Source organism: Bactrocera tryoni, unplaced genomic scaffold (genome assembly GCF_016617805.1).
Source record: "Bactrocera tryoni isolate S06 unplaced genomic scaffold, CSIRO_BtryS06_freeze2 scaffold_11, whole genome shotgun sequence".
In the NCBI taxonomy this organism is placed as follows: domain Eukaryota; kingdom Metazoa; phylum Arthropoda; class Insecta; order Diptera; family Tephritidae; genus Bactrocera; species Bactrocera tryoni.
In genome coordinates, this window is record NW_024395824.1 from 14,495,180 (window position 1) to 14,559,855 (window position 64,676).

General features: G+C 38.5%; 4 protein-coding genes, 1 long non-coding RNA gene and 1 pseudogene across 6 annotated transcripts; 2 read left to right on the forward strand and 4 right to left on the reverse strand.

The window, feature by feature from the left end:
* Nucleotides 1-1,872: 1,872 nt before the first annotated feature.
* On the reverse strand, nucleotides 1,873-33,777 carry LOC120779916 (PRA1 family protein 3). 2 transcript variants are annotated; one of them, XM_040112260.1, is made up of 2 exons: nucleotides 33,159-33,777; nucleotides 1,873-2,584 (listed from the first exon to the last, which is right to left on the reverse strand). In XM_040112260.1, the coding sequence occupies exons 1-2, from the start codon at nucleotides 33,610-33,612 to the stop codon at nucleotides 2,454-2,456; spliced, it is 585 nt and encodes a 194-aa protein (XP_039968194.1). In that variant the 5' UTR covers nucleotides 33,613-33,777; the 3' UTR covers nucleotides 1,873-2,453. The 2 variants fall into 2 exon arrangements, 1 of the variants encoding a protein (XP_039968194.1); XR_005705760.1 differs by lacking the exon at nucleotides 33,159-33,777 and adding an exon at nucleotides 5,086-5,265 and having other exon boundaries at nucleotides 2,512-2,584.
* Nucleotides 29,243-30,640, reverse strand: LOC120779914 (the record flags this gene model as incomplete). Its single annotated transcript, XM_040112259.1, has 2 exons — nucleotides 29,984-30,640; nucleotides 29,243-29,467 (listed from the first exon to the last, which is right to left on the reverse strand). Coding segments are annotated over exons 1-2 (882 nt in total), but the record flags the coding sequence as incomplete, so codon positions are not given.
* Nucleotides 33,778-37,728: 3,951 nt separating the features above from the next.
* Nucleotides 37,729-38,806, reverse strand: LOC120779915 (annotated as a pseudogene).
* A 10,895-nt stretch (nucleotides 38,807-49,701) lies between these two features.
* On the forward strand, nucleotides 49,702-51,196 carry LOC120779795 (zinc finger BED domain-containing protein 4-like). Its single transcript, XM_040112171.1, has 3 exons — nucleotides 49,702-50,140; nucleotides 50,202-51,054; nucleotides 51,172-51,196. Exons 1-3 carry the CDS (start codon nucleotides 49,702-49,704, stop codon nucleotides 51,194-51,196), a joined length of 1,317 nt encoding a protein of 438 aa, XP_039968105.1.
* A 5,457-nt stretch (nucleotides 51,197-56,653) lies between these two features.
* Nucleotides 56,654-57,665, reverse strand: LOC120779918. The gene is made up of 3 exons (XR_005705761.1): nucleotides 57,645-57,665; nucleotides 57,419-57,588; nucleotides 56,654-57,360 (listed from the first exon to the last, which is right to left on the reverse strand). It is a non-coding gene; the product is annotated as an uncharacterized LOC120779918 (long non-coding RNA).
* Nucleotides 57,666-59,562: 1,897 nt separating this feature from the next.
* Nucleotides 59,563-60,559, forward strand: LOC120779796 (zinc finger BED domain-containing protein 4-like). The gene is made up of 3 exons (XM_040112172.1): nucleotides 59,563-59,668; nucleotides 59,729-59,818; nucleotides 59,958-60,559. Exons 1-3 carry the CDS (start codon nucleotides 59,563-59,565, stop codon nucleotides 60,557-60,559), a joined length of 798 nt encoding a protein of 265 aa, XP_039968106.1.
* The last annotated feature ends 4,117 nt before the right edge of the window (nucleotides 60,560-64,676 follow it).

Below are 64,676 nucleotides of genomic sequence, written 5' to 3' on the forward strand. Positions count from 1 at the left end.
ATTCCGGGCCTGACATTTGTGATCTCTTTGCCTCCTTTTTTCATAGTGTTTACGCACCTAACAATCGCCATGGCGCTGCTGCAGCTACCTACAACCCGGGACCTCAGAACATACTCCTGAACGATCTGACAGTATCATATGACGAAGTACTTAAATTACTCCTTTCACTTGACCCTAGAAAAGGTGCTGGACCTGATGGTCTACCTAACTTATTCCTAAAGAACTGCGCGATCAGTCTATGCGAACCGTTGACGCATATATTTGGTGAATCACTTAGTGGTGGTATCTTCCCCTCGTCATGGAAATTATCATATATCACTCCAATACATAAGGATGGATCTAAAGCTATGGTCACCAATTATCGTCCTACTTGTATTCAGTCTGCCCTTGCTAAGTTGTTTGAGAAATTGGTGCTACCACAACTACTGCAGTCTTTCGAACACGTTATAATCACTCGACAACATGGATTTACTGGGGGCAGATATACAACTACTAATTTGTTCATATACATTAACAAGGTGTTAAATGCTATGGATTCCGGAAACTGTGTTCACGGCATCTACACAGACTTTAGCAAGGCGTTTGATCGTGTTGACCATGATATACTCATGCACAAGTTGAGCAACTATGGTGTTGGAGGTAGTGCTTTGTCTTGGATCCATTCATATCTTACGGGTAGACGCCTACAAGTTAGAGTCGATGGCCATCTTTCATTCGAATATATCGTAACATCTGGGGTACCACAAGGATCTCATTTGGGCCCGGTACTCTTCAATATATTCATAAACGACATTGGCAACAATATCATATCAGATCACCTATTGTATGCAGATGATCTCAAAATTTTCAGGCCCATAGCTAGTATGTCAGATATCCTAATTCTACAGCATGATATTGACTCTCTTGGTAACTGGTGCCTTGTGAACAATCTTGATCTTAATATCAACAAATGCGCCGCTATAACTTTCACTCGCTCACACTCACCAATTCCTGCAAAATACAAACTCAAGGATCAGGAAATCATAGAGGTTGATGAGATAAAAGACCTGGGGATCATTGTTGACAACAAGCTCTCCTTCTCTAAACACATTGATAGAATCACATCTAAGGGATTTAAAACCCTCGGATTTATCCTAAGAAACAGCAAAGACTTCAACAACCCCTACTCTGTAACCAGACTTTTTCAATCGCTAGTCCTACCTATCCTTGAATATGGTTCAGTCATCTGGTCTCCATATACTAATGCATCTATAGACAAAGTGGAAAAGGTTCAACGTAAACTCTGCAAGTCGTTAGCCTATAAATTATCATCGTCTACACATACTTACTCCACTGATGAAATTTACCAGAGCTTTCGTATCAATAAACTATCAGCACGTCGACAGGTTGCCGATCTTAGTTTCTATTACAAGGTTGTCAATAATATCATTGATGCTCCAGACATTCTTGGCTGCTTTGAATTTGCCCCAGTAGGCACTTTACTTAGACGTAATCGTCCACTAAAAACTTCCAACTCCAAGAAAAATTATGTGATCAACGGTCCTCTGAATAGACTGGCCAAATCTGTCAATTCTTTTCAAGGTGTGATTGACTTCTACGGAGATACATACTCTGCCTTCATAGACAATACTAAGAAACATCTGCTTGTTTAACCAAGGACTCCATTTGCTGCCCGCCACAACCAGAAACCATCACCATAGTACTCTGCATATACACATTTACCTTCTACCTACATTTTTCATTTTTTATTTGTTTCTCTTAATGTATATTGCCGATTGGCGTTATTGTAATAATAATAATAATAATAATAAAACCCTAAAGATGGCGCATATACCCAACCGTTCGACTTCCAAAGACAATTATAACAATAAATATAAAGGAATGGAAAAAAATATATATTGAGATGAAGTAAAACCATCAAAGTTTAAGCAATAACAGCAATGAAGTTAAAAATCAACTAGTTAAGTTTTTATCATGTAAATTTCTAAGTATTTGATTCTTGTATGTGCTGTTCAATCTTTTCCATTTTATTTATTTTAGTTCGTTTGTAAAGTACGGGTATGGTAACGCTTACTATTTGTTTACATGTAACCATTTTATTATTGTGCAAATCCATAAATTTTAAGAAAACTTTAGTAAAGATTTACAATTATTTGTGCACTATTTAGAAATATGTTAGTGGACATAACATTGTATAATACGAGTGTAATTTTTGTATTTTAAACGCGAATATCTCGAGAACTATACGTCTTCTGCTGCTATATAGTATGTTTATATATTCTTACTAGAACATCCTCTATGCAAATACCCATTTTATCCACGAAATTGGGGAATTTTCTTAAGTTTTCCTTATATATATGATTGTAAAGTTTACATGGATAATAAAAAATATGTTTTTTCACTGTGAATTTCATATTTTACAAGACAAGTTTAACAATAAAGTATTGATATATTCAATTGTCCATAGTAATGTTCAGCAAATCTAGAAATACTCCCATTGGTGTGGAAGGATTGAAGCTTTCCATTGTATTTACCACCTTGTTTTTGATATTTCTCAAACGTAATGATGCGTGTACAAACGTCACTATAATAAAAATAAAGTAATATAATACTGTATATAGTATATATAATAATTGGTTATAACATTCCTCTTAACTATAAGAGTGTTAAAGTATTGATGTACCTATTTTATAGCTTTCCAACATTAACCAAAAAAAACCTTAACTTCGGTTCACCGAAGGTATAATCCTATATTAAACTGCTGCTTAAGTCGACTTAGGCTGAACCCACACCGGGTTCGTCAATACAGTTTTTCTTGTCTCATACGCAACTGCCCATAGCTTCATATGTGATAACCCACACCGAACAAGACGAATCGAAAACGCATGTTCGTGCTTTGACTTGTTTGAAGAGCTGTTGTCGAACTTCTTATGTATTTTCATACAGCCAACGCACACCAAATGCGACAAAACCGTCTTTGTTGTTGATACATATGTATATACATGCTGAGCTAGAGCCTTATTACACACGGCAACTTTTGTTGCGGCAACTCTTAGTTTATAGGCGAGGGGGCGACGAGGAGAGGAGAATCGCGCCGAGTTTCCAGTGTTCAGCAACTCGCTTTGTGTTCTTATTCGTAGCAGTTCGCTGCGACGTTTTTCGGCATTCATGTTTTTTCTTTCGTAGTACATAGTTGCATTTGCGTATATTTTTTTGAAATTAATATTTTGAATATATTTAAAAATTTAATTTCATCTTTTGGTAAGTAATTTGCAAATATGTATACAAATATACATAATATAATATAAATATTTTAGAAAATGGAGTATGACGAAAAAATCGAATTAATTAAAGATATTGTGAAATGTATGGAGGAAGCCATACAAATTGATTCAGACGATAGTAAAAAAGGTGATATATGTTTGTTTTAATAAATAAAATGTATTTCTTAATTGACAGAGCTGATAAATATATGTGATAGAGTGGCCCAAATACCTATAAGGAAAAAGAAACGACAATGGCTTAAAGTAAAGTGAAAGAGAATGAGAAAAAATCTCGAACAGAGTTGCGCAACACAAGTTGCTCGTGTGAAGGTAATGGGCGACAGCAAAAGAGAATCGCCCGAAAATTAGCAACTAAAGTTGCCCCATGTAATCGTAGACCTACGGCGCAACCCACACCGAATGGAACAGACAAGACACGACAGAAAAACACGTTTCGTTTCTTATAGCTGAACCGTTGGTTTTCATAGCCAAAATTACGCATTTTTCTTGTGCTTTTATTCTGCATACATGTTGTTAAAATGAACATTGACGCGGAGAAATTAGTGTTTTTGATCGAGGCAAGGAGCCTAATATATAATTACAAAACCGACGACATCTTTGCAAGAACTGATTCGCTTTCTTCTTTTTTCGTTTTATTTCAATGCACATCAAGCGAGACAAAAAGACAAAATGTCGCATTGTGCTTCGCTTGGTGTGGGTTAGAGCACAAGATATTTTTGTGTTTTATTAGTCAAAGACGTTTTTGACTAATCCGGTGTGGGAACAGCCTTAAGCTTAGTACGCAGCTCTCAAGAAACGTAAAAACTTCATATAAAAAAACGCTTAAGAAACGGTCAAGATACTTTCCTCCGACAAACTTACTTGTGCTAGTACGCAGCTCTCAAGAAATCTAGTACCAATTTTTGATACTTTTTTTCAGTAAAATGTGAATATGGCAAACCTTGTTTTGCGAAGAAACATCAAATCATTATTTGTTTCTTGAAGGAAATTCGAAGTAATCGTCAAATTCATCCTAAATTAGTTGAAATCATTATTATGAAGTATATTCCATTTTGAAATGTTGTATAAAACCTACCAATCATCAACAACATCTCTTAAATCTCAATGAAAATATTTATGTTACCATACACATACACACATACATATTACGCACAAAGTTTGTTTTCTTTGTTTATTCTCTCTTGCTCTTCTAATGTAGATCATTCACAATGCGTAACCAGCTGCCAAAATTACTTGAGAAATAATGTATTTTTTTTTCTTGAGCAATTACTTGAGAGCTGCGTACCAACCTTTACAGTGTGTTTCAAGTCATTCGTTTGTTTAACATAACACTGCAATGTTCCGTTCTCAACAAACAAATCAATTCATGTGAGCACTGAGAGCAGCAAATGCATAACATGCATGACAATATTCTTTCCAAGCGAAGGCAATAAAGGCAAAGGCAAAACGTCAAGTCGTACGGAAATGAGAGCAACAAAACATTTTCCATATTTCTATATACAACATATGTCTGGTTATTATTATTATTTATTACTGGCTTTCACATCATATTTAAGTTCAGAATACGTTTTATTATAAAAAATTACATAGTAAGAACACTTTTACAGATTTGGTATAAACATATAATCAAGTTTGTGCTAATATATCCACTCGTTATGAATATATAATACCATTTTAATAGGCAGAAAATATTAAAAATCTTTTGGATGTGTGTTATTATAAACATAACATTATTCAAAAAAAATACTAAGCACTTCATAATATAAATTACACTATTTATTTTTTAAGGATTTCAAGGTACCTTTTATACATTATTGTGCACACTTTTGACAATATAGGGTAATTTTGTGTTTCGTCACTTTTTTAGTTCACAAACTTTAGACGACTTTTTCTCAAAACTACTAGTCCGTATTCATTGTCATTTCAAAACCTGTTCAAATATAACTGAACATGCTTATTTATCGGCAAAGCCGAAATTCTACTAGATATAAATATCTTTTTATATATTAATATACGTACATACATACATATATACATAATGCATTTACATGCAATGCACATCTAAGTCGGCTATTACACGAAGCAACTTTTGTTGCTAATTCTCGGGCGATTCTTTTTTGCTGTCGCCCATTGCCTTCACACGAGCAACTTGTGTTGCGCAACTCTGTTCGAGTTTTTTTCTCATTCTCTTTCACTTTACTTTAACAAATTGTCTACTTTTTACTTTAACCCATTTTCGTTTCTTTTTCCTTATAGGTATTTGGGCCACTCTATCACATACTATATTAATCAGTTCTGTCAATTAAGAAATACATTTTATTTATCATTCAAAATTAAAACAAAGATTATATAACAGACCTTGTCATATTTCACCCTTTTCACTATCGTCTGAATCAATATCTATATTAATTCGATTTTATCGTCATACTCCATTTTCTAAAATATTTATATTATATTATGTATATTTGTATACATATTTGCAAATTACTGACCAAAAGATGAAATTAAATTTTTTAAATATATTCAAAATATTGATTTCAAAAAAAAGATACGCAAATGCAACTATGTACTACGAAAGAAAGAAAACGAATGCCGAAAAACGTTGCAGCGAACTGTTACGAATAAGAACACAAAGCGTGTTTCTGAACACTGGAAACTCGGCGCGATTCTCCTCTCCTCGTTGCACCCCTATAAACCAAGAGTTGCCGCAACAAATTTTGCTTCGTGTAATAGTCGACTAATAGTAATAAAAATGCATTGGGACACAAGTCATAAATTTACAGAAGAGATAACATCACACACACACATGTATTAAATTGTACACTTGAAAACAACCCCATGTCAAACAGCAATAAACAATATGCTGCAGTACATACAAACATACACATATATTTAGTTATTTAAGATAGTTTTAAAATTTGTATATAAGCAAGGAAAATACTAAATAAAAACCAGAGTGAAAGATTTCTCACGTAATATAAGACGTTTCATTTCCCCCCACCAGAGGTAAGGAATGATAAATCTTTACTGAGTTTTAACCAAAACCACTTGACCAATTCATTTCAAACTTTGTACACATTTTTGACATTTAAAATACCGCCCCCAACATTTTGAAATTTTTTTGTTTACATTAACGCATTAAGTAAGGCTGTATGCAATTTTCATAGATTTTTTAATACATACCATCTATAACATTTCTATATAGCCCTAAGGAAGTGCCAAAGAAATAATATAAGTATGTATGTACATATGCATGTGTCATAGAAATTCTATTGGTACAAATATGGAAATGATAACGAAATAATGCGAATATGCATATTTCATGAAGGTCATTAATTTTTTTTAAGAAATGGAAGGAATGAATGGCAGTGTTTATATGAGCACATTTAAGTTCATTTAGCACATCTTCATTTTACAATAGTCGAAATTGATATAATATAATAGTCGAAATTAATATCATTTTTGAAATAATAATTTATTTAAACTTATTTTTTATTTAATTTTATCACATAAAATGTTTCCTATTTTTCGGAAAACAATGGTTCATATAATACAAAATAAGCATGCATGTCACTCAGACAATGCTTTTTTACATTCTCTGTGTGATTTTGTATATTTTGTATATATTTTTCTACAAAGCAATTCTCTTTATTCATTCCCGTATGAATTCAGTCGCTTTATATATATTTCTGACATTGTACATGCTCAATTCTGTTAAATAGCAGCGAGAATGGTGAAATTCCGTGTCGCAATCTTATAAGCTCTGTTAGCCGCCCAATCGAACATCATACAGAATTCAATTTGCACCTTCTCTATGTTTTATGTTCTCTGGTTCACCTAACGGTTGTACATATCACCTAAATCTAATCGAACACGACATCTTATATATAAGTGATCAGGGTAACAAGAAAAGTTTAAATCCGCTTAACTGTCTGTCTGTCCGTCCGACCGTGCAAGCTGTAATTTTAGTAAAAAATGAGAAACGTGATATGCAGGTTTCTTAGTACAAAGAACATTAGGAGTTCGTAGATTGGCATAATCGGACTATTGCCACGTCCACAAATCGACATTAACTGAAAACCTATAAAATGCCATAACAGAGCACTAAATTAAGATATAAAACTGTAGTTTGCACAGAGGATCGCAGTAGCCAGGGGCACATCTTGGCAAAAAAAATTTTAAAAAGTGGGCGTGACTCCGCCCTTTAATAAGTTTAATGTATATATCTCCTAAACCACTAAAGCTAAACAACCAAATTCGCCCAGCACGAATATTACAAGAACTCATACCATTGGTGTGGAAAGGGCTCGACGGAAGTAAGCTATCTTACCAAGGTCCTCAACCTGTCGCTGACCACTCTTCAAATACCCGATGTGTGGAAAATCGGAAGAGTAGTCCCACTACTGAAACCTGAAAAACTCGCCAACAAAGGGGAGTCCTATCGTCCGATAACTACCCTCTCCCTAGTAGTGAACACACTTTAGGCCTTGCTACCTACTCCCGACCTTCACTCACTACCTGAGCTTAGCCAACCACCAGCAAGGATTCCGAAAAGCACAGCACCATTTTGTAGGTGGAAAACACCCTTAACACATTGAGTGCCATGTCGCACGTTTTGTACGACTCCTAATACTTCATGGGGTGCCACGTCGCACGGAAGTGTACTACAGAGGATGTTTCGCATTCTACCTTGTCGTACGCATTCGTGTGACGTTATTTGAAAGTTTTTATGTTTCCATCGTAGGCTGATGTTTGCAGAACAATTTGGTCCAATTTTCATAGCGCTATGATAATTTTTGTTTGCTTTATTATAAAATCTCTAAGGTACATTTTGTGTTTGATTATTATATATTAGTGTATATATTAGTTTTTAAGGTGCGTATATTTTGGAAAACAATCAATACATAATTGGGGTGTATTGGGGCTTTGAGGGCAATTGCTCTTGCCAACAGGTGCTAATTCGGACTGAGTAGGCAATTGAGAAGCAAAGTCCTCTCTCGACGAACAAAAACCAATCTCTATAAGTCACTCATAATTCCCGTCCTGTCCCGTAAAAGACAGCGGCTACGCTGGCTAAGTCATGTTGTCCGAATGGATGAAAACACTCCACCTCTAAAAGTATTCGACGCAGTACCCGCCGGGGGAAGCAGAGGAAGAGGAAGACTTCCACTCCGTTGGTAGGACCAGGTGGAGAAGGACCTGGCTTAGATTTTACTTTCTAATTGGCGCCACCTTGCGAAAAGAGGAAACGACTGGCGCGCTGTTGTTAACTCGGCTATAATCGCGTAAGCGGTGTCTACGCCAATTAAGAAGAAGAAGAATGACACGTAAAAATATGATTGCAACCCTGTTTTAGCTGTCGTTTTACATAAAGACATATTTCGCCGTTAAATTGCTGAAGAAAGTATGTTTTAAATAGATTTAACAATTTCCATTTAAGTTATAAACGTTTGTTACAGTTTTTTGGGAAAACTTTAGTATACCGTCCCAGGATTTCGGGAAGAAAATGGGAATGGGTGGATGAAGGAGGTTTACCAGATCAAGAATATATATAGATATAACCGCAGGAAACTTATAGTTTTCAAGATATTTATTTTTAAAGTTGAAAATCACCACTATATGAATTACACATTTTTTCGATTTTAAATTAATTTTACACTTATGTTTTTCATTTTTATGTTCACTAACATTTCAATAAATCGTTTGTACACATCTATTTTACATTATATAGTGCAAAAATGGTTTTATATCAATATTAAACTTATTGTTCAAATCTATTTATTTGACAAGAACTAAAGGGTTGCAGTCTGTCAAATAATCAGCGTAGCCTTATCGACATTTTGTAAATGGACTAAAAGACATAAAGAAAATATATTATACCCAATAAAAGGATTTTTGCAGTTGTCTATCGAAAAAAATCGTTTTATTATTCGCCAGTGGAGCCTTCGGCCGCGCTTCAAAAAAACAACCCTGATCGGTCCAACACCGGAGTGTGTCAAGTTTTCTTTTCGCATAAAACACCTGTTTGCGTTTGCGGACTTCGGCAGCGCTTAAAAAAATAACCCTGGTCGGTCCAATACCGGAGTGTGTCAAGTTTCTTCGCGTAAAATTCCTTTTGTTAACCTGTCTTTCCATTGCATATTTGTTCGTTTTTTAAAACATATTAGTATGGTTACACTGATTATTTGACAATTTGTTGCTCTTCCGTTATTGTTGAGTAACTAGATTTTAACAGTAAGTTAAATATTGACTATTTTAGCATAATATAATGTAAAACAAATGCATATAAACGAGTTAGTGTAGTGCTAGTGGATATAAAAAAGCAAAATATCAGTGTAATATTAATTTCAAATCGCAAAATATGTAATTTAAATAGTGGTAATTATCAACTTTAAACGCAAATATCTCGAAAAATATATTCTTGATCGGGAGAGCCTCCTCTATCCGACCATACCCTTTTATTCCCGAAATCCTCGGACGGGCACGATTCCGATTACTCTGTCGAAGGGGTAAAAAAAAACGAATTTCCGTATAAATGGGGTATGTGCAGATAGGAGAACTTCTCCAGAGAAGGAATATCCAAAAATATTCACGATTAAAAGTTCAAAAATTTGCACTAATAACACATGATATTTTTCTATGTTTCACTAAATTTTTTCACGTTTTTCACTCTGTATATTTAAATATACACTCTAAACATTGAAATAAGTTCACATTTCACTTTTATCTTGCTATATTATTTTGCCCAAATTTATTAGTTTAACCCTTTCGGGGCTTCTTTTTTGTTTTTGGTTTTAAAAATCTATTTTTTTAGTTTTTTTATATACTTAAGCCCTTATGAATAATCAAAACTAATTTTTTCTGCAAAAGTGGTTTTTGGACTCTATGCCATATGGCATAGAATCTATTTGAAAGAAAAAAATAAAATACATAAGTTTTTTAATTCTGTTTTAAAATTGTGGTTCTTATTGGATTAAAATTATTATTTTTAAACTTAAACAGAAGCAAACGCAAAAAACTATAAAAAATAAGAGTTCATTGTAACTAAAACTATAAACAATAGGAATTCATTGTCAATTTCTGGTTCAAGAGTACTTCTGCATCTGTATAGTTCTCTGAAAAAAAAGAAATAATATAAAACAAATTCAAATATAGAAATAAATCTATAACTTACCTCACTTTTCATGGTATAATCTAAAGCAATTTCTGGTCCCGTTTGGAATGCAGAGATGAACGTTACATTTTGCACACAAGTATCTGGAATATCCTTTGCATCCTGGTACTTTACATATACGTTTTACAGGTGTATACTCAGGCCAATGTTGAATACCATCGAAACGAATCTAACCTGAAGGTGCCCTTTCATATGAAGGTCTTGATTTCGAAGTTGATGGATTGCTAGAAAGGTCTAAGCCCTCCGATTGCTTGGGTCTTCCCCTTTATCGTGAGACACTTTGAACTGTCGCCAATGCCAGCAATCCATCAGCTACATCATTCCGGAACGCTAATAAATCCATTTGATCTTTTTTTCTTATGTTATTACTTTCGCAATCATTGCGATATTCTAACCAAGAGTTGCATACTGCTAAGTCCAGAAAATGGTCGAAAAGTCTAAGGGTCCACTTTTTTGTCCGAATAGAAATTCGATACAAGGATAGCAAAAAGTCCATCTTGTCGACTCCTCCCATATGTTTATTATACACAGCTATAACGTTAGGCTGTGATACAACGATCTTTTTCTTTTGCTCGGAACAAAATCTGATGACCTCTTTTGTGTCTTTATCACCATAAATGGACGCAGCCAATTGAATACAGCCCCTATCTAGCCATTTCAAAACGATAATGTTTTGGTTCCTTTCAATGCAATAGTCATAGCTAGCTCTTCCTAACTTTTTTAAATCCTTTTCTGGTTTTAAGGGAGCTTTTCCAATTCTGTTTCCTCATATGGTGCCTGTTGCCCATATTCCCTTTCCTCGCAAATATATTAATAAGTTTATAGTGGTAAAATAGTTATCAAAAAATATCTTGTGGTTTTTATTTTCGGGAATAGTTTTACATAAATGAATAACAATATCCGAACAAAAACCTAACTTTGAGTCTCCAACAATTGTGTTTTTTCCCTGGTATATTTCCAGATCATAAACAATTCCATTTGAGCTACATAGGCAAAATATTTTTATTCCCCATTTAATGAGCTTTTTAGGCATACACTGCTTCAATCCAGTTTTCGATTTGCATGGAATCATCATTTCATCACACCAGCAGTTTTCATCTTTTGGAATATCATAAGATTTTTTCAGGAATGTATTTAGAGTGGACGAACTTTAAAAATTTTGTCGGTTGAGTTCCTCTCTATGCAAAACTTTAGACAAGTACGTATTATATGAAACCGTTTTTTTGTCATGTGTTTACGAAAGGCTGGTATTTCAGTAGCACCAGCCCAGTACATTTGTAATCGAGGATATCCGATTGTCCCAATAATGATTTCCAATCCCATCAAGGTCAGAATCTCTTCTTTTTCAACATTAATAGCGGTTCCACTCTTCGTAAGTGAGGCTTGATTTGTTGCCTGAACAATAGTGTCAATAAAATCATATGGAAAGTACTTTAGAAAATATGAAACAAGAGTTTTTACATCTTGCATTGGATAACTTTCTGAAAATCCTGAGATTGGAGTATTCCATTCTGTCTTTGCCCATCTATATGAAATAATTTTTTCGAATGGTGGATCCGAGGCATCTTGCAAATCCATCAAATCATCTCCTACATCCAAATTTTTCTCAAATTGATCAGTATTCCCATCCGGATTAGTTAACTCTTCGATCAAGAAGGCATTGTTATTTCTATCATTTAAAGTTTGCAATAGTGACTCCAAAACACTATTTTCTTCTTCTTCCTCATCATCAAAATCAGATATATCTGAGTTAGCAAAACTAATTAAAATATTTTCAACTTCTTCGGTGTTTAATTTATTAGGCATTGTCAACACGTCTAGTCAATATGAACTTATACAACAAAGTAAAAAATTTCCTTTGGGAAAAATCTATGCCATATGGCATAGTATGAAATAAAAAAAATCGGGCAGCTCTGTTGAACTATATTTCGGATCTAATTTTTTCCTAAATTACTAAGGCAATGTTTATCTACTAAATTTATTACAAAAATTTAACAAATTAACAATTTTATTAAACAAAATATATAAAAGTATAACATGTTCTTTTTTTGCAAATTGTGAATCTCACGAGGAACGCTTGCTCTCTGATACATAACAATGTGTGGGGTCCATCAATCAATTTTTTTTTAAATTTAATTATAGATAACGCTTCAAAGAAAAATACAAAATTAATAAAAAAGTGTACCCACACGCATTATGACTCCAAATGGGCTTCAAAAAGTGGCTATGCCGAGATATTCGACTTTAAAGTTCAAAAATTCTGAAAACTCGAACATTTCAACAAGCTATTTCACTATATTTAACACACTTTATGTACATTTTTTAGTTCAAATTCATTTAATTAAACTGTAAACATTTAAACAAATTCACACTTTACACTTTTGCAGCAGTGAGCAGCATTACCGCAAACGCTTTGTTTACAAGATATTCGTCTTCAAAGTTGAAAAATTCCCAAAATTCGAACATTTCAACAAGGTATTCATTACACTTCAAATTAATTAAACTAAACTATAAACATTTTTTATGCTTTTTACACGTTTTTTACCTAAGAAATATTTATTTTAAAAATTACATTTTACACTCGTATTAAACATTTATGTACGAAATGGAGCGCTGCCATATGATAACAAGTCAATTCGCTGAAATTCCTCTTTTTCGCGAAAATTCCTCTATTTATGCCTATGGATATTTTCTTTTTTAAATTTAATAAACAAATAAGAAGTATTATACAGGTGTTAGAGTTTTATAGCCCTGACAGACGACAGCACTAATATGCATTAGCGGGCTTAATTTACATTTACTTGAGCATTTGACCCATGTTCAAGTATGTAATACACAAGAACTTCGTGCATTTAGCTGAATTTACCAAATTTGAGTAGGCAACACTGCTCAAAAATTGCCGATTTTTGCTATTTTTTGACAGATGTCGCTTGATGTCTGCCGCCTCCTTTGCGTTTACAGGATCAAAGGTAAGCAGTTTTATATTGCTAATTAAATTATGTGCAAGTATATTAACAAAAACAAATTTTAATATTTTTAGATGACAGAAAATAAACAACGCACAGTTTACTATCCATTTTTTTCAATATTCTTAACTTTTTCGCACACTTTTTTCGTATTACAATCAATTATTGCTTTTAATTTCACTCTACTATCTTTGAACGTAGTTAATAATAAACGTATTTTTTCGTTAAATTTATATTGATTTTCCAAAAATACCAAAATTTCTATTAAGAATTTATCTTATTCAGTTTTATTTCACTTTTTTTTTAATAAGTAAACAAATTTCACTATCAGCTGGCTAAATGCACAAGTCTGCCGTCTGTCACCATAAAATTTTAATGCGTAATAGCGTTGCTTAAGGTACATTAATTTTGCTCGTCTGTCAGGGCTATTACATGTCTGTGAGTTATGTAAAATACCAAACAAGTTTAACATCATTGAAATGCAAAAGTGGATCATATTTTCCAGGCTATGTTTATACTAAAAATATTTTCATTTGAATATGTGCAAGATATGTTTATTTACAAAGATGTGTTCATGTATAAAAATTGTTGTAAAATACTGAAGGACTTTTGCAAATTTTGTCTTTACAAGTTCTTAGTACTTGGTAGCATGACCATAATTTTTGATAACAGCAATACACCGCGTCTTCATAGAATCTACGAGACTCTGGCATCTTTTCGGTGGTATGCTCTGCCATGATTGCTGCACCACGGGCCACAACTTATTGTTGTTTTTGGGTTTATCATTCCACACGGCTTTCTTGACGTCTGCCCAAAAGTTTTCAATAGGATTGAGGTCAGGGGATTGAGCTGGCTAATCCATAAACTCAATTCCATTAACCGGAAACCACTCCCTTGGCACCCTATTGGTGTGTCATGCTGAAATATTCATTTCAGCGGCATGTCCTTTTTAGAAAACGGTATCGTAATATTCTTCATTATATCCACGTATGTGTATAGGTCAATTATGTCACTAATCTTGTAAATTGGGCATACACCTCTGCAAGAAAAACATCCCCAAACCATCATACTCGAACCGTCATGCTTCAAAGTTCTTGTGCTGAATCTGGGGTCGTGCTTTGAATTAGGGGAGCATCTTACATACTGATGGAACCCTTTACCGCAGTATACAACAATTTTCGACATGTCGATCCACAAGATGTTGCGCCTTTTCTGAATCGGCCAATTCTGGTGTCCTTTTGCGGATTTAAGACGATGTGCTACATAATTTTTTTTAATAACGGTACTTTTCAAGGACTGCGGACCTATAAATTATGTTCACGTAGAAGTCTTCTCACTGTATGAACACCGCAGAGCAGGTTCAGTTCGTTCGGAATCTCCACAGCTAACATTCGGGGTCGAGTCTTAGCACATCCTACAACTTTTCGTATAAAATTCTCTGAAAGAATCCGGCTGGCGCCCTTTTTTGTCTTTTTTTATAAATAATTGCATTGCGAATCATTTTAGCTGAACACCCTAAAAGTCTTTTTATTCCCTTGTAGGTTTTACCGTTGTTTATGACGGATTCAATCTATTCTCGTTTTTCTTCACTACAGTGCATCCCGCGGCCCACTAAATGGTGCACAATCATATTTCTTTTACTTTTTACATTGAATAATGCATAAAAGAACAGGAAATTTACTTTTTGTTTGATAAAATTAAATATTTTTTAGTAGAAATAATCTGTTTGCAATCAGCTAACCGTGCACTACTATTCTATTGCTCGCTCATAAAAACACATATCCCAATATAATTGGCTCTAAAAACGTAACGGTAAGTGTTTCACACTTATTGCTGCGTATAACAGGACCGCTACACTTCAGAGAATATAACTAGAATAATGATTGACGGCAATATCCTAAAAGAAACAAAATTTAAAGTAAAACTATCTTTGCCAATAGGCACTACTATTTCAATGCTCGCAACTGTATATATTTATTTATTTAACGCCAATCGGCACTATACACAAAATAACAACTATAATTCTAAATAAGACATCAGGCTTAAACATATAAAATTAGAAATTAAACAAGTATCTTAGTTCGTATGCTAGTACTTTAATAACACTTTTTAACGAACTTTCTGGGGTTCTGTAGAGATCCGCTGAAGAAGTTGACGTCACTGTGCAGAGAGTTTACCAATCTACAGATTCTTTCCTTTGGGCCATTGATTACATAGTTTTTGTTTCGTTTCCAGGATCCTCATCTGTCTAAGGTTAAGCTCATTTGGTATGATTTCAAAGTCTGCAAGAATTTCTGGGGCATCAATTAATCCATTGAAGATTTTGAAGAAGATGAGGTCTGCTACCTGCCGTCGAGATTTCAGGTCATTTATTTTCAGGATTCTTCGGACGTTTCCTGTTGAATTGATATCGTTTCTGTGTCTGTTATGAAATAGCAGCGCTTTGCAGAACTTGTGCTGGATTCTACTCTCTTAATCATTGAGTCCGTGAATGGGGACCTGTTCCATATTCTAGAATGGGTAGCACTAATGCTGAGGACCGACAGGTTACTGAGCGATTGTTCTCAAATTCCCTACACATACGATTAATCAACCATAGTATTTTGTATGCCTGCGAAGTAATTCTTTCGATATGTTTCTTGAAATTTAGTCTTCTGTCAATAGTGATACCCAGGCCTCTGATGTCTTCAACTTCCGTGAGTCTTTGGTCATTCAAGGTGTAGGTACCTGCGTATGCGCACGGGTGAAGGACATCACTGCGCATTTTTTCACATTGAGAACAAGTTTATTTATCTTACACCAGTTATACAGCTACAGGTTGTAAGATGTGAATATCAAGAACGGTGAAAATTCCACGAAAAATTTTTAAATCGTCAGCGTATGTTGATTTATTAATATGAGGAATGCACCGCGACCTTTGGTCTATTGTGCCCTCTTCTAACTTACATAGACTCACCTAGCCCGCATTGATGAAGTTCAATAGACTTCTGAGCGCTAGTGAGGCTATGCGATCCCTATCCGGAAACATTGATCCGAGGGCCTTAGTCCTTCGTCTACAGACCGCTGTGCAGTCAATCAGCAGGTGCTCCGGGGTTTCACGTTCCAAGTCGCAGAACCGGCAGTTAATACAAGAGGATAGGCCCATGTTGTACAGGTGCCTATTCAACTTGCAGTGGCCGGTATACCATGCGACCAGTAGCCTGAGTTTGTTCCTGGGGAGGTTTATTATAACCTTGAACCTGGTCAGATTGTATCCTCCCATTAGCAGCTTGGCATGTCTCATACCACGCGTTTGCCGCCAATGCCCCTCTCTGTCACACCTTCTTTCCCTGCGAAGTACATAGCTCCTTTATGGTATGTTGACCTACCCCAATAAAGGGTTCTGGTCCCACCATCTTGGTGGAGGCTGCGGAGCGGGCTAGCTCATCCGCCAGTTCATTACCGGCTATACCGCTGTGACCAGGCACCCAGATTAGGTGTACCTGGTTACGTTCTGCAAGGCTGTTCAGCCTCTCCCTGCACTCCTGCACAAATAGCGATTTGATTTCGGAAGAAGAGATCGCTTTTACCGCCGCTTGACTATCGCTGAGAATGGCTATTCTCTCATTGCGGTAGTTGCGATGGAGGTTTATTTCTATACACCGACTTATGGCAAAAACTTCTGCCTGGAAAATGCTTGGGAACTCTCCCATGGGTATGGAGAGCTTAGTGCGTGGGCCCGCGATCCCCACACCGAATCTCTCCGACATTTTCGAGCCGTCGGTGTACCACCTTAACGTACTATTCCTCAGCATCAGTTCGAGATTGGAATCATTCCACTCGTCTTTGCTGCCGAGGGTGACCTTAAACTTCTTCTTGAAGTTAACTGTTTTGGTAGTGCTGTCTCTCGGGAGGAGGGCTGATGGTACATCGCCACTTATCTTTTCCATCCTCTGGGACGAGATTACCCTACCTTTGCCCCACCACTCTGCCGTTATTTGCAGAATTGTGTGCTTGGCTACCTGACCGATAACCAAATGAAGCGGAGTAAGCTCCGTCAGAACCTCCAGTGCTGCCGTTGGACAGGTGCGCATTGCGCCCGTCATGCAGACACAGGCTAGCCGCTGCAGCTTCGATAGCTTGGTCTTAACCGAAGTCTGCACGACGCTATTGAGGCCCAGGCCACCGCCCCGTATGTGATTATTGGTCGCACTATCATGGTGTACAACCACCTGAGGATCCTTGGCTTACAGCCCCAGGACTTGCCCGCCAGCCGGTTGCACACCATTAAAGCTTTTGTTGCCTTGACCAGGGTCAGGTTTACATGCTGATTCCACCGCAAAGTAGAATCTAGCATCAAACCTAGGTGTAAGGTTGCTGAGACCGGGTAAGGACCTGCGTCTCGTAAAGGGGACTACGGTCGTCTTGAGGGATTGATGTTTAATTCAACCTCTTTACACAACTTCGCCAGGTTTAGACCTCTTTGTATTAGGTCACAGAGAGTGTCTTCGTATTTGCCTCTTGCTATAATTACAATGTCGTCCGCATACCCTTGGCAGCGGATCCCATTGTTCGTTAGCAGTACTAACAGGTCGTCTACAACTAGAGGGCAGGGAGAGCAGGGGTGATAACACACCTCCCTGTGGGCAGCCTCTTGTTGTGCCAAGACGAATCCTCTTGTCACCTACTGTGGTCTCAGCAACTCTGGTACGCAATACAGATTCAATCCATCTGCGCACCGGTGCTGCCACATTCCTTCTCTCCAGTGCCTTGGCTACACTTTTATGAGACGTGTTGTCAAAGGCACCTTCGATGTCCAAGAACGCGCACAGCATCACCTCTCCATGCTCCAGTGAATTCTCTATTTCAGAGGCTATCTGGTACAGAGCAGTGTTAGTGGATCTACCCGCTCTGTAGGCGTGCTGAGCAGCATGCAGGGGTGCTCTCTTCAGCACTGTCGACCTTATTTCATGGTCCACGATCTTCTCCATGGTTTTTAGTAGGAAAGACGTTAGACTGATTGGCCTGAAGGATTTCGCCAATGAGTAGTCTTTCCTACCACCTTGGTATGAAGATCACCTTCGATGTCCTCCATACTTCAGGGATATACGTCAATGCGGGGCTTTCCCTCAGCAGCCGAATCAGGTGAGGCAGCAAATGCTGCTCCCCCTGTTGTAACAGCGCTGGAAAAATACCATCCACTCCCGGAGACTTGAATCTCTCAAACGAGGCCATTGCCCACCGGATTGAGACCGCCGTAAAAGCCGTTTTGCGATACTCCAATCGTCGCAGGATGCGGCCCGTGTTCGATTACAGGTAGACACTGGTCTTCCCGAACCGTCTCCGGAAGTGCGCCCGCAGAAGCTCCGTCGCTCTGTCCTCTGCGCTGGTCGTGAATGTCCCATCTCCTCTTTTGATTGCTACTACTGCGTCGTTTGTGCCTCTGGCCAGAGCTTTATGCAGCCGGGCCGCCTCTGGCGTTGAGGTAACGTTCTCGCAGAATCTCCTGAAGCTAGCATGCTTTGCAGACCTGATCTCCTTATTGTATAAAGTGAGATAGCTCCTATATTCCTCCCAGACCCCCGTACGTTTCGCTTTGCATGTATTTTTTATATGCATTATTTGTGTGGGAATGTCATACGCACATATTTACAAGTGTACGCATAAGTATGTATGATGCTATTTCAAACTATTGTTGTTTTTTAAGCAATGTTTGTAGTTTTTGGGGGTGACATATTTGCATGTGTACGCATATGTATACAAGTATGTAGGTTTGTGTATGCGTTATTTGTGCCAATGTCATACGCACATATTTATGTATGTACATATGAGCAGCGCGCACATGTTATTATTGATAAGTGAAAATATGATTTGAATTCGCGAAAGCGAACATAAACACATATGGTCATGATATATGTGAATATAAATTTTGAATGATAAAATATACGATTTATTTACATTTATCACTATTATAATATATGTATATAATTTTTTTAATATATTATGAAAGTTTGTTATATATGTACATATGTATGTAATGAAGTGTACACATAAGTATGAATACATCAAATACAAAAAAATTTAAAAAAAATAGGCTTTATTTCCACATTAACTAAGAATATTGCTTTAAAAAAGTAATCTAATTCAAATGAATTCAATTGCACATGTATTCATTAATATGCACAAAAAGAATTCACACGAATACACATGTTTGCATATAAACGTATAAAAATATGTGTAAGCAAAAGAGCGAAAATTCGTCTGTAACAGCTATATATAGTTTTGAGCATAATTTTTATTCCACGCTTAGTTCTGTTCAAGCAAAATGTTAAAATTTCTCCTGCCGAGTTGGCAGTGGTGAAACACCTCCATCTCGACCGAGTTAGCCAAAAATATTTTTACGTTCTTCGCGCCGTGAACCTTCTCTAAGATAGACGTTCTCTGTTTTCGCAGGGGTACTTGGCAGAGATGAGGGAGTTTCACCACAAACAAATTATAAGCGTGTTTCACCAGAGTTTAGCATCAGGGGACACGAAAATAGCAGAATTGAGCATTTTCAGTATTAAATGAGAAAAATAATGATAATTCCAATGTTAAGCAATGTACGCTTATAGATTCGCTTATTTACTATGCGCGAACCACTTTGCATATAAAGATGATCGGTATATATTTCAAATCAAAGCACATGAGTATATATCTTAAAATTTACTTATTTTATGAAGAATTCCATAAAATCTTTACAAATATATAATACAGCAAGATTTATATTACTACCTAGATATGCATTTACATAGGTTTGATACGACATATATTTGTACACATAATGTGAGACTATATTTGCGCATAAATAATTATGTGTGCATGTAAACAAATATGACAGATCATACGCATAGTGTTTGTAATTTGTCTACATGCAACATATACATACATATAAAGCGAGATCTTCTTGACACGGACAACCAATGACGAAGCTCACGTTTTTTGCTTTCATGTCAAAAAGTCATTCTGTCGAAAGACCGACGCGACGTCAAAGCGACACAACACTGTGTTGTTGGCAGAAAATCCGAGCTGTGCCGCTGTAACAGCTTCTCCAACAAACTTGCGTAAATATGAATGTATATATATGAGCGCGCATACGAGGTGTGTTCAAAAAGTATCGCGAATTTTGTGTTTTTTCAAAAATTATTTATTTATTCATGAATATCTATTTTGTCCCCTTCAAAGTAATCCCCATGAGATATTATACACTTGTGCCAACGGTTTTTCCAAACTTCGAAGCACTTCAAAAAATTATTTTTTTTTTATCTTCTTCAGCTCCTTCTTCGATGCCGTCTTTATCTCGCCAAGAGAAGCGTAACGTCGTTCTTTCATGGGCCTCTTCAGTTTAGGGAACAAGAAAAAGTCACAGGGGGCCAGATCTGGGGAATACGGTGGCTGCGGCATCATTAGTGTGTTGTTTTTGGCCAAAAAGTCGCGCACAAGCAACGATGTGTCGTGGTGCAAGAGCCAATTTTTGTTGAATTTTTGCTGATTGACTTCGCCGGGGCCCGAAATATGGTTATCTGTAGTACTAGGTTTCAGCATAAGAAGATTCATCAAGCTACCTGGCTGTCTCCGGATCGAAAAACTGCCAACCAGATCGATCATGTTGTGATAGACGGAAGACACGTCTCCAGTGTTTTAGATGTGCGTGCGCTCCGAGGTCCTAACATCGACTCGGACCACTATCTTGTTGCAGCTAAGATTCGCACCCGCCTCTGTGCAGCAGAAAACGCGCGCCACCAAACACAAGGAAGGTTCGACGTCGAGAAGCTGCAATCACAACAGACAGCCGAACGATTTTCCACTCGGCTTGCACTCCTGCTCTCTGAGAGCACTCGTCAACAACTCGGTATAAGGGAACTGTGGGACGGAATTTCAAACTCCTTACGTACAGCTGCAACCGAAACCATTGGTTTTCGGAAAGTACAAAAGAACAGCTGGTACGACGAGGAGTGCCGTGTCGCAGCGGAGAGAAAACAGGCTGCCTACCTCGCAACGTTACGATCGACCATTACATGTGCGGGATGGGATAGATACCGAGAGTTGAAGAGGGAAGCGAGACGCATTTGTAGACAGAAAAAGAAAGAGGCCGAAATGCGTGAGTACGAAGAGCTTGATAAGCTGGCCGACAGGGGTAATGCTCGAAAATTCTATGAAAAAATGCGCCGGCTTACAAAAGGTTTCACGACCGGAGCATACTCTAGTAGAACCCCCAAAGGTGATCTAGTCACTGATGCCCAGATTATACTTAAATTATGGAGGGAACACTTCTTCAGCCTGCTGAATGGCAGTGAACGCACAACACCAGGATAAGGAGAACCCGATTCCCCAATCGATGACGATGGAGCAGACGTTCCACTACCCGACAATGAAGAAGTTCGAATATCAATTGCCCGCCTGAAGAACAACAAAGCGGCAGGGGCCGACGGATTGCCGGCCGAGCTATTCAAACACGGCGGCGAAGAACTGATAAGGTGCATGCATCAGCTTCTTTGTAAAATATGGTCGGACGAAAGCATGCCCAACGATTGGAATTTAAGTGTGCTATGCCCAATCCATAAAAAAAGAGACCCCACAATCTGCGCCAACTACCGTGAGATTAGCCTCCTCAACATCGCATATAAGGTTCTATCGAGCGTATTGTGTGAAAGATTAAAGCCCAGCGTCAACAAACTGATTGGACCTTATCAGTGTGGCTTTAGACCTGACAAATCAACAACCGACCAGATATTCACCATGCGCCAAATCTTGGAAAAGACCCGTGAAAGGAGAATCGACACACACCACCTCTTCGTCGATTTTAAAGCTGCTTTCGACAGCACGAAAAGGAGCTGCCATTATGCCGCGATGTCTGAATTTGGTATCCCCGCAAAACTAATACGATTATGTAAACTGACGTTGAATAACACCAAAAGCTCCGTCAGGATCGGGAAGGACCTCTCCGAGCCGTTCGATACCAAACGAGGTTTCAGACAAGCCGACTCCCTATCGTGCGACTTCTTCTACCTGCTTCTGGAGAAAATAGTTCGAGCTGCAGAACTAAATAGAGAAGGTACCATCTTCTATAACAGTGTACAGCTTCTGGCGTATGCCGATGATATTGATATCATCGGCCTCAACACCCGCGCCGTTAGTTCTGCTTTCTCCAGACTGGACACGGAAGCAAAAGAAATGGGTCTGGCAGTGAACGAGGGCAAAACGAAATATCTCCTGTCATCAAACAAACAGTCGTCGCGCTCGCGACTTGGTACTTACGTCACTGTTGACAGTCATAACTTTGAAGTTGTAGATAATTTCGTCTATTTAGGAACCAGCATTAAATCCAACGCAGGATTGCTTTTGCCAACAGGTGTTACTTCGGACTGAATAGGCAATTGAGAAGCAAGGTCCTCTCTCGACAAACAAAAACCAAACTGTCTAAGTCACTCATAATCCGGTCCTGCTATATGGTCCAGAGTCTTGGACGATGTCAACAACGGATGAGTCGACGTTGCGAGTTTTCGAGAGAAAAGTTGTGCGAAAGATTTATGGTCCTTTGCGCGTTAGCCACGGCGAATACCGCATTCGATGGAACGATGAGCTGTACGAGATATACGACGACATCGACATAGTTCAGCGAATTAAAAGACAGCGGCTACGCTGGCTAGGTCATGTTGTCCGGATGGACGAAAACACTCCAACCGCCAGGGGAAGCAGAGGAAGAGGAAGACCTCCACTCCGTTGGAAGGACCAAGTGGAGAAGGACCTGGCTTCGCTTGGAATATCCAATTGGCGCCACGTAGCGAAAAGAAGAAACGACTGGCGCGCTGTTGTTAACTCGGCTATAATCGCGTAAGCAGTGTGTACGCCAATTAAGAAGAAGAGGAATGCAGCTCTGAAGAAATCTAGTACTAATTTTTAATAAATTTGTTCAATAAAATGCGGATATGGCAACGCTGGTTTTGCGAAGAAACATGAAATCAACATTTGTTTCTTGAAGGAAATTTAAAGTAATCGTTAAATTCATCCTAAATTAGTTAAAATCATTATTATGAAGTAAAGTTCATTCTGAAATTTTATATAAAACCTACCAATCTTCATCCACATTCCTTAAATCGCAATGAAAATATTTATATACTTATGAAAATGTGTGTCGCCGTTGTGGGGAATGAAAATGGATTGAGGAAAGAGCTGGAATGTGTTGATCTGAGAGCAAAGTAGACATTCCTATTTTAGAAGGGCCTATGTAACGCTTACCAATATTATTTAGAGGTGAAACTGATGAGTCTCGGCAGTTCCTTTGCCGTTTAAAAAATACAACGCATGTTATCATAAAATGTGATTCGGGTCAGGTCAATTACATCACAAAATCCCTGCTGCCACCACTTAATAAACAGCCACAAATTTTACGGACGGAATCAAATCATTTAAGACGTTGAACAAACAACTGTCTTAAAATTAAACAAATCCTGAATTAGAGCGAGAATATGCCCGATGATAGTTGCAAAGGCAGAATCCGCATCGCTACAACGTCAAGGTGGCGACTGTGGTTGCAGGCGCTGACCCCACAGCACCGAGAGATATCGTGTTGCGGAAATTTAATGACTCTCTCGCCAGGATTGCAGGCACCCACCGATATTATGATGTCCTACAGTACCCTTTGATTTACGGGAAGTTATAAAAGAGATATCACCAGAAACAGACAAAGTAATTTCCTAAAAAGAATAGGAAAAACAAATCAATATAAAGAGACCGTTAAACTGATACTGGGCTGCGCATTGGCACTGACCAAAACTTCTTTTCACCTCTACAAACTCTACACGATACAGATAATGCTGAAAAAAAATGATGATGAATGTGAACAAATCGTAAATAACAAAACATACGTCCCACCTAATACGGCACATAAGTGCACAGTGGAACAACTACATAATATTTGCAAAGAAATAAATTGGACCAAATATTCTGCAAAAAAAATATCGATTGAAATAAAGCTCTATTGTGTGGTAAAATCAGACTTTGAAGCGGGCTGTCATTACATGCAAGGTAAATTTGGATACTTCTCTTATGCCAACAAGAAAGGAAAACTATTCTGGTACTCGAAGTTATGGACACTACAGTCTTTAAAAACTAACCCATTGCTTGGATGTAAAGCTTGTTCAGAGAATTAGGCCTTATAACTCCATATTACTTTTAAGTATATGTGGTATATTTTACCATCAAGTCTACATCTCTGAATATTCTCAGAGAAAATCATTCTATTTTAAATTACGTGAAAATAAAATGGGAATACCAAAAGCGGCATAGTAATCAACTAACGCAATGCTATACCTGTCAGATGTTTGGCCACGGATCCGGTCGCAGTGTAGTAAAGTCGTATTGTTCAGCAGAATCGTCCTAGACTTAAGACAGACACTATTATTAATGCTCCTCGTATAAATGACACGAACTTTTTTCCAAACTCACTTAGCCAAACAATCCTAACGGCAAACCCTACTTGGGTAACTTCGCAACAACTAAATTCACCAAACAGCTATAACGAAGTTTTCAGTATTGAAGAGTTTAAGTCATTCACTTTTGAGTTAAATAAAAATCTAGAAATTGTAAATCAAAGTCTGATCAGTTTGAAGTTATAACCTCACTAGCTTCCAAGTTTCTTAAATAATGTTGAACCACTTATTAATTGTCACCTGGAATGCCAGAGGTATTCAAAGTAAAAAAGATGAGATTTTTCATTTCATAATTAGTAGAAACATTAATATTTGTCTACTAACTGGAACGTGGCTAAATGACAAAATTTGTATAAAAAACAAGTAGTATTAAATATACGGAAATGATAGAACTAACAATAATGGGAAGTCATAATTATTAAAAAATCTATCCACCATTCCCTGTTACCTCTCCCAAACACCAAAGCTATAGAATGCATTGGCATTAATGTATAGTACTTTGCCTCACAGGGAATTCTGTTTCAGTCTACTACTGCCATTTTTCTGGAGGCCGATCGAGGCCTTTAAAAATCATTCAAAGCTGCTCACTCGAGTTACAGGAAAGTATCTATTAGCTCTTGGGGCTGCCACCGTGCAAATAATTGGGGTTTCAGTGCGTTATATTCGATAGAACACTCCTACGTGCCTGCTAATAGTTGCAGCAGAGCTTCTAATCTGGATCTGTTTCTAACAAACCAACACTAAGACAATAAACGATTGAGGATCCGATCACCTACCTGTGCAAACTCCTTTTCAAACAATTTTTAGCTCAATGAAAATATTTAGATACGTATTTAATAACGGGAGGATGGAGTCATGTGTAGAAGTTCACGCAAGTGAGGAAAGTTCTCTGATCGCCATTCACTTGGGAATGGCCAGAAACGATTCTTTTACACATGGCTCAAGCAGCTCACTACTTCCGGTCTTTGACCAAGTATCCTCTGGGTAGCCTAAGAACATCCGTTCGAAGGCGAGCTAAAGTGAGAAGGCGAAACATTCCCTACAAGGGTTGTGCGCTGGGTTTGGGACCCGCCACGTAAAAAAACACCCCCAGTGAAGAGCTATAACCAGCCTCGGATGAGAGACCCCCTTTGATGACGACCATGGCAAACGAAATAAGGACTACGAATTGAGGGCATGCACCTGGAATGTCCGGTCCCTTAATTGGGAAGTGCCGCTGCCCAGCTGGTTGATGTCCTCGTAAAAACAAAGGCTGACATCACCGCCGTCCAAGAAATGCGATGGACGGGACAAGGACAGAGACGAGTAGGTCCTTGTGACATTTACTACAGTGACCATATAAAGGAGCGCAAGTTTGGTGTAGGATTCGTGGTGGGAGAGAGACTCCGTCGCCGAGTACTATCATTCACTCCGGTGAATGAACGTCTAGCCACAATCCGCACCAAAGCGAGGTTCTTCAACATATCGCTGGTTTGCGCCCACGCCCCGACGGAAGAGAAAGACGATGTGACAAAGAATGCCTTCTATGAGCGCTGCCTACGCCACGATCTCAAAATCGTGCTTGGCGACTTTAACGCCAGGGTGGGCAAAGAAGGTATCTCTGGCACTTATTCTTCTTTATTGGCGTAGACACCGTTTACGCGATTATAGCCGAGTGAACAACAGCGCGCCACTCGTTTTTTCTTTTCGCTACGTGGCGACAATGCAAATAGTCTGGCAGTATCAAATGGGTCTGGCAGTATCTTTGGTACTACGGTCGGCAAATTCATCCTCCACGAGGAAACATCCCCAAATGGCTTAAGGCTGATCAACTTCGCCGGGGCCCGACATATGGTTATCTGTAGTACTAGATTCCAGCATAAGGAGATTCATCAATCCATCTGGCTGTCACGCCAACAAACGCAAGGAAGGTTCGACGTCGAGAAGCTGCAATCACAACAGATAGCCGAACGATTTTCTACTCGACTTGCACTCCTGCTCTCTGAGAGCACTCGTCAACAACTCGGTATAAGGGAACTGTGGGACGGCATTTCAAACTCCTTACGTACAGCTGCAACCGAAACCATTGGTTCTCGGAAAGTACAAAAGAACAGCTGGTACGACGAGGAGTGCCGTGTCGCAGCGGAGAGAAAACATACTGCCTACTTCGCAACGTTACGATCGACCACAACACGTGCGGGATGGGATAGATACCGAGAGCTGAAGAGGGAAGCGAGACGCATTCGCAGACAAAAAAAAGAAAGCGGCTGAAATGCGTGAGTACGATGAGCTTGATAAGCTGGCCGACAGGGGTAATGCTCGAAAATTCTACGAAAAAATGCGGCGGCTTACAGAAGGTTTCAAAACCGGAGCATACACTTGTAGAACCCCCAAAGGTGATTTAGTCACCGATGCCCAGAGCATACTTAAATTATGGAGGGAACACTTCTCCAGCCTGCTGAATGGCAGTCAAAGTACAACGCCAGGAGAAGGCGAACCCGATTCCCCAATCGACGACGATGGAACCGACGTTCCATTGCCCGACCATGAAGAAGTTCGAATAGCAATTACCCGCCTGAAGAACAACAAAGCAGGGGGCCGATGGAATGCCGGCCGAGCTATTGAAACACGGCGGCGAAGAACTGATAAGGAGCATGCATCAGCTTCTTTGTAAAATATGGTCGGACGAAAGCATGCCCAACGATTGGACTTTAAGTGTGCAATGCCAAATCCATAAAAATGGAGACCCCACAATCTGCACAAATTACCGTGGGATAAGCCTCCTCAACATCGCATATAAGGTTCTATCGAGCGTTTTGTGTGAAAGATTAAAGCCGACCGTAAACAAACTGATTGGACGTTATCAGTGTGACTTTAGACCTGAAAAATCAACAACCGACCAGATGATATTGATATCATCGGCCTCAACACCCGCCCCGTTAGGTCTGCTTTCTCCAGGCTAGACAAGGAAGCACAGAAAATGGGTCTGGCAGTGAACGAGGGCATGACGAAATATCTCCTGTCATCAAACAACAGTTCACAGTCACTGTTGACAGTCATAACTTTGAAGTTGTAGATAGTTTCGTGTATTTGGGAACCAGCGTAAACACCACCAACAATGTCAGCCTGGAAATCCAACGCAGGATAACTCTTGCCAACAGGTTGTTGTTGTTGTTGTTTTAACGGAAATCTAATCGCCGTTGGGATGGTAAATGTCATTTGTGTTGTTGTCGATGTCATCTAACGGTAGGCCCACGAAACGTGCTGTTTCGACGGGGTCGGACCAAAGGGAGGAGGGTGTTAGATGGGTAGGGTTTGTAGGGCATGCAAAGAGGTGGTCAGTGTCATGCGGAGACTCATTGCATGCAGAATATACATTCGGTATGTCAGGGTCTATTCTGGATAAGTAGGAGTTTAACCTGCTACAGTATCCAGAACGGAGTTGCGCAAGGGTCACACGCGTTTCTCGCGGCAGCTGGAGCTCTTTGTCTGCGATGGGTGGTGGTTTGACTCCAAGAACGCCATTCACGGGAAGGGACTCGGTGAAGGTGTTGATGGCTCCGCTGTGAATGGCGGTCAGTACCTGTCGAAAGTTAGTTGTGTTCGAAGTCCGGTCGGCGTACTGTACGACGTCGTCGACGTAATCCAGGAATGACCTTTTGATGCTCCTAGGAGGCGGTTCCGCTCCAAGCAGATGACTGCAGGGGTGATTTCTGCGAAAGCATCCCAGCAGGAACTGCCTGGAGAGGAGTTCATTATGCTCCTTAACTGGAAGCATAAGCGTCTCACTGTGGAGGTGTTCAATGGGAGACATCAAAAGACATCCTGTAGTGGTCCGGAGTGCAGTGTTTTGACAGGTCTGTAGTTTCCTCATCTGCGTACCACTGCATCCAGGCGACCGGCGACCATATGGGGGCTGCGTAATTGAAGATCGGCCGGCCGATTGCCTTGTATGTTACCAACAACGTTTCTTTGTTTTTCCCCATGTGCTGCCAGCTAGCGACTTGAGGATTTTGTTGCGGCTCTGTACTTTGGCGATAATCGCGGTCGTATGAAGAGAGAAGGAGCATAGACTGTCGAATGTTACACCTAATATCTTAGGATTGTTGACAGTCGGAATTTTGACGACGTCTCCTTCGTCCAGTTTGTGAATATGGTCGCTGTGGATTTGGTGTGGGAAAGTGCGAGATTTCGTGCAGTGAGGAAACGAGAAAGGTCGGAGAGGTAGCTGTTTACCTTCGAACACATGCCATCGATTCCATTGCCCGACGCCAATATCGTGCAGTCATCAGCGTACGAGGTTATGGAAACTCCTTCTGGTGGTTGTGGGAGTTTCGAAATGTAGAAGTTAAACAGTAGTGGGGAGAGGACACCACCCTGCGGAACCCCCTGCTTAATTCTTCTCAGTTTAGATGTTTTACCTCGAAATAGTACGGATGACTGGCGACCGCTCAGATAGTTCAAGGTCCACCTCTTTAGCCTTGGAGGGAGCGTAGTTGTTTCGATGTCCTGCAGTAGCGTTGTGTGATTGACCGTGTCAAAAGCTTTTGACAGGTCCAACGCTACGAGGATCGTTCTTTCGCAGGGTGGTTTCTGGTTGAGGCCACGAACTATCTGGGCGTTTATGACGCTAAGTGCTGTGGTGGTGCTATGCACTTTTCGGTATCCATGCTGGTGGCTGGCTAGGCTCGGGTGGTGAGTGAAGGTCGGGAGTAGCAAGACCTCAAGTGTCTTCACTACTGGGGAGAGGAGAGTTATCGGTCGATACGATTCCCCTTTGTTGGCGGGTTTCCCAGGTTTCAGTAGTGGGACCACTCTTCCGACTTTCCACACATCGGGTATTTGAAGAGTGGTCAGCGACAGATTGAGGACCTTGGTGAGATATCCTACTCCCGTCGAGCCTAGATGCTTTAGCATTAGCATGTTAATTCCATCAGGGTTAATGGATTTGGATGATTTTGCTTTGTTGATGACACCCTGAACCTCCTCATCGGTGAAAGTAAGTGGCGCGCCGTCGTTTGGCATTTTGCGCAGCCGTCGGTTAACACATCGTTTAGCTTTATCTACCGAAGGGTGCAGTGTGAACTGCCGGCTAAAATAGCTCCCGCACTTCTTCGGGTCCGAAGAGGCTTGACCATTGAATTGACCTTCAACTCGGTCGTCATGTCTCTTCGGATTAGACAGAGCTTTGACAGTAGCCCAAAGCTTACTCACTCTGTTGGAGAGGTTACAGGACTTCAGGTGCTCTATCCATTTCGTCCGCTTATGTTGGTTTACCATACGCCGAATCTCCAAATTGAGATCCCTTATTCGGGGATCCCCGGGATCGGCATGGCGTAAGGTGTCGCGCTCATTAGCTAAAACGGCTGCTTCAGCTGGGAAATTGGGGCGGATTTCCGCTATTCTTCCAGCCGGGATGAAGCGAGCTGTAGCTGCTGCGATCACCTTGCGGAATTGACGTTCGCCAACGCATACGTCCATAGGAATAGGTAGAGCGTTGAAGGTGCTCTCAGTAAATTCTGTGAAGCCGACCAAATTAGCTTTGTTAAAGTTAAAGTAGGTGCGGTTGTCCACAGAAACAAAATCAGGAGGCTTCTCGATCGAAATAATTATGGGCAGATGATCTGATGCGAGAGTTAGCATAGGTCGCCAGGTTATGCTGTTTATCAGACCACCGCTAGCAATGGTAATATCCGGGGAGCTATTAGAGGTGCCCATAACTCTGGTGGGGGCTTCGTCATTCATTGTGCAGAATGTCGAATCGTCAAACTGTTCCGCCAGCTCCATCCCCCTACGATCGTTTGACAGGCAGGAATGCCAAAGATCGTGGTGCGCGTTAAAGTCGCCTAGTACCAGACGGTTTTCACCTATATTCGGGTGATATCCTATTGGGCAACATGTAACTGGGGGGATGTATATATTAAATATTTCGAGCTCGACATCGCCTGACCGGATAGCTATACCCTGACATTCTAGGGTAGTTTCCCTGGGGTCAATGTCTTCATCGATTAGGCGATACTGCACGGTGTTGTGCAATATGAAGGCTAGGCCACCACCATTATCTCGCTCGCGATCTTTAGGTATAACGTTGAAACCGGCACAGCTCAGAAGATCTGAGCGGCTGTTTAGCTTGGTTTCTTGGACCGCAGCTATCGATACACGTTCCCGATTCATGAGTGCAACTATCTCCTCGATTTTGCTCTGGAGTCTGAAGTCAGAGGGGGAGCTATGTTGCCTGGTTGAGCTCCTGGGGACCGTAGAGGTCCTCTGTTAGCCCCTCGGATAGAGTGGCGGCGCGGCGCGCGAACTATGTGCGGTATTACGCAGGCAACATGGGGCCACGTAACGCGTGGACCACTCCCTATGAGTCTTAAGGCCTTAGGAGGTCTTAAGATGGCTCCATCCATTGCATGTGTTACACCTGACCGAGGTGGAGTTTGGATGGAGCCGTTTTGCGCATACGCAGCAGAAAAATTCCTAAGGGCTCGGGTTGGACTCAATGCCAGTGCGAGTCAGGAGGATACGGAGCAACCCTGCTGCAAGGCATTGCTCCAGTGACGACAAACACAAATTAACACTTACCGATCCAAACGGGGTTAGATCGCCGAAAGAACAGCCCTTGGTCGGACTGCTTTAATTTATCAAACTTCGACTCAATTTTGCTTGACAGTTTGATGAGTAAATTTTCATACTTATCGAGGGCTCGTTGTCTGTGACGTCACTGTCATCCTCATCTAACTCAGAATCTCGCTGGGCATCTGATATCCTTACACTAACCTCGCAAGGACACTTGTCGCATTTCCAAACTGTTTTATTTTTTAAGACTTTATTAGCTGTAGCCCTAAATTCTACTCTGATGAGCTCGGTACAGCGAGCGTGGTGCCAATAGCTGCATTGAGCACATTGAAAGCTGCCAGAACCTTCTCGAATAACCTTAAGACAAGCCCCGCAAGCACATTTGCTGGTTGACTTTTTAGGAGGCATCATCACAGACAACACTCCTTCTTCTTTCTGCAATAATAATGAATGATAAATTTTTCTATTATGTATTTCGGCTGGGATTTAGATTAGCATCCCCGGATTTCGGGGATAAAATGGGTGTCACTGGAAAGGTGGCGTTCTCCAGATCACGAAAATATATACATTTAGTTGCCGCTGACTTATAGTTTTTAAGATATTTGCATTTAAAGTTGAAAAATTGACAGCTTTTACATTGATAATTTGTATATTGTGAGTAACTTTTTCACTTATATTATGCACTTTTCACGTACTAGCACTTCACTCTAACGTTTCTGCATATTAATTTTTTTAATATTTGTTGTAAATAAAGCTTTATTTACAACAAATATTAAAAAAATTAATATGCAGAAACGTTAGAGTGAAGTGCTAGTACGTGAAAAGTGCATAATATAAGTGAAAAAGTTATTCACAATAAGCAAATTATCAATATAAAAGTTGCTAATTTTTCATCTTTAAATGCAAATATCTTAAAAACTATAAGTCAGCGGCAACTAAATGTATATATTTTCGTGATCTGGAGAACGCCACCTTTCCAGTGACACCCATTTTATCCCCGAAATCCGGGGATGCTAATCTAAATTTTACCCTGTATTTCTCCTTTTAACCAATTCTCGTTCAGACCCGAATATTGAGAATATCGATATTTTAATTTATTTTTATTCTTCCAATTATTATTATTTTCCTATTACGTATTTTTCATTTTTACCAATTCTCGTTCAGACTCGAATATTGAGAATATCGATATATTAATTTCTTTCTATTTTTCCAACTTTTACTATTTTTCTATTATGTTTCTCTCATTTTTATCAATTCTTGTTTAGTCTCTAATATCGAGAGTATCGATATTTCGAAACCGATCGCTGCTTGTATCACTAGTATCCAATTGAATTTCGAACAGTGATGCCATTTACATATAGCGTAAATATCGTGCAAAATCATAATTTTTCTTTTTGTTTTTACTACAAAAAAATAGATAACGCGGCGTATATATTCGTAAATTGGAATTAAAAACACGAATTTTAAGACATTTCACGTGAAAATTGGTGCACGTTTTCGGAAAAGCCGCTCTCCTGAACCTTTACCAAATTTTATAATTTCATAGTTTTACTTATTTGGGTATATTAAATATAAATCACATATTATTCATAGTATATCCCTTATATACATCACTTATACCGCAATTAGTTCTTTTTACCCGACCGCCAAAGTAATCGGAATCGTGCAAACTTAATATAACTTGTTCAAAGTTTAAAACTTGTTTGGCCAATAAATAAATTATACTTACACGATATGGGAAGAAGTAGAGTAAAAGTTGACAATAAAATTGAATTCAACCACCGCAATGTAAGATAGCCACACAAAACAACACCGGCAAGGAAATACCATTTCTGCTGCGGGTTTTCTTGGATAATACTTGACCAATTGGCAAAAAGCTTAAATTTTGATTTCGGCTTCTTTGAGAAAAATCCCAACAAAACCACTATTATTAGTGTTTGTACCGTAAGTCCGCAAACAATTTTATGAGGGTTCAGTACAATCATCAAACCATAAATAACCAAAAATTGGAGAAAATAGTTTGTTTGATAATATAGTAAATTTTTTACTACACGATTGCTCCATTTCTCCACATCTTTTATATTTGGGATTTGAAAACGAGCAGACCCTAATATAAAGTCATCCAAACTTCGTAAAGGAGAGAGCTGTATATTCTGTCCAGACAATGTGTCACCGGACGACATTCTCAAAACTTCTAGCACTCCTCTATGATGAAATCAAATTTCAATAATACAATACAGACACTTTCGTAATAAAAAATATTTAATGTCACTTAGGAATAAGATTAATCTCCCAACAAATTCTTGTTAAACGGTTTACGGTCGATTACAGAATCAATAAAATCAAAAGCCAACTATGTACGTACTTTAACCTTACGCGGCATCCCGACAGCATAAATTTTATGGCATACTAAGTATCAAATATATTGCTTTTGCCATTGCTTAATCTGTATGTGGGCATTTGTTATCAAAACGTAATCATTTACGCAAAGTCGTACGCATGGTATAGAGGAGTAGGGAAAGTCCCATTCACCATTGTAAAAGAACCATTCACAGTCCTTAACCTACCCCCCAAGTGTACGTTCACAATAAAAATATCACGGCCACCTCTGGTGTATAAGGGTGGCGAGAGGTCAAAATCTTCTTGATATAAATAAATATGCTATAGGGGTATTCTCTTGCTCTTGCAAGACCCGGTGCACGGTGCAAGAATTGCAGATTTACAACGGCACAACAACAAACACACGCAGAAAAATATTTGCAAGGGCTGTAAAATATGTCAGACCAAAACCTATGTATATTTGCGTGCAATGCCACGCAAAAATATAATTGCAACCCTGTTGTAGTTGCCATTTTACATAAAGACATATAACGTCGTTAAATTGTTGAGGAAGATAAGTTTTAAATGGATTTTATTATTTCTATTTAAATTTTAAAGATTTGTTACAGTTTTTTTCTTAAAAATGTATGCAGAAGGTGCGCCAATTCACAATAGCCATGCTTAATAGTCATTCACAACAAATTGACCGAATTAGCCATTCATATATCACTAGATTCTGCAATGGGTGCTCTCGTGCTCTTGTATATTTCGGTATAGTATTTTTGCAATCTGCAATCTTGCAAGAGCAAGAGAATACCCCTTATATATTTTTAAGCGTTGTAATTAACTTATTCATGGACAACTTGAAAATTATTTTTGATAATGAGTGTACCTAAAGAGATAACTATTGTGGAAAAATTTGGTATTACATATCATAATAATTCGTCTGAACAGTAAAACACAATTTTTTATTGTAAGGTAAATCAAGAGATTATTATAATAGCCATGTTTCCTATATTTTAAGTATAAATTTTTGTAATCACAAACTACATACACGTTTTATATGTCAGAATTTAGCTATATGGCGGCGATCAGGAATCCTACTCGTTCCCAAATGGAGTGTTTGATTATCCTAACAGATTTACCACATTATTTTTTAGTTTTAAGCTAAGTTTTTAAATAAAAAGAATTCTTAAAGAAATTATTTTTTGAATTTGCAATATCGGCACAATTAAGATTTCTTTGGCGCGGCGACTTAGGTACCGTAAACGCTTAGTTTACGAGATATTCGACCTTAAAGTTCAAAAATTCCCAAAATTCGAACATTTCAACAAGATATTTTACCACATTAAACACACTTTACTCACATCTTTCATCTCAAATTAATTAAATTGAACTATAAACTTTTATATAAATCCACATTTTACACTTTTAACAGTCTTTTTACCGAAGAAACTTTTATTTTAAAAATTATATTTTACACTCGTAATGAACATCATGTGTGTGCTAAAAATTACGACAAAATGGAGCGCTGCCATGTGAAAATAAGGAAATTCGCTGAAATGCCTTTTATCCCAAAAATTCCTCTATCCATTCAGGTGGATATGTTCTTTATTTAATTTAATAAACAAATAAGTAATATTATATAGTAATATTATATAATCTAATATATAAAATTCTCGTGTCACGGTGTATGTTATTGAACTCCTCTGAAACCGCTCGACCGATTTTCGAGAATCTTAGCGTGCATATCGACTAGGGTGGAGAATCGGACAACATCTATTTTTCATCCTCCTAAATGTTAAGGGGAATTGGAAAATTACCAAAAAGTAACATACAATTTTTTTTTTCAATTTTTGTTTGTTTTGTTTTTCAATATTTTTATTTGTCAAATATTTGAATCATTCAATTTCGGTCGCATGCTTTTTTTATTCCGGCTATATACATATATATAAGAAAATTGTGTTAGTTACACCATTAATAACTCAAGAACGGCTGAATCGATTTAACTGAAAATTGGTGGGAAGGTAGCTTAGAACCAGGGTAAGGACGTAAGATACATTTTATCTCTTTTTGTCAAAATTTAATTGAACTCATAAATACAAAGATTATATTTCAAATCATCCTCCTTTCCTTGAATATATGCGTACAATTTTAAACAGATTCTTCCTCAAGACTAATACAATTGCTAAGTATTTGGAATAGTAGAAAAGAACTGCAACCAAATACGCAGTGAAATAGATTATAACTGGTGCAGTAATCCAGCCGATTTTTTCGTCTTTCCACGCCTGAAAACCGGTTCACCATGTGGAGTCCACTAGAATGACTGTCGGTTGAACTCCAGTGAGAAATGATGGAGCTATGTTTCTATTGTCACACACCGACGCAAAAATTCGGTTTTATTTCAAACACTTCTCAGAATCAGTTATTCGTTGTTCTGTTGGATTATGAACTTGCGAGGCAACCACTTTGTACAGAGCTTTCTCCTCCTTAGAGCATCATTGTCCTCGGTTCCCCAAAAAGCAATGCTTTATTATTATTACACGAAAACTCAAATTTTGTTTCAATATCAGTGCAAGAAATATATATATGCAAGATATATCCATATATTTTTTTTATTTTAACGCAGAAAGGAGTACTATGCGAAAGTACTTCAGTCACCCCGGGTATTCGCTCGACCAGGGTTATTTTTTTAATGCGCGGCCGAAGGCCGCCAACACCGAAAGGAGTACTACGCGAAAGTACTTCAGTCACCCCGGGTATTCGCTCGACCAGGGTTATTTTTTTAAAGCGCGGCCGAAGGCCGCCAACGCAGAAAGGAGTACTACGCGAAAGTACTACTGTCTCCCCAGGTATTCGCTCGACTAGGGTTATTTTTTATAGCGCGGCCGAAGGCCGCCAACGCAGAAAGGAGTACTATGCGAAAGTACTTCAGCCACCCCGGGTATTCGCTCGACTAGGGTTATTTTTTTAAAACGCGGCCGAAGGCCGCCAACGCGGAAAGGAGTTATATGCGAAAGTACTTCAGTCACCCCGGGTATTCGCTCGACCAGGGTTATTTTTTTAAAGCGCGGACGAAGGCCGCCAACGCAGAAAGGAGACTACGCGAAAGTACTTCAGTCACATAAATCACATATTACACATATACATATGTAGAAAATTTTTTTGTAGGTAATATAGAAAAAAGAATCACGCGAAAAAGCAAACAAGAAAAATTGTTAAAAATCCTACATATTTGCTGTTTAAGATGTGGCAAGCTTGTTTTCCTCATAATTGTAAACAATCTAACCTTTTCAACGATGAGTGTGAGAAGTGATTTTTAAATTAATAAATTTAGGTAAAATATACCAAAATAAAAGTGAAATGTGAACGTATTTCAATGTTTAGAGTGTATATTTAAATATACAGAGTGAAAAACGTGAAAAAACTTAGTAAAACATAGAGAAATACCATGTGTTATTAGGGCAAATTTTTGAACTTTTAATCGTGAATATTTTAAAAAATAAAGTTATTTTTATATTATTTTTGGATATATCTTCTCTGGAGAAGCTCCCCTATCCGCACATACCCCATTTATACGAAAATTCGGTTTTTTTTTACCCCTCCGCCAAAGTAATCGGAATCGTGCCGCAATACCTAAGTATATAGTAGTAAAAAGTAGTTTAAATTAGCTTACGCAACACTATTTTGCCATGCTCAGTAGCAGTACTGGCATAGTATTTAAAAAAAATAAATGATTGCTCGAAATATATTCCGTTTGAAATTATTCAAATCGATAACTTGTTTGGCCCAATTAAAAATAAAACTCAAATTTCTTAATTTTTAATAGCGGTTCAGTATTAGCCAAATTACATTTATGTGTTTTTTAAAGTTTAAATATAAACTTCCACACCATTAATAATCGACCATAATTCACTAAATGTAAAGACGAATTGTAATTCGCGTAGATGCAAATGTTTTTTTTTTCAAATCGCTGGTTGGTCACCAACGCTGCCAACTTTCATTTGATGAGTGTTGTTTATTATTTGCGTAGTTCTTCCCGATGTTCTATCGGTTTTGGTAGAGCTGGTTCTCCCACTCTCCCAATTCGGCATCATAATATTGCGCAGCACGATATGGTCACAATTCCCATGGTACTTGCTCTTCCATGGAGGTCAATTGTACACCAAAATTCTTCAACCACGGTATGTCGGAGGGAACGACATCGGTAATACATTCGCCATCGATACGTTCCATATGTAGCTCACCAAGAGGTTGTCCAGGACAGATAAGCTCAGTGAACTTGGTTTTCAATAAGAAGGTAGGATCACAACGCATGTCTTAACGACGGTATCCCCACCATTTTTCATCTTTGCGCATAACACGATGAAACCAGTCAATTAATTCGCTCAACTGGTAACGCTTTGGTCTGCAAGGTGGGTGTTTAGCATATTAGAAAGTATGTAAATTCAATTTTGCTCAAAACCTACCCAACAGCTTGATAAACCTGACCAGCAGTATCGGGATCCTTAGCGCAATTGACAATAGCTTGTGCAACATCCGAATGTGCTCACCGTAGTATTTGCTCTTCAAAAAGTTGCTTCCACCCTCTAGCACAAAGCTCATTGGTTTGTGACTAGCGTTTTACACCAGCTCCTTTGCTGATTCTGTAAAAAAAATTAAAAAATACTTGGTAAATCTTTTGAAATAAAGTTTAATTTTAGCTTACCTAGCAATGCGACGTGCACCTTCCACGAGCACGTCATTGAGTTTAAAATTTTGTCTCGAATTCACGACCAACTAATTTATAACTACATTTGAGTACTTCACAGCATCGCGTATCGCTTTTTCATCTCTTAAATCATAAAATTGGAACAGCGCCTGACCCATTACGCAGCAATATTAACGAGGCCATGTTTAGTTATTTCGTACTTTTATTGGAATAAAATATCAGCCGATCTGTTGTTTATCGTCCCAAGGGAAATTTGTAAACACTTCTTCCAGATTCAAATAACTAAATAAACCATCGTAAATCATTTAACCATGAAATAAACTCAAACAAATTGTCTTGCAAAAACCTTCGTTAGGATGGCAAAAATGTAAATATGGCTGTGAATGAGCATAATCTGGACCGCACTATTCGACATGGTTGCTTATTTGTTAAAATAATACAATGCAACCATTTTCCGGTTAAAAGTCGGCCATCTTGGTTAAAAGTCGGCTACCGTGGATTCCAATAGAAACTCAACCCCGGACTACACTTGACGTTTCTAAAGTGGCACCTCTCAGCTGTGCCTTTCTTTACATAACATCAGCTGATAGTGACCTTACTCCTCCTCTACCGTGGGCGTAGGGTAGCTAGGTTCGAGCTGATGTAGCGCATGCTTAGAGCTCTTGAAAAATTTATTTTATCACATTGCGAAATTTTGAGCTGTTGAAGTGTTTAAATCTTTTATGTGGAAAATAAAAAAAGAATAAAGATCCTATTTTTTCACAAATGTATTTCTGGGAAAAATAAGAAGTCATATTTTTGGACTACTGTATAATAACTGCGGTATAAATTTTATATACCAATTAAAATAATAACTTTAATATGAGCAATGATATTTTGATGTATGCTTGTAAAAGTTTATTAAATTTAAGACTTCGCTCATTACCATCCCATTTTGCATAATTTTTCTGTAAATTAACAATATTTATTTATTTAATAATGTTAAGCTGTTGAGTCTGACACGGAAGCGGATGTCCTCAGTGGAGAGCATCAGGGATAAAGAGATGTCCAACTCCTCTCTCACTGGAAATGAGAGAACAATTGCTAAACGTCAAAACCTCCAGAACTTTGACAGTTAATCGAGTTCAGGAGGTTTTGACGTTTAGCAATTGGATATATTTAAATGTATACACGATACATTTAGGAGCACTCACCACTGCGTTAAATTAAAAATATTATGAAAAATCCGGTTTATTATTTTGTACATCTGGATTTTTAACAATTGTATTTAAATTTAAATTTTTTAATTTTATTATACAATATTATTAAATATAATATCGACGGGCAAGGCGGCGATACTCCAATTCCAGGACACGGATCGTGGTTGAATTTTGTAAGTGGAGGAGAATAGCGAGAGGTGTCGACGCGGGTGATGTATGTATAAACGAAAGTATCATGGGCGGCTTGTGTAGAACGAATTGTTGTGTTGGCGGGCGAACTTCAGGTCGAATTGAGTCGGATGAATTGTGAGCCCTTTCCCTTTTTTCCATCCCTTTTGATGAGTGGGTTGATGTACAGCTGTGGTGAGTTGAGTTGGTGTTGCGTTATGGTGAATTGCACTGTAGCATTAGGATGCGCCAGTTTCACCGAGTAGAGGGGGTGGATGCTTAACTCATATGCTCCGCCGCTCCAGGGTCAGCCTTGGGACCCACGAACCCTTAGCAAAAAAGACGAGCTTTATCCTCGTAAAGTTGTATCCGCACCCCACCCCTTATGTGGACAGCCAGACCAGCGTGATGTGTAGAGTGGTGATGAAAAAGAACGAGATTGGCGAGCCAGGCGTTGACGCTTGTTGAAGCTGGCACGGTGATGAAAACGAACGGAATTGATGAGCCAGGCGTTGACGCTTGTTGCGACTGGCCCGGTGATGTATACGACGGGCTCCTCTGTGTAGGAGAGATTTCGTTAATATCTAACCGTCTTCGTTGGCCTCCAGCTATCAACTAAAACTGTACTGCCCTTACATGCCGCCTGTTAGTCACGTTAGTTTTAATAACGGTGCCCTACGGTACGTAAGCAGCGGTATTGACGCTGTTCGAGGCAGCGCAGCTGTGCTCCTCATAGTAACGGTTGAGCCTTTGCGCGTACCGATACCAACCTAACCAAAATGGCAGAGTCATTGCGAGCACTGGCATCACCGAAGCGTGATGCCTTTTCTACGCAATGCCTGCGAAGTACCCCATTCTATGGCAGTTATTCCGAGCACTGGCATCACACCGAAGTGTGTTGCCTTTTCTGCGGAATGCTTGCGAAGTACTCTCTACGGTATAGGCTAGTCTATGGTATACGGCAGTCATAGCGAGCAATGGCATCACCGAAGCGTCATGCCTTTTCTGCGCAATGCCTGCGAAGTACCCCGGAATACCTACTTCTACGGTATGCACTACACTTCTACGGCAGAGTCATTGCGAGCACTGGCATCACACTGAAGTCTGACGCCTTTTCTGCGGAATACCTACTTCTACGGTATGCACTACACTTCTACGGCAGAGTCATTGCGAGCACTGGCATCACACCGAAGTGTGATGCCTTTTCTGCGCAATGCCTGCGGAATACCTATTTCTACGGTGTGCTCTTACCCCTGCTTACTACTATTATTTGACCGTCCTGGTCGGCGAGCTGGAGCAAATGTGAAGTGCTTGCTTTTATAGCAGCACAGCGCAGCTTTCGTCACCGTAGCGAGGTAATTTGTATGTGTATGGTGCGTTAGTACGTATGGTGGAAAGCTCTAGCAGCTTTCATCATCGTAGTGAGGTAAGTTGTGTGCGTAGTCAATGCGGTGAAGTTTAGTACGTATGGTGGAAAGCTCTATGTTGAGGTATGGTGTTGACGTAAATTATTTTAAGGTGGTAAAAGCCACGTTACAACAGGATACGAGCGATGGCCAGATTGAAATCTTACCAAAAAAATATGTAAACGGAGTGATTTGTTGCATCGTTTAAGACCACTTATAAAAAATGCAAAACAATGAAAATTAAATAAATTTGTGAAATTTAAAGGTATTTGATGAAACGTTTTGTAATTTGAAGCATCATAGTTTTATTTTCAGTGGAAAATGATTAAAAACATTTAATGATTGAGAGCTAACAAGCTTAAATCCTTATTGGGTATTGAAAGGACAAAAGTCAGTTGTTATAATATTCTTAAAAAAGATGTAAATAGTTTCTACATATAATAAATAACCACTATTTAGTAATTTTTATTCGTACTAAATGTTGGGCATTGGGTTGATAAATGCCCAAAAATTGTAATTTTGTCCAATCTGGCCATCATGGAAAATGTTATAAAAAACGCTAATTTTGAGGCGCTCTCACACTGGAATAAGTTGAACATCCCTTTATTCCTGCCCTGCATCCTTAGCTGCACGACTACATAACTGTGTCCATAAGAACGTGTGTATTTTAATATTTGACAGACGTCGCTTGCAGTCTGTCGCGCTCTACTTGTTCAGCACATCACGCTTAAAAACACACGTAAATTCAATTTCATTATCCAAAATTACTATTTTCATTGCACAATCGAAACACTTAGTTCATTGAAAATTATCACAAATTCACAAACACTTTTTGCACTATTTAATGTTTTTCACTCACCGTTCGAGGTCCGTTCCACTGTTTGGAAAACTAAATGTTCTTCCTCCCTCGTTGCAGCCAACAATACATTGTCTCCAACTGCTGGTTGGTTTCGGCATTTTATCTGTAAAATAAAACAAAAAAGTATTAAATAAATGCAAATTTATTTAATAAAAGTTAAAATATACTCACATCTTTCAACATACGTGCTGTTTCGCTTTCGCTATTCTTCGAACTAATGGCCGTTACAAATGGAGACAAAAAAATGAAAAATGTCTCCATTCGCATAATAATTTGGCGGGCTTTTAATCTGGTCGTCCCTCTTTTCCAATTGCTAAACGTCAAAACCTCCTGAACTCGATAAACTGTCAAAGTTTAGGTGGTTTTGACGTTTAGCAATTGCTCTCTCACTTCCAGTGAGAGAGGAGTTGGACATCTCTTTATCTCTGCTTAACGATTGATGGAACAACAATGTCTTGCAGAATTTGTTTTGTATTCTCTCAACCCTGTTTATGAGTGTATCAGTATATGGAGACCATATTACACAGCCATACTCTAGTATTGACAGTACAAGTGAGCGGTATAGACTGACCAGAGAATTTGGGTTGTTGAAATCCCTTCATGTACTGATGATGAGTCCTAGCATTTTAAAAGATTGCGCAGTTATTTTGTCAATATGCTTTGCAAATGTGAGTTTGTTATCTATTATAATTCCTAGATCCTTGATTTTGGTTAGTTCCTGTAGATACTCGTTGTTGAGTTTGTAGTTGGTGACAATGTTATTTTGAGAGCGTGAGAAAGATACTACAGCGCACTTTTTAGCATTGAGATCTGGATTATTTTTAAGGCACCAGGTTGACAGGCAGTCCATATCTTGTTGTAGTTGTACGACATTGGAATCGTTAGAAATAACTCTGAATACTTTCAAATCATCGGCATATAGCAGACATTCAGACTGTATATTGTTTACAATGTCATTGATAAAAATATTATAGAGTAGTTGACCTAAATGCGATCCCTGAGGAGCTCCAGATCTGACCTCATATTCTCTAGACAGATATCCGTCAACCCTGACTTGTAGGAACCTTTCAGTTAAATATGAGTTAAGCCAATCCAGTGCGGTGCCATTGACGCCATAGTTATTGAGTTTTGAGACGAGTATCATATGGTCAAACGATCAAAAGCTTTACTGAAGTCAGTGTAGATTGAATGTACCTTTTGTCCTTCATTCAGTGCGTTGAGTATATAGTTGACATACAGGGAGAGATTGATCTGCCGCCCACAAATCCATGTTGATTTGTAGTGATGATATTCTTGAAAGTTAGAGATAGTTGAGAAAGAACCAACTTTTCGAAGAGCTAGGCTAATGCAGATTGGATGCAGATCGGCATGTAGTTTGTTATTTCAGATCTTGGGCCACTTTTATGCGTTGGACTCACAAATGACAGTTTCCAGGTACGAGGGAAACTACCTGTTTGAAGAGAGTAGTTAAAAATATGTGTGAGGGGCTCACAAAGCTCGATGGCGCAGTTTTTTAAGAAAACGTTTGGAATCCCATCGGGTTCGGCACCATCGGGTTCGGCACATCATTGTATTGGACCTCTAAGCTGTGTACGTTAGTTGACGATCCATTTGAGTTAGCATCAACGAGCCAATTGCCGTTAGTATGTGTGTGTACCGTCCAATTGACTCGGTGAAAGAAAGCGTTGAGGCTGACGTAATCAGCTTTCTCGAATGAGTAAGTGGCTGGATTCAAATGTTCTAAGTTGAGTTGAAATTTTAGATTTATGATGATGGTGGGATGATATTTGTCTTCATGAACGAGAGGTAAAGTTTTATCCACGTAAGCCTCAACATTGCTGAAACAGAGGTCCAGAAGATTATTCTGGAGGTTGTTGATGTTGTTTATTTGGATGTATTCCAGTAAAGCAAGTCCATCATATACAAATTTGTCGCAATTGGCTCGGGGGACGCTGCTTGGCAAGTTGAAGTCACCTACGATTATTAGCTTTGCGTTATTGAATTTCACATTGCTGTAGTTTAGAGTTGTAAGTAGTTTACGATAAGTTTCTAGTGTTGTAAGAGGCGGCATGTATACACATCCATCAATAATATCATGTACTATTGATTTTTACGAAGACCAATTCCAAATCTGTTTCACCTATGGCAATTAAATTAATATGGATATGACGTTTGACGGCGATGAAGACGCCACCAAAACGCTCTAGGCCAGTGCATTAGGATGTCTATCTCTTCTAAAAATAGTATAAGTGCTATCAGTTACCTCGCCATCATTGATTGACGAGTTTAACCATGACCTAGTGATACAGAGTAGATCATAACCACTAGCCGCTGATACTGTCATAAATTTAGATAGCTTCGTCCAAAGGCCTCTGGTGTTTTGGTAATAAACCTGAAGAGTCTTCAGGTTTCTTTTTCTCACTGGTCGAACGAAAATTCTTGTTCTTATCTGCGGTACTCCTCGAATGTATTTGATGGTTTTGCTTGTGTCACCGTTTTTGCCAAGAGTTTCGAGTTTGGATCGTAACCCACAGATATGAGACTGCTGTGCTGGAATCTGATCAGATTTGAAAGTAAATGTCATTCCATCACGTTGGTTAAGATTGAAAATCCCCCTAGCATCGGTCGCTTAACGAGTCTCGATTAGCAGGGGACGTGTACGGCCGGTTGACGGACGATCTAGCCTTCGAATCTTGAATTGAGATATCTTGGCAGAGATTTCGGGGGTAAGACTGCCGTGAGCGAAATTTTGTCGGCTTACAGTTTATTATTACCAGCAGCATTAGTAGATTCAGTGATACCAAGGGCAATGGCATTACTCTCTCTCCTTTTCGATCGTTCATCTCCTTTATGATGTCTTCCGGAGATGATACATTCCTGAAGGAGTTGAGCTTGTTTCGTACGGAGGAGATCCTGTCACTCAAGTTAGAGTATTTTTTTTTCAGTGGCAACGCTCTGCTTGGAAAGCTTGTGTACTTCTTTCTTGAGTCCAGCTATACTTTCATCGATGGTTTGTTATAATTTTAAATTTGTTATTGAATATTTGGGAAAATTCTTCGAATTGCTTCTTGACAACTGTTTCGAATTAATCAATACTGTCATCTCCGCTAACATCTGACTCTCCGTCAGATGCGATATCGATGTCTCTCACACTAACCTCAAAGTCACTGCATACGGTGCATCTCCACTGTGCATCATGTTTTTTGATATTAGTAGCAATGACTTTAAATTCTTCATTACTCAGTTTTAGACACTCAACGTGGTACCATTTCTGACGTAATGCACATCTTAGACCTTTTGTATTTTTTCGTACTGGTACAGAGCAGCTACCGCATTCGCTAGCATCAACTTGCTTCTTAGGAAGCATATTGAGTCTTATGCCTTGGTTTTTCACAGTCCATACTTAAGTTGTGCCTAAATAAAATCTTAGCTAAGTATTGTTGCAAACTGAGTGGTCGTTTGCGTTTCACAGTCAATGCTCAATTTCTATAAAATTTTATTATGATATATGGCAACGTTATGGGCAACATATGTTTTACAAATGTCATTCATAAAAATAAGTTTGAAATATTTAAATTATAACAGACAATACAAAAATTTGAGAGGAAAATTATATCAAAAATTGATGAAAACAACAAAAGAACCCCAAATTTCATCACTAGCGAGTCGGAGCACCTATGGGAACTGAAGGAAAAGTATAAGCTGTTATTGAGTGCAAACGAACGGACACTTGCCCTACGCTACGAAAGATGTCGCTGAAAATTCAAAGCAAATTCAAAACAAAAATCAGCTGTTATTTAAGCACTGCTTAAGTCTCCCCTTTTCAGTACTTAAGCATTACATAAGTATGAACTGTAAAACAATATTTTCCTGTTTTATCTTAAGTACAACATAAGTATGGACTGTGAAACCGGGCATTAGTGTACATATTCGCACTTATAAATGTAAACAAACGTGGAGTTTATCACTATTGTTGCGCAACAAGGGCTGAAGTAAATAAATTCATTTATAAGTTTACTTATTAATTATAATTATAAATTAATACTTGTTTTCACTAATGTTTACCCATTATAACGGAGCGTTCTTAACTTACACGTCTGATCGGTAGCCCTCTAGAGGAAATGTATACTTTGAATAAAATTATAAACTATATATTAAAATATTAAACTATATATTAAATTTTTGGAAAAATGTTATGTTGAAAATGTACTTTATTTTTATAATATAACACAACCGTATTAATACTCGCTCTACTAAATTTCATATTACCGAAATGAAAATGCCGTCGGCATATGTGCAAATGGGATATGTTGCCTCTTAGAAATTTTCGAACATTTCAAGAAGCTATTTCACCGCATTAAACACACTTTACACACATTTTTTACTTCAAATTAATTAAAATAAACTATAAACTTTTAAATAAATCCACATTTTACTCTTTTAGCAGTTTTTTTAACTAAGAAATCTTTATTTTAAAAATTACATTTTACACTAGTAGTGAACAAGATTTGTGTGCTAAAAATTACGAAAAAATGGAGCATGGTGATGATAAGGCTGAAATAATTCGCTGAAATTCCTCTTTTTCGCAAAAATTCCTCTATCCATGCATATGGATATTTTCTTTTTTAAATTTATTAAACAAATAAGTAACAATATATACATGTATTAGTAATATTATATAATAATATTATATATATGTAGTAATATTGTATAATAATATTACGTAATAAAGTGTAAAGTATACATTATAAACACGCTTTCCATACATATGGATATGTTCTTTATTTAATTTAATAAACAAATAAGTAAAATATAGTAATATTATATAATAGTAATAACATTATATATGTATGTATATTGTCAGCTAAAATACAAAACAACGTATTATCAAAAATAAATGGAAATCGCTGTCAGATATAATAACCAAAATTTAACCATTTTATAATGAAAATTCAAATTTTGTTTCAATATGAGTGCATGATAACCAAAAAATATAACCACTTTATAACGAAAACTCAATTTATTTCTAACGCAGAAAGGAGTACTATGTAAAAGTACTTCAGTCACCCCGATATGATATAAATTTTATAATATTATAATAGAGTTCTAGTTATTTGGGTTTATTACATATATATCACATACTAGAGGACCCGTCCACGCTTCACTGTGGCTGATACATACATACTGCAACTACCATCTATATGTATTCTATCGGGCATGTGCTGGAAATCACGCGATTTCGTTCCGTTTCCGAAATTGCAAATCGCATGAATTAGTTTCGGGGTGCTGAATTCCACGCGATTTCAGTGAAGTTCGAAGTTAAGTTCGAAACAGCTGATTGTCATTGAAAAGAAAAAAATTTGTTTAATTTTGAGTTGAAGATTTGTGTTAAAATGAGCGTTTTCATTCTTTCTGCTTATTTATTGAATCAAATGAACTGGAAAAGTGATGAAAAGGTTGCGCGACGACTTTTAGAGACCACTCCAATCCTTTGGATATTCCAGTGCCTGTGTAAGTGCATGCGCAAGGCGTTCTATTAAAAATTAAAACACAACATTGTCTTGCAGTTTTATTTCGTACTACAGGAACAAAGAGGGCTTTCGGAATGTAGTTAACGATATTAAGCCTTTGGAATACATCTGTCGTCCATACCTGTTGAGTTGAAATTAGCAACCACGTTGAGATTTCTTGCGGAAGGAGGATTCCAACGGTCTATTGACCTTCCAGTGCGACCAAACCTGCTCAAGAAAATTGTTAATAACCACTTATGTGTACTTAAGAATATCTCTTTTGACCTTTTTCCATCCGTTGATATCTTTTGTGGTGGTCCTTGGCTGTTTAATTCTTTGGCTATTTCTGCCCAAAGAGCCTGGCTGCTGCCACTCGGTCGCCCTTGACATAATTTTTGGCAATGTCAGGATGCTGCTCCATAAAACTTAAAAAAGTTTATGCGTTTATGCTTGCCCCTAAATTTAAAGGCATAATTAATATATATCAATAAATACAAATTTAAAATACTTACATTTCTAATGTTTCCTTCAATTTTTCAATAAATTCGCGTGCCCGCAGCTTCACGATTTCAAAATAGAAAACAAATGGCGGTTTCGATTTCTGGCACATGTCAAATCGTTGCGATTTGATGTTCGAAAACGAAAACGGATCAGTGAAATTCAGCACATGTCAGCACGATTTCGCTGACAATTTCATGCGAAAACGAATTGCAGCACATGCCCGTATTAGTTGGATTATAACTATTCATTAATGAGATATAGCATTTTTGTGAAGCAACTTGTGTTAGTTTAAATAAAAATGGATCATAAAGCATTTCGTGTGTTAATAAAGCCTTGTTTTTTTGGGGAAAATACTGTTGAATTTGGGCACAGGGAAATCCACCGTTGAAAAGATGGTTGCTAAGCTGGAAACAGGCGAAATGAGCAAAGTAGGTGCCTCGCAAGTTCATAATCCAACAAAAACAACGAATAACTTATTCTGAGAAGTGTTTAAGTGCGTGTTTCTAATCGGAATAAGGCCGAAATGTTTCTTCAGTGATAGAAATATAGCTCCATAATTTCCCACTGGAGTCCAATCGGCAGTCATTCTAGTGGACTGGTTATGACATCTGTCTTTTGGGATGCACGTGGTATAATACTTACTTAACGACTGAATACTGAGCCAGTTATATTCTATTTCGCTGCGTATTTGGTTGCAGTTCTTTTCCTCTATTCCAAATATTTAGCAATTGTATTATTTTTGAGAAAACTCTGTTTAAAATTGTACGCATATATTCAAATGATTCCTACAAACATGAATTTTGAAGAAATGTTTATGATTTAAAATATAATTTTTGTATTTATGAGTTGTATTAAACTTTGACATAAAGAGATAAAATGTATCCTAGGGATGTCCGATATACATCGACGCATCGAAAAAATCGATGTTTCCTTTCCGATGCATCTAAAAAATCCGATGTTTTCAAAGGCATTCGATGTATTCGATGCATCGATGTATTTTCAAGAAATATCGGATAACTTTTTTTGCCGGGCTTTTACTTGGAAACATTGTGTAAACATTTAACAAAATAAAAGTGTGGAAAAGAATAAAATATAAATTTTTACTATTATCTTAATACGGAATTGATTGGAAAAGTAAGTATCGTAATGGAATAAGTTGATGTTTTTTTGTATGGAATTTAATATTGTTGTTTTAGAAAACAAACATTATGGCTCCAAAAAAAAGCGGCGTATGGAAGTTTTATGACAAAGAAGAAGGAAACAACTTGGCAAAGTGCAGACTTTGCCGAAAAAACATTAAATCATGCGGAAATACAACCAACCTGATGGGGCACCTGGAAAAATATTCATAGGCAGCTTTTCTGAGAGCTTACCGATGATGGCTCAACAAAAATTACCGATTCTTTACCCTCAACAAGTTTTAAATCTATAAAGGAACCCACTAAAGAAGCAGATAGAAGTGACGCCTTGAAAGAACCTGAAAATAAAACTGTTGGTCCACCAAAACGCCAAAAACTATTCAAGCCAGTTTTGAAGCGGGTTTATGCTTTCTCGGCCAATGGTGACAAAACTATTAAAATTAATAATGCCTTAGTATATATGGTGTGTAAGGATAATCAGCCATTTACTATTGTAGAGAACGAAGGCTTTCGCAATTTCCTTAAAGTGATTGAGCCGCGTTATAAACTTCCCAATAAAACAACACTCACTCGTTGGGTTGATGACAAATACGCCGCCCTATCAGGAATCATCCGTGAAAAGTTGTCGGGCATTGAAAATCTGACTTTGACAACTGACATGTGGTCAGAATCGATGTCCATGAGGAGCTTTCTTGGAGTCACAGCTCATTTCGGTGTTGGCAGTGAGTTGTTTTCTATCACTCTGGGAGTAAGCCAATCAAATGAACGCCATACATCACAACACATTGCTGAAATGCTGCTGAACACTTGCGACGAATGGAGTATTGACAAAGACCAAATTTCGGCTGTGGTGACGGACAATGCACCAAATATGGTGAAAGCTGTAGAGCTAGCCTTTGGTAAAAAAGCACATACCTTGTTTTGCTCATATTTTAAACTTGGTTGCACAAAATTCAATAGAACAATGCAAACCACTACGCGAGTTAATAAGCAAAGTCAAAGATGTTGTGACGTGGTTTAAACAGAGCAACATAGCAACCAACGAACTCCGTAAATCAACCTCAGACGAAACTAAATTAATTCAACAGGTGCCTACTAGATGGAATAGCACATATTATATGATTGAGCGATTCATCGAACTTCGTGAGATTGTTAACAATATAATCATCAGACACAAAAATGCACCAGCTATGCTGCATGCGTCAGAACTTGCACATCTAAGTTCAGTTCTACAGGTACTACGTCCAATAGAAGCTGCTACGAAGGAGGTCACAGGTGATAAGTATTGCACTAGCAGCAAAGTAATACCACTTATTCATTGCCTCGTTTTAAAAATTAAGCCTCTGAGCTTCGACGACTCGATTGCCAAAGAGCTACAGTCTCTGGTTCTTAAGGAGATTCAGAAGAGAATGGGTGTCATCGAAAACGTAACTCCCCTCGCTATAGCCACGGTATTGGACCCCAGATTCAAGAAAATGCATTTTACGGATCCGCTTGCATGCTCTGCTGCTGTAGGAAAAATAAAAGATCTCATGAAAGCCGCAGCCCACAACACGACCAAAGATTCGGAGTCATCGGAACTTTCTGATAAAAATGAGGATAACTATTCATTGTGGGAGGACCACCACAAGCTAGTCCATAAAAGTTGGAAATTGTCAAAGGCCGATGACACTATTTCTGATGAGCTGGCCATATATCTACGTTGCCCAGTGGGTAGACTCACTGAAAACCCATTGGAAATTTGGAAGGACTTGGAGATACAGCTCCCACAATTGAAGCCAATCGCATATAAATATCTGACCATGGTGGGAACGTCAGTCCCGTCAGAGCGACTGTTTTCAAAAGCGGCCCAAATCGTAACTCAGCAGAGAAATAGGCTTAAAGGCAAGAGATTAAACAAGCTTTTTTATTTTTGCAAACTATCCCTAAGGAATATTGGTATTAATAAAGAATGACATTATTTTTATTATTATAATTCTATTATTTATAATTCCATTTTCTTAAATTTAAAAAAAAACACTCGATTTTGAAAAAAACATCGATGTTTCTTAAACGATGCATCGAACACCATCGATGTATATATTCGATGCATTGAATCGGAAAAAAAATCGATGTATTTCCGCAATGGACACCCCTAATGTATCCTATGTCCTTACCCTGGTTCTAAGCTACCTGGTGGAGAGGTTCAGCCAAATCGGTTCAGCCGTTCTTGAGTTATAAATGGTGTAACTAACAACAACTTTCTTTTATAGATATATGTAGATGGAAAAAGTGTCCACAACTCAATTATAAATTGAGAAATGTTTGAACGTATTTTTTATTATAGTTTATATAGAGAAAAGAATCATGCGAAAAAACAAACAAAGAAAAATCGTTAAAAATCCTACATATTTGCTGTTTAAGATGTGGCAATGCTCGTTTTTCTCATAATTGTAAACAATCTAACCTTTTCAACGATGAGTGTGCTAAGCGATTTTTAAACAAATAAATTTAGGTAAAATAATATAGCAAGATAAAAGTGAAATGTGAACTTATTTCAATGTTTAGAGTGTATATTTAAATATATAGAGTGAAAAACGTGAAAAAATTTAGTGAAACATAGAGAAATCCCATGTGTTATTAGAGAAAATTTTTTAACTTTAATCATGAATGTTTTAAAAAATATAATTTATTTTTATATCATTTTTGGATATTCCTTCTCTGGAGAAGCTCCCCTATCCGCACATACCCATTTATACGGGCTTTTTACCCCTCCGCCAAAGTAATCGGAATCGTGCCGAGCGAGAATTAAGTCGATTATGTTATATTATAAAAATAAAGTACATTTTCAAAATAACATTTTTCCAAAAAAATAATATTTAGTTTAATATTGTTAATTTACAGAAAAAGTATGCAAAATGGGTTGGGAATGCGCGAAGTCTTAAATTTAATAAACTTATACAAGCATAAATCAAAATATCTTTGCTCATATTAAAGTTATTATTTTAATTCTTCTTCTTCTTAATTGGCGTCGACACCGCTTACGCGATTATAGCCGAGCTAACAACAGCGCGCCAGTCGTTTCTCTTTTTCGCTACGTGGCGCCAATTGGATATTCCAAGCGTAGCCAGGTCCTTCTCCACTTGGTCCTTCCAACGGAGTGGAGGTCTTCCTCTTCCTCTGCTTCCCCCGGCGGGTACAGCGTCGAATACTTTCAGAGCTGGAGTTTTTCCGTCCATTCGGACAACATGACCTAGCCAACGTAGCCGCTGTCTTTTAATTCGCTGAACTATGTCAATGTCGTCGTATATCTCGTACAGCTCATCGTTCCATCGAATGCGATATTCGCCGTGGCCAACGCGCAAAGGACCATAAATCTTTCGCAGAACTTTTCTCTCGAAAACTCGCAACGTCGACTCATCAGTTGTTGACATCGTCCAAGCCTCTGCACCATATAGCAGGAAGGGAATTATGAGCGACTTATAGAGTTTGGCTTTTGTTCGTCGACAGAGGACTTTACTTTTCAATTGCCTACTCAGCCCGAAGTAGCACCTGTTGGCAAGAAGAAAAAACACTTTTTGCACTATTTAATGTTTTTCACTCACCGTTCGAGGTCCGTTCCACTGTTTGGAAAACTAAATGTTCTTCCTCCCTCGTTGCAGCCAACAATACATTGTCTCCAACTGCTGGTTGGTTTCGGCATTTATCTGTAAATAAAACAAAAAAGTATTAAATAAATGCAAATTTATTTAATAAAAGTTAAAATATACTCACATCTTTCAACATACGTGCTGTTTCGCTTTCGCTATTCTTCGAACTAATGGCCGTTACAAATGGAGACAAAAAAATGAAAAATGTCTCCATTCGCATAATAATTTGGCGGGCTTTTAATCTGGTCGTCCCTCTTTTCCAATTGCTAAACGTCAAAACCTCCTGAACTCGATAAACTGTCAAAGTTTAGGTGGTTTTGACGTTTAGCAATTGCTCTCTCACTTCCAGTGAGAGAGGAGTTGAACATCTCTTTATCTCTGCTTAACGATTGATGGAACAACAATGTCTTGCAGAATTTGTTTTGTATTCTCTCAACCCTGTTTATGAGTGTATCAGTATATGGAGACCATATTACACAGCCATACTCTAGTATTGACAGTACAAGTGAGCGGTATAGACTGACCAGAGAATTTGGGTTGTTGAAATCCCTTCATGTACTGATGATGAGTCCTAGCATTTTAAAAGATTGCGCAGTTATTTTGTCAATATGCTTTGCAAATGTGAGTTTGTTATCTATTATAATTCCTAGATCCTTGATTTTGGTTAGTTCCTGTAGATACTCGTTGTTGAGTTTGTAGTTAGTGACAATGTTATTTTGAGAGCGTGAGAAAGATACTACAGCGCACTTTTTAGCATTGAGATCTGGATTATTTTTAAGGCACCAGGTTGACAGGCAGTCCATATCTTGTTGTAGTTGTACGACATTGGAATCGTTAGAAATAACTCTGAATACTTTCAAATCATCGGCATATAGCAGACATTCAGACTGTATATTGTTTACAATGTCATTGATAAAAATATTATAGAGTAGTTGACCTAAATGCGATCCCTGAGGAGCTCCAGATCTGACCTCATATTCTCTAGACAGATATCCGTCAACCCTGACTTGTAGGAACCTTTCAGTTAAATATAAGTTAAGCCAATCCAGTGCGGTGCCATTGACGCCATAGTTATTGAGTTTTGAGACGAGTATCATATGGTCAAACGATCAAAAGCTTTACTGAAGTCAGTGTAGATTGAATGTACCTTTTGTCCTTCATTCAGTGCGTTGAGTATATAGTTGACATACAGGGAGAGATTGATCTGCCGCCCACAAATCCATGTTGATTTGTAGTGATGATATTCTTGAAAGTTAGAGATAGTTGAGAAAGAACCAACTTTTCGAAGAGCTAGGCTAATGCAGATTGGATGCAGATCGGCATGTAGTTTGTTATTTCAGATCTTGGGCCACTTTTATGCGTTGGACTCACAAATGACAGTTTCCAGGTACGAGGGAAACTACCTGTTTGAAGAGAGTAGTTAAAAATATGTGTGAGGGGCTCACAAAGCTCGATGGCGCAGTTTTTTAAGAAAACGTTTGGAATCCCATCGGGTTCGGCACATCATTGTATTGGACCTCTAAGCTGTGTACGTTAGTTGACGATCCATTTGAGTTAGCATCAACAGGCAATTGCCGTTAGTATGTGTGTGTACCGTCCAATTGACTCGGTGAAAGAAAGCGTTGAGGCTGACGTAATCAGCTTTCTCGAATGAGTAAGTGGCTGGATTCAAATGTTCTAAGTTGAGTTGAAATTTTAGATTTATGATGATGGTGGGATGATATTTGTCTTCATGAACGAGAGGTAAAGTTTTATCCACGTAAGCCTCAACATTGCTGAAACAGAGGTCCAGAAGATTATTCTGGAGGTTGTTGATGTTGTTTATTTGGATGTATTCCAGTAAAGCAAGTCCATCATATACAAATTTGTCGCAATTGGCTCGGGGACGCTGCTTGGCAAGTTGAAGTCACCTACGATTATTAGCTTTGCGTTATTGAATTTCACATTGCTGTAGTTTAGAGTTGTAAGTAGTTTACGATAAGTTTCTAGTGTTGTAAGAGGCGGCATGTATACACATCCATCAATAATATCTTGTACTATTGATTTTTACGAAGACCAATTCCAAATCTGTTTCACCTATGGCAATTAAATTAATATGGATATGACGTTTGACGGCGATGAAGACGCCACCAAAACGCTCTAGGCCAGTGCATTAGGATGTCTATCTCTTCTAAAAATAGTATAAGTGCTATCAGTTACCTCGCCATCATTGATTGACGAGTTTAACCATGACCTAGTGATACAGAGTAGATCATAACCACTAGCCGCTGATACTGTCATAAATTTAGATAGCTTCGTCCAAAGGCCTCTGGTGTTTTGGTAATAAACCTGAAGAGTCTTCAGGTTTCTTTTTTCTCACTGGTCGAACGAAAATTCTTGTTCTTATCTGCGGTACTCCTCGAATGTATTTGATGGTTTTGCTTGTGTCACCGTTTTTGCCAAGAGTTTCGAGTTTGGATCGTAACCCACAGATATGAGACTGCTGTGCTGGAATCTGATCAGATTTGAAAGTAAATGTCATTCCATCACGTTGGTTAAGATTGAAAATCCCCTAGCATCGGTCGCTTAACGAGTCTCGATTAGCAGGGGACGTGTACGGCCGGTTGATTTGGACGATCTAGCCTTCGAATCTTGAATTGAGATATCTTGGCAGAGATTTCGGGGTAAGACTGCCGTGAGCGAAATTTTGTCGGCTTACAGTTTATTATTACCAGCAGCATTAGTAGATTCAGTGATACCAAGGGCAATGGCATTACTCTCTCTCCTTTTCGATCGTTCATCTCCTTTATGATGTCTTCCGGAGATGATACATTCCTGAAGGAGTTGAGCTTGTTTCGTACGGAGGAGATCCTGTCACTCAAGTTAGAGTATTTTTTTCAGTGGCAACGCTCTGCTTGGAAAGCTTGTGTACTTCTTTCTTGAGTCCAGCTATACTTTCATCGATGGTTTGTTATAATTTTAAATTTGTTATTGAATATTTGGGAAAATTCTTCGAATTGCTTCTTGACAACTGTTTCGAATTAATCAATACTGTCATCTCCGCTAACATCTGACTCTCCGTCAGATGCGATATCGATGTCTCTCACACTAACCTCAAAGTCACTGCATACGGTGCATCTCCACTGTGCATCATGTTTTTGATATTAGTAGCAATGGCTTTAAATTCTTCATTACTCAGTTTTAGACACTCAACGTGGTACCATTTCTGACGTAATGCACATCTTAGACCTTTTGTATTTTTTCGTACTGGTACAGAGCAGCTACCGCATTCGCTAGCATCAACTTGCTTCTTAGGAAGCATATTGAGTCTTATGCCCGGTTTCACAGTCCATACTTAAGTTGTGCCTAAATAAAATCTTAGCTAAGTATTGTTGCAAACTGAGTGGTCGTTTGCGTTTCACAGTCAATGCTCAATTTCTATAAAATTTTATTATGATATATGGCAACGTTATGGGCAACATATGTTTTACAAATGTCATTCATAAAAATAAGTTTGAAATATTTAAATTATAACAGACAATACATAAATTTGAGAGGAAAATTATATCAAAAATTGATGAAAACAACAAAAGAACCCCAAATTTCATCACTAGCGAGTCGGAGCACCTATGGGAACTGAAGGAAAAGTATAAGCTGTCAGATATAATCTAAGCTGGAAATCGCTGTCAGATATAATAACCAAAATTTAACCATTTTATAATGAAAATTCAAATTTTGTTTCAATATGAGTGCATGATAACCAAAAAATATAACCACTTTATAACGAAAACTCAATTTATTTCTAACGCAGAAAGGAGTACTATGTAAAAGTACTTCAGTCACCCGATATGATATAAATTTTATAATATTATAATAGAGTTCTAGTTATTTGGGTTTATTATATATATCACATACTAGAGGACCCGTCCACGCTTCACTGTGGCTGATACATACATACTGCAACTACCATCTATATGTATTCTATCGGGCATGTGCTGGAAATCACGCGATTTCGTTCCGTTTCCGAAATTGCAAATCGCATGAATTAGTTTGGGGTGTGCTGAATTCCACGCGATTTCAGTGAAGTTCGAAGTTAAGTTCGAAACAGCTGATTGTCATTGAAAAGAAAAAATTTGTTTAATTTTGAGTTGAAGATTTGTGTTAAAATGAGCGTTTTCATTCTTTCTGCTTATTTATTGAATCAAATGAACTGGAAAAGTGATGAAAAGGTTGCGCGACGACTTTTAAGAGACCACTCCAATCCTTTGGATATTCCAGTGCCTGTGTAAGTGCATGCGCAAGGCGTTCTATTAAAAATTAAAACACAACATTGTCTTGCAGTTTTATTTCGTACTACAGGAACAAAGAGGCCTTTCGGAATGTAGTTAACGATATTAAGCCTTGAATACATCTGTCGTCCATACCTGTTGAGTTGAAATTAGCAACCACGTTGAGATTTCTTGCGGAAGGAGGATTCCAACGGTCTATTGGACCTTCCAGTGCGACCAAACCTGCTCAAGAAAAATTGTTAATAACCACTTATGTGTACTTAAGAATATCTCTTTTGACCTTTTTCCATCCGTTGATATCTTTTTGTGGTGGTCCTTGGCTGTTTAATTCTTTGGCTATTTCTGCCCAAAGAGCCTCCGCTGCCACTCGGTCGCCCTTGACATAATTTTTGGCAATGTCAGGATGCTGCTCCATAAAACTTAAAAAAGTTTATGCGTTTATGCTTGCCCCTAAATTTAAAGGCATAATTAATATATATCAATAAATACAAATTTAAAATACTTACATTTCTAATGTTTCCTTCAATTTTGCAATAAATTCGCGTGCCCGCAACTTCACGATTTCAAAATGGAAAACAAATGGCGGTTTCGATTTCTGGCACATGCCAAATCGTTGCGATTTGGTGTTCGAAAACGAAAACGGATCAGTGAAATTCAGCACATGTCAGCACGATTTCGCTGACAATTTCATGCGAAAACGAATTGCAGCACATGCCCGTATTAGTTGGATTATAACTATTCATTAATGAGATATAGCATTTTGTGAAGCAACTTGTGTTAGTTTAAATAAAAATGGATCATAAAGCATTTCGTGTGTTAATAAAGCCTTGTTTTTTTGGGGAAAATACTGTTGAATTTGGGCACAGGGAAATCCACCGTTGAAAAGATGGTTGCTAAGCTGGAAACAGGCGAAATGAGCAAAGTAGGTGCCTCGCAAGTTCATAATCCAACAAAAACAACGAATAACTTATTCTGAGAAGTGTTTAAGTGCTCTCTAATCGGAATAAGGCCGAAATGTTTCTTCAGTGATAGAAATATAGCTCCATAATTTCCCACTGGAGTCCAATCGGCAGTCATTCTAGTGGACTGGTTATGACATCTGTCTTTTGGGATGCACGTGGTATAATACTTACTTAACGACTGAATACTGAGCCAGTTATATTCTATTTCGCTGCGTATTTGGTTGCAGTTCTTTTCCTCTATTCCAAATATTTAGCAATTGTATTATTTTTGAGAAAACTCTGTTTAAAATTGTACGCATATATTCAAATGATTCCTACAAACATGAATTTTGAAGAAGAAATGTTTATGATTTAAAATATAATTTTTGTATTTATGAGTTGTATTAAACTTTGACATAAAGAGATAAAATGTATCCTAAGGATGTCCGATATACATCGACGCATCGAAAAAATCGATGTTTCCTTTCCGATGCATCTAAAAAAATCCGATGTTTTCAAAGGCATTCGATGTATTCGATGCATCGATGTATTTTCAAGAAATATCGGATAACTTTTTTTGCCGGGCTTTACTTGGAAACATTGTGTAAACGTTTAACAAAATAAAAGTGTGGAAAAGAATAAAATATAAATTTTTACTATTATCTTAATACGGAATTGATTGGAAAAGTAAGTATCGTAATGGAATAAGTTGATGTTTTTTTGTATGGAATTTAATATTGTTGTTTTAGAAAAACAAACATTATGGCTCAAAAAAAAGCGGCGTATGGAAGTTTTATGACAAAGAAGAAGGAAACAACTTGGCAAAGTGCAGACTTTGCCGAAAAAACATTAAATCATGCGGAAATACAACCAACCTGATGGGGCACCTAAAAAATATTCATAAGGCAGCTTTCCGAGAGCTTACCGATGATGGCTCAACAAAAATTACCGATTCTTTACCCTCAACAAGTTTTAAATCTATAAAGGAACCCACTAAAGAAGCAGATAGAAGTGACGCCTTGAAAGAACCTGAAAATAAAACTGTTGGTCCACCAAAACGCCAAAAAACTATTCAAGCTAGTTTTGAAGGGGTTTATGCTTTCTCGGCCAATGGTGACAAAACTATTAAAATTAATAATGCCTTAGTATATATGGTGTGTAAGGATAATCAGCCATTTACTATTGTAGAGAACGAAGGCTTTCGCAATTTCCTTAAAGTGATTGAGCCGCGTTATAAACTTCCCAATAAAACAACACTCACTCGTTGGGTTGATGACAAATACGCCGCCCTATCAGGAATCATCCGTGAAAAGTTGTCGGGCATTGAAAATCTGACTTTGACAACTGACATGTGGTCAGAATCGAATCCATGAGGAGCTTTCTTGGAGTCACAGCTCATTTCGGTGTTGGCAGTGAGTTGTTTTCTATCACTCTGGGAGTAAGCCAATCAAATGAACGCCATACATCACAACACATTGCTGAAATGCTGCTGAACACTTGCGACGAATGGAGTATTGACAAAGACCAAATTTCGGCTGTGGTGACGGGCAATGCACCAAATATGGTGAAAGCTGTAGAGCTAGCCTTTGGTAAAAAGCACATACCTTGTTTTGCTCATATTTTAAACTTGGTTGCACAAAATTCAATAGAACAATGCAAACCACTACGCGAGTTAATAAGCAAAGTCAAAGATGTTGTGACGTGGTTTAAACAGAGCAACATAGCAAGCAACGAACTCCGTAAATCAACCTCAGACGAAACTAAATTAATTCAACAGGTGCCTACTAGATGGAATAGCACATATTATATGATTGAGCGATTCATCGAACTGAAGTGAGATTGTTAACAATATAATCATCAGACACAAAAATGCACCAGCTATGCTGCATGCGTCAGAACTTGCACATCTAAGTTCAGTTCTACAGGTACTACGTCCAATAGAAGCTGCTACGAAGGAGGTCACAGGTGATAAGTATTGCACTAGCAGCAAAGTAATACCACTTATTCATTGCCTCGTTTTAAAAATTAAGCCTCTGAGCTTCGACGACTCGATTGCCAAAGAGCTACAGTCTCTGGTTCTTAAGGAGATTCAGAAGAGAATGGGTGTCATCGAAAACGTAACTCCCCTGGCTATAGCCACGGTATTGGACCCCAGATTCAAGAAAATGCATTTTACGGATCCGCTTGCATGCTCTGCTGCTGTAGGAAAAATAAAAGATCTCATGAAAGCCGCAGCCCACAACACGACCAAAGATTCGGAGTCATCGGAACTTTCTGATAAAAATGAGGATAACTATTCATTGTGGGAGGACCACCACAAGCTAGTCCATAAAAGTTGGAAATTGTCAAGGCCGATGACACTATTTCTGATGAGCTGGCCATATATCTACGTTGCCCAGTGGGTAGACTCACTGAAACCCATTGGAAATTTGGAAGGACTTGGAGATACAGCTCCCCTGATTGAAGCCAATCGCATATAAATATCTGACCATGGTGGGAACGTCAGTCCCGTCAGAGCGACTGTTTTCAAAAGCGGCCCAAATCGTAACTCAGCAGAGAAATAGGGCTTAAAGGCAAGAGATTAAACAAGCTTTTATTTTTGCAAACTATCCCTAAGGAATATTGGTATTAATAAAAGAATGACATTATTTTTATTATTATAATTCTATTATTTATAATTCCATTTTCTTAAATTTAAAAAAAAACACTCGATTTTGAAAAAACATCGATGTTTCTTAAACGATACATCGAACACCATCGATGTATATATTCGATGCATTGAATCGGAAAAAAAATCGATGTATTTCCGCAATGGACACCCCTAATGTATCCTATGTCCTTACCCTGGTTCTAAGCTACCTGGTGGAGAGGTTCAGCCAAATCGGTTCAGCCGTTCTTGAGTTATAAATGGTGTAACTAACAACAACTTTCTTTTATAGATATATGTAGATTATGCATATACATACGTAGATGGAAAAAGTGTCCACAACTCAATTATAAATTGAAAAATGTTTGAACGTATTTTTTATTATAGTTTATATAGAGAAAAGAATCATGCGAAAAAACAAACAAAGAAAAATCGTTAAAAATCCTACATATTTGCTGTTTAAGATGTGGCAATGCTCGTTTTTCTCATAATTGTAAACAATCTAACCTTTCAACGATGAGTGTGCTAAGCGATTTTTAAACAAATAAATTTAGGTAAAATAATATAGCAAGATAAAAAAGTGAAATGTGAACTTATTTCAATGTTTAGAGTGTATATTTAAATATATAAGTGAAAAACGTGAAAAAATTTAGTGAAACATAGAGAAATCCCATGTGTTATTAGAAAATTTTTTAACTTTAATCATGAATGTTTTAAAAATATAATTTATTTTTATATCATTTTTTGGATATTCCTTCTCTGGAGAAGCTCCCCTATCACGCACATACCCCATTTATGCGGGCTTTTTACCCCTCCGCCAAAGTAATCGGAATCGTGCCGAGCGAGTATTAAGTCGATTCTGTTATATTATAAAAATAAAAATTACATTTTCAAAATAACATTTTTTCCAAAAAATCAATATTTAGTTTAATATTGTTATTTTACAGAAAAATTATGCAAAATGGGTTGGGAATGAGCGAAGTTTTAAATTTAATAAACTCATACAAGCATAAATCAAAATATCATTGCTCGTATTAAATTTATTATTTTAATTCTTCTTCTTCTTAATTGGCGTAGACACCGCTTACGCGATTATAGCCGAGTTAACAACAGCGCGCCAGTCGTTTCTCCTTTTCGCTACGTGGCGCCAATTGGATCTCCCAAGCGTAGCCAGGTCCTTCTCCACTTGGTCCTTCCAACGGAGTGGAGGTCTTCCTCTTCCTCTGCTTTCCCCAGCGGGTACAGCGTCGAATACTTTCAGAGCTGGAGTTTTTTCGTCCATTCGGACAACATGACCTAGCCAGCGTAGCCGCTGTCTTTTAATCCGCTGAACTATGTCAATGTCGTCGTATATCTCGTACAGCTCATCGTTCCATCGAATGCGATATTCGCCGTGGCCAATGCGCAAAGGACCATAAATCTTTCGCAGAACTTTTCTCTCGAAAACTCGCAACGTCGACTCATCAGTTGTTGACATCGTCCAAGCCTCTGCACCATGTAGCAGGACGGGAATTATGAGCGACTTATAGAGTTTGGCTTTTGTTCGTCGAGAGAGGACTTTACTTTTCAATTGCCTACTCAGCCCGAAGTAGCACCTGTTGGCAAGAGCAATCCTGCGTTGGATTTCCAGGCTGACATTGTTGGTGGTGTTAATACTGGTTCCTAAATAGACGAAATTATCTACAACTTCAAAGTTATGACTGTCAACAGTGACGTGAGTGCCAAGTCGCGAGTGCGACGACTGTTTGTTTGATGACAGGAGATATTTCGTCTTGCCCTCGTTCACTGCCAGACCCATTTGTTTTGCTTCCTTGTCTAGTCTGGAGAAAGCAGAACTAACGGCGCCGGTGTTAAGGCCGATGATATCAATATCATCAGCATACACCAGCAGCTGTACACTCTTATAAAAGATGGTACCTTCTCTATTAAGTTCTGCAGCTCGAACTATTTTCTCCAGAAGCAGGTAGAAGAAGTCACACGATAGGGAATGACCTTGTCTGAAACCTCGTTTGGTATCGAACGGCTCGGAGAGGTCCTTCCCGATCCTGACGGAGCTTTTGGTGTTATTCAACGTCAGTTTACATAATCGTATTAGTTTTGCGGGGATACCAAATTCAGACATCGCGGCATAAAGGCAGCTCCTTTTCGTGCTGTCGAAAGCAGCTTTAAAATCGACGAAGAGGTGGTGTGTGTCGATTCTCCTTTCACGGGTCTTTTCCAAGATTTGGCGCATGGTGAATATCTGGTCGGTTGTTGATTTGCCAGGTCTAAAGCCACACTGATAAGGTCCAATCAGTTTGTTGACGCTGGGCTTTAATCTTTCACACAATACGCTCGATAGAACCTTATATGCGATGTTGAGGAGGCTAATCTCACGGTTGTTGGCGCAGATTGTGGGGTCTCCTTTTTTTTGGATTGGGCATAGCACACTTAAATTCCAATCGTTGAGCATGCTTTCGTCCGACCATATTTTACAAAGAAGCTGATGCATGCTCCTTATCAGTTCTTCGCCGCCGTGTTTGAATAGCTCGGCCGGCAAACCGTCGGCCCCTGCCGCTTTGTTGTTCTTCAGGCGGGCAATTGCTATTCGAACTTCTTCATGGTCGGGTAATGGAACGTCTGCTCCATCGTCGTCGATTGGGAAATCGGGTTCGCCTTCTCCTGGCGTTGTGCGTTCACTGCCATTCAGCAGGCTGGAGAAGTGTTCCCTCCATAATTTAAGTATGCTCTGGCCATCGGTCACTAGATCACTTTTGGGGGTTCTACAAGAGTATGCTCCGGTCTTGAAACCTTCTGTAAGCCGCCGCATTTTTTCGTAGAATTTTCGAGCATTACCCCTATCGGCCAGCTTATCAAGCTCTTCATACTCACGCATTTCGGCCTCTTTCTTTTTCTGTCTGCAGATGCGTCTCGCTTCCCTCTTCAATTCTCGGTATCTATCCCATCCCGCACGTGTAGTGGTCGATCGTAACGTTGCGAGGTAGGCAGCCTGTTTTCTCTCCGCTGCGACACGGCACTCTTCATCGTACCAGCTGTTCTTTTGCACTTTCCGAAAACCAATGGTTTCGGTTGCAGCTGTACGTAAGGAGTTTGAAATGCCGTCCCACAGTTCCCTTATACCGAGTTGTTGACGAGTGCTCTCAGAGAGCAGGAGTGCAAGCCGAGTAGAAAATCGTTTGGCTGTCTGTTGTAATTGCATCTTCTCGACGTCGAACCTTCCTTGTGTTTGATGGCGTGCGTTTTTTGCTGCACAGAGGCGGGTGCGAATCTTAGCTGCAACAAGATAGTGGTCCGAGTCGATGTTAGCACCTCGGAGCGCACGCACATCTAAAACACTGGAGCCGTGTCTTCTGTCTATCACAACGTGATCGATCTGGTTGGTGGTTTTTCGATCCGGAGACAGCCAGGTGGCTTGATGAATCTTTTTATGCTGGAATCTAGTACTACAGATAACCATATTTCGGGCCCCGGCGAAGTCAATCAGCTTCAACCCATTTGGGGATGTTTCGTCGTGGAGGCTGAATTTACCGACCGTAGTGCCAAAGATACCTTCTTTGCCCACCCTGGCGTTAAAGTCGCCAAGCACGATTTTGACATCGTGGCGGGGGCATCTTTCATAAGTGCGTTCCAAGCACTCATAAAAGGCATCTTTGGTCACATCGTCCTTCTCATCCGTCGGAGCGTGGGCGCAGATCAGCGATATGTTGAAGAACCTCGCTTTGATGCGGATTGTGGCTAGACGTTCATTCACCGGAGTGAATGATAGTACTCGGCGACGGAGTCTTTCTCCCACCACGAATCCCACACCGAACTTGCGCTCCTTTATATGGCCACTGTAGTAAATGTCACAAGGACCTACTCGTCTCTGTCCTTGTCCCGTCCATCGCATTTCTTGGACGGCGGTGATGTCAGCCTTTATTTTCACGAGGACATCAACCAGCTGGGCAGCG

Excerpts from the sequence above, each read along its gene's own strand:
- LOC120779916 (XM_040112260.1), bottom strand. The coding sequence starts at position 33,612 with ATGTCGTCCGGTGACACATTGTCTGGACAGAATATACAGCTCTCTCCT. Across the intron at positions 2,585-33,158 it reads TCTACTTCTTCCCATATCGT|TGACGTTTGTACACGCATCA; the intron begins GTAAGTATAATT and ends TTTTTATTATAG.
- LOC120779795 (XM_040112171.1), top strand. The coding sequence starts at position 49,702 with ATGGTGTGTAAGGATAATCAGCCATTTACTATTGTAGAGAACGAAGGC. Across the intron at positions 50,141-50,201 it reads AGCTGTAGAGCTAGCCTTTG|AACAATGCAAACCACTACGC; the intron begins GTAAAAAAGCAC and ends AAAATTCAATAG. Across the intron at positions 51,055-51,171 it reads TATCTGACCATGGTGGGAAC|GAATATTGGTATTAATAAAG; the intron begins GTCAGTCCCGTC and ends ACTATCCCTAAG.
- LOC120779796 (XM_040112172.1), top strand. The coding sequence starts at position 59,563 with ATGCTGCTGAACACTTGCGACGAATGGAGTATTGACAAAGACCAAATT. Across the intron at positions 59,669-59,728 it reads AGCTGTAGAGCTAGCCTTTG|AACAATGCAAACCACTACGC; the intron begins GTAAAAAGCACA and ends AAAATTCAATAG. Across the intron at positions 59,819-59,957 it reads CATAGCAAGCAACGAACTCC|CTATGCTGCATGCGTCAGAA; the intron begins GTAAATCAACCT and ends AAAATGCACCAG.